The 72089-nt window shown below is 35.5% G+C and overlaps 6 protein-coding genes and 1 non-coding gene across 7 annotated transcripts; 3 read left to right on the top strand and 4 right to left on the bottom strand.

The window, feature by feature from the left end:
- The first annotated feature begins 5074 nt into the window (after positions 1-5074).
- LOC109005959 (monothiol glutaredoxin-S3-like) lies at positions 5075-5662 on the top strand. The gene has a single exon (XM_035683425.1). The coding sequence runs from the start codon at positions 5300-5302 to the stop codon at positions 5609-5611; it is 312 nt and encodes a 103-aa protein (XP_035539318.1). The 5' UTR covers positions 5075-5299; the 3' UTR covers positions 5612-5662.
- A 5628-nt stretch (positions 5663-11290) lies between these two features.
- LOC109005961 (E3 ubiquitin-protein ligase Topors) lies at positions 11291-14183 on the top strand. The gene is made up of 5 exons (XM_018985082.2): positions 11291-11650; positions 12034-12171; positions 12381-12438; positions 12727-12980; positions 13308-14183. Exons 1-5 carry the CDS (start codon positions 11331-11333, stop codon positions 13366-13368), a joined length of 831 nt encoding a protein of 276 aa, XP_018840627.1. The 5' UTR covers positions 11291-11330; the 3' UTR covers positions 13369-14183.
- Positions 14184-15850: 1667 nt separating this feature from the next.
- On the bottom strand, positions 15851-17358 carry LOC109005960. Its single transcript, XM_018985081.2, has one exon. The coding sequence runs from the start codon at positions 17243-17245 to the stop codon at positions 16085-16087; it is 1161 nt and encodes a 386-aa protein (XP_018840626.1). The 5' UTR covers positions 17246-17358; the 3' UTR covers positions 15851-16084.
- A 5218-nt stretch (positions 17359-22576) lies between these two features.
- Positions 22577-30038, bottom strand: LOC109005962 (probable serine/threonine-protein phosphatase 2A regulatory subunit B'' subunit TON2). The gene is made up of 12 exons (XM_018985083.2): positions 29640-30038; positions 28183-28274; positions 27833-27895; positions 27627-27725; positions 26924-27082; positions 26493-26564; positions 26220-26352; positions 25424-25488; positions 25033-25108; positions 24082-24183; positions 23387-23579; positions 22577-22993 (listed from the first exon to the last, which is right to left on the bottom strand). The coding sequence occupies exons 1-12, from the start codon at positions 29776-29778 to the stop codon at positions 22756-22758; spliced, it is 1431 nt and encodes a 476-aa protein (XP_018840628.1). The 5' UTR covers positions 29779-30038; the 3' UTR covers positions 22577-22755.
- On the bottom strand, positions 23111-23229 carry LOC118344080. Its single transcript, XR_004797847.1, has one exon. It is a non-coding gene; the product is annotated as a small nucleolar RNA snoR104 (small nucleolar RNA).
- Positions 30039-38146: 8108 nt separating the features above from the next.
- LOC109005963 (cell division cycle protein 27 homolog B-like) lies at positions 38147-50561 on the top strand. Its single transcript, XM_018985084.2, has 16 exons — positions 38147-38398; positions 39152-39224; positions 39370-39479; positions 39618-39664; positions 40997-41094; positions 42445-42764; positions 44013-44168; positions 45098-45314; positions 45714-45940; positions 46111-46176; positions 46429-46548; positions 46838-46914; positions 48241-48360; positions 48503-48722; positions 48815-49096; positions 49882-50561. Exons 1-16 carry the CDS (start codon positions 38294-38296, stop codon positions 49930-49932), a joined length of 2289 nt encoding a protein of 762 aa, XP_018840629.1. The 5' UTR covers positions 38147-38293; the 3' UTR covers positions 49933-50561.
- An 8058-nt stretch (positions 50562-58619) lies between these two features.
- On the bottom strand, positions 58620-63327 carry LOC109005964 (zinc finger CCCH domain-containing protein 58-like). The gene is made up of 7 exons (XM_018985086.2): positions 62975-63327; positions 62689-62831; positions 62321-62383; positions 61983-62099; positions 61554-61856; positions 61169-61477; positions 58620-59746 (listed from the first exon to the last, which is right to left on the bottom strand). The coding sequence occupies exons 1-7, from the start codon at positions 63060-63062 to the stop codon at positions 59351-59353; spliced, it is 1419 nt and encodes a 472-aa protein (XP_018840631.1). The 5' UTR covers positions 63063-63327; the 3' UTR covers positions 58620-59350.
- Positions 63328-72089: the final 8762 nt, after the last annotated feature.

Genomic DNA, 72089 nt, shown 5'->3' with positions numbered 1-72089 from the left:
TTTGTGATGGAAATGAAGTTCTAGCTCAAGGGCCTTTTATAGAAACGTCAAGGGAGATCAGCTAGCAAAGGTGGTGGATTTTAACGTACTTGCATATAAAAGTACTTTACTTAATCGGAAGCAAGAAATTAATGGAGGGATGAAAAGGTGAAGGTTCCATTGGATATAATCTGGGTTTGGCAGGGGCCCAAAATCAGCATCGATAGCGACATGTGTGGCTTGCTGCTAACAATCTTACCCAGTTGTTCCAAGAATCTATCAAGCTAGCTAATAGAGATAAGCTAGCCAGACGACGCTGCCGAAAGTACTGGAATATCATGACTAGCGAAGGAAAAAGTGGCTAGCTAGTATTATGCAGCGTACGGTACACTAGCGTTTTTGTGAATTTAAAAATTGCATGACCCAGCTCGAATATATACGTTAATGTGAGATCAGGCCGCTATGTGGGTGGGGAATGTCAACTTTTGGTTAAAATGACGATGGCTTTGGGACAAGCTAGCTAGCTAGATAGATCAGGCTGAAAGATCGATGCAGTCACACAGATCATGACGATCATGTGCGCGTATATCATTTTTTTTTTTTTGCAAATTTTGCATAAAGTTTTTGAGCTTTAGATGATGTGTTATATGTAGAATTAAGTACTATATAACTAGCACCATTTATATTATATATATATATATATCAAAGTTAAAGGAGATTATAATTAAGAAAGTGGGGGAATATAAAGAATAACAGGCATGAGCCATATATAGATTTATCACTAAAAAAAATGCTTATAATTTGTAGTCAATTATAATTAGTTATGAAAATGACTATTTTTTATTAAAATAATTCAATTTTCATTGCAAAAAATCATTTTTTTTCTATTCTCGTCTCAAAGAATTAACTCGTTACAAATATTAATTTATGAATAATTTATTAGTTCGGATAGCCCGAAAGTTGGGTGGATATTAGAGAGACAGGAAGGTACTGATGATGATGATCAGGATATATATGGAAGCTGGAAAAAGAGAGGGAGAAACAATGGGAAGTGTATCTCCGCAAATGGTTTTGGTAGAAGGAAAGGAAGATAATATTGAAGGATGAGAGCAGTACGTACATGTACTCACTCACACACAATCATGCATTAATTCGCTCAATTTATCATGTTAATATAATGTTTCATGATATATTATAGATTGAATTTCATTCGAGATTGATTAATTAATTATTAATTATTCCCACCGGGCTTATAAAGTACTACAAATTGTGCATGTAGCACTGTGCATGCCGCATATATATCTAATTATTTTTTGGATGACAGAGAATTACGACCAGTACCCGGTCACAGTAGTAGTAGATCTAGAGCTAGCCCTTAAGATTCATCTATAAAATTTAAATTCCGACTGACACAGCAACACACCAGTACCACATGACCATATGATCATACTGTATATCTCATGACTGGGCATGATGCATGCATGCTAGCTGCTGCCATGCCATGCATCGTTTAGTACAACACTGATGATCGATCAGCTTCCGAGATAATAATTAAGCAGATCATGTGATCGTCTATATATATATATATATATAGGTCTATAAAGTGCAAAGGAATCGTAGATTAATTTTATTTGTAAAAAGTTTTGGTGATCATGACAATATATACTTCGAAGCTCGAATTTTTATATATAATGATTTGAAATAAAATATATTTTAAATATTGGAAAGATCATAGGAGCTAGGGATTCACACATTCCACTCTTTCACATGTTATATATATATAATTAGCTAGTATGAATTATATAATCAATCATATATATATATATATATATGTCGCACATTACTCTATTTGATGATAGAGTAAGCAAATTAAATTATGAAAAAGTTGCCATGCATATATGCATGAGAATATCGATGATCCGTTCGCGTGTTAAATAATGATGGATATTAGCTATCTAGCGTCGACATCCGAAACCATTTCTAGGAGATCGATCTATATCATGCATATTGCACCAAGATCAACAGCGAGAATCGCAATCCATGATCATGTAGAATAAATAAAACCATTACAACAGAAATTAAACATGTGAAAACTAATTAATTAGTCTCTGAATAGAAATTATCTATGGATATATACGATCTCTTTATTGGTAATATTTTGTTCCATAATCGAAATGACCTGAGTGTAGTGATAGAATTTTCTTCTTTCTGCAGCTTGCTAGCTTTAGATTTTGGATGGAGATGCATGTATTCTTTCTGTTTCGTATCTACAAAAGCTAGCAATAAAGGCAAAGAGTATAAAATAAGGTTCTTTAGCCTCTGATCTCTCTCTCTCTCTCTCTCTCTCTCTCTCTCTTTGTGGGAATAATAGGAAAGCAATTTGTACAGGTCTGTACCTCACCAACCCATGAAAACCTAATACATGTGATCGATGCCAGGACCCGTCCTCGCATTCTTCTTTATCTTCATGCGCTTAAAAGTTGACATTCTTTCTCCACCCGGCCTTGGGGCCTAGCTGGCCTCCGTCCCACACGCTTGTCTGTAATTATAGTGGACCCTTTTTTTTTTTTTTTCATTTTTTCTACGTGCATCTCGATCGTACCCATGTCATGTCCTACGATTCTCATGCGCATGTCGCCGGCCATGATCATCTCTCACCTCCGATTCTCATACCACTGTACAATATTACTACGTATCACTTGCACTACATTATGCATGCATGGTACATAATACCCGTGCATGCATGGGATCGGTGTATGCATAATGCTTGTGATTAGCCGCGAGAATCAGAAGATCATGATAGATAAATACGAGAACGTACTACTCTATGTTACGTACGAAGTAACCCCCACAAATAAACTGTCCCTTGGCCTTCGAATTGGGCCGGTTTTGCACGAGGCACTATCTATATTCTCCTCCTTTGAATATAATGGCCGTTTCCTGCATGCATATATATGCTTTTTTGTTGCAAGTCACTGCATGCTATCGTGGCAACATGATGAAATTTATGGGCCTAACTCATCTCATAAAACCGGTTATATAAGAGAGGATTGCTCATTACTTATAAACATGCCCAAGACCTTGTCCACAGCCAATGTGGGATTATTCCTCAACACCCTCCCTCACGTGCAGGCCAGTATTTTTTCTGGTCCTTGTCACGGGGTAAATAGTGTGGGCCCCCATTTGTCCTGTGGCAGGCTCTGATACCATGATGAAATTCATGGACCTAACTCATCTCATAAAACCGGTTATATAAGAGATGATTGCTCATTGCTTATAAACATGCCCAAGACCTTGTCCACAGCCAATGTGGAATTATTCCTCAACACAACACGTGAGACTTGAATTCACGTACGTATACAAGGAGTGTGTTCCTGGACCACGCAAGATATATACAAGGAGTATATATATATATATACATATAATAGTATATAGTATATTAGTCTTGACGTTATCATGAATTGCATGAGGATGATTCGATCGAATTTTGGTACGAAAAGTTGATAGAAAAAGGTGAAGATGGTTTTGATTTGATAAGATCTTTCTAGATATGACATATGATCGATCGATAATCTCAAGCTTTCGAGAATGTCAGTAGATTTTACCCGGATTTTCTAAATGAACTTTCACACAGTACGTATCTTGTATCAGATGGTCAGCACACGGTTTTTAATTATTCCATTTTCTTTTTCCATGCAGGCCTTGTATCTTTTTTTTCTTTTTTCTCTTGGGACGAAACGCTTGATCCTTTTGTAGTTGTAGCAGTAGTACTGTTGCAGTGTACAATTACTGATTTATTTATTTTTTTGAGTCGGGGAGGGGGTCGAACCCAATACTTCTTCCATTTTGGAGGTTTGGATCATGTTATCAGGCCATATGCCTTTATAAAAGTGAGTCTATTTTCTAAATAAAAAGTTTTATCCCCTTGCCACAATAGGACGTACATGGAAGATTTTCAAAGAAATGGACGAACAGAGGATCGATACATGGATAATGTTGCATGGGGACCTCATGCATATGGCATCTGCCTTCTCTTTCTATGTACGTACGGCATGCTTTTCTGGGTATGGGACGTGTTCTAGAAAATGAGAGGGACTTGGCTCATTAGAGAAAAGAAAAAGATATATATTTTCCAAAAGTTGCTCGAGAAATTAATATTAATTCATTCTCCTTGACATGTGATATATATATATATATATATATATATGTGTGTGTGTGTGTGTGTGAACCATTATCGTAGATCTATCTAAATTTGGTGTTGTTGAAGATGTGCTATTCAATTAATTATCTTCATCGATATTCAATTAAGCGGCTGTATTAGAGGTTCCATCTCTTTCATGCATTGCATGTAGCCTATTCGAACAAAATTTTCCTAGTAATCTCTTCTTATTCAGTCGGCTTTCTTTATCCGTTTGTTGAATTGGACGCGAATCTAATTTCCAAAAAAGAGGTCCCAATTGGATAAATCCAACTTCTTCCTCACTCAGCAGATGCTCCATGATAGATACTGCAGAAAAACCAAATTAAGGAAATTAAAACGGACGCACTTTATATTATCAAACACATGTTGTTTTTATATAGAAAAAATCTATTCACCCAACATTTTTTCATCATATCATGATTTTGTATTAAATGATAGGTTCACAAATAAAATATAATAAATAATTTCTAATCATCTAATGTCATATTATGAGATGATAATGATAATTGAGATGATGAATAAAATTACTCTTTTATATATCGGTAAAAAATAAAAAAAAAGGGATTCATTCGATCCAATATATATATATATAGTATTATATTATCAACAGAAATAATATATATATATATATAAATGCATATGTCTGGATAATAATTAGTTGAAGGCGTCCAAATTAGCACACGTCGCTATATTAATTGTATGCTAAGATTCGTTGCTGTGTGCAACTTTAGTCGTGTAGCTAAACGTCAATCGCTGTCAAAGTAATGATCGATCAAAGTGTTATTTGGACTAGAACTAAAATACCTAAGGGATCGAACATTTTCATCTCTCTTTACTATCATATTAAGCCTTTTCCTTGCTATGAAAATCTGCAAATCCGGTCACTGCCAAACTCCTATATAAATGACTGCTCTTCCCAGCTGAAATCCCACACAGCAAAACCTGAGATCTCAACTGCCTTGGATCTTCACATTCCTCACGTACAGAGCCCACATTACAATCGCTCCAATATCGCTCTCTAAATTACTTTCTTTCTAATTCCTTCCCTTTCCAACCCTTCACTCCGACCCAAAGAAGTTCGAGTTATTCGTTCAGAGACTGCATTTGCTATAACTGAAAATGGAGAGAGTGACGAACATGGTGTCGGAGAGGCCGGTGGTTATATTCAGCAGGAGCACCTGTTGCATGTGCCACACCATCAAGACGCTGTTCATCACGGAGCTCGGGGTGAACGCTCTGGTGCATGAGGTGGACGAGATTCCAAGAGGCAGGGAAATTGAGCAGGCTCTCGCGAGGCTTGGATGCAACCCGAGTGTGCCGGCCGTGTTCATTGGTCGTGAACTGGTGGGTGGAACCAACGAGGTCATGAGCCTTCACCTCCGCCGGGCCTTAGTTCCAATGCTTAAACGCGCCGGTGCAATATGGCTCTGATGATCATATAATATATATATATATATATATATATATAGATATATGAGATAAGAGAAATGATACTTGCAGTCGTGAGCGTGCAGTCGCCGTACAGTCGCTTTGAAAAAAGTGAATAAATAAGGGACCCACCTGAAAATAAATTAATTTTTTAATAGTGGATCCCACTCTTTTTCAAAGCGACTGCACAGCGTTTGCGCATTCCACGACTGTATGTAGCATTACTCATGAGATAATGAGGGTTTGGGTCGGATATATATCTATATATTATGTGTTCATGATGTGTGTTAACTTAGCCATATATATAGAGCTTAATTAATAACTATATAGCTAGAGTCCTATATAATATATATATATATATATATATCCAGCCAGTCTGCTACTGTGTCTTGGTTTTGCTAATAAAAGTTGCAATTTTGCGTCAAAGTTTCAAGTTTAGTGTTCCTTATTGTAATTAAGCTTTGTTGTGCAACAATCAGTACTTGTGAACAAAAATCTTACATATATACTGCATTGGAACAATCTTTTTACAAACGATTTTGTGCATTAAATTACACAGAGATGCTGACATTTAAGATATCCGTTTAATAAAACGATATAAATTGAAGATAAAAATGATTTTCGTCAAACAGAAAACCACCTTCTTCTCTCAATTTTTTTTATTTTTCTTTTCAATGCATGATGTCAAGGCTCATATTGCATTCCTCCTTTTTTTTATTCCTTACAAATTAACAGAGGAAAAGGTCGTACGTGCCTCCGATGCGCGCAACTGGGATTTACCTGCCAATTATTATTTGCCGTGCATCTTAATTAGCTTTTATATTTAGTCACATGTGATAAAAGAAAATGAAAAAAAAGGGCTTATGTGTATATAATCTAATTACGTTGATAACATAAAAGTGAAGAATTACCTTACTTAATAGATCGATCGAGCTTACCCTTCGTATAACTTAATTGGGCCGAACTTCCTTTCAAAAACCAAAAAAAAACTTAATGGGCCGAACTTAGCTCAAGTACTTGGGATCATGAGTGTTTGGATGTTAAAGTGAGTTGAGTTGAGTTGATTTGAGATGATAAAATATTGTTAGAATATTATTTTTTAATATTATTATTATTTTAAAATTTGAAAAAATTGAATTATTTATTATATTTTGTATTGGGATTTGAAAAAATTATAATGATGAATTGAGATGAGTTGAGAGTATTTGAGGAACCAAACGAAGCTATGTGGAGGCTATCATTAAAAATGATTTTCTTTTAGACTTATAAATTTGTCCAATTTTTTTTAAGGGGGCATGCTCTATCATGTACAAATCATTTACTTTCATGAAAATTTAATTAGAGGTTATTTAGAAATTGAGAAGGTTTCATCTTATCTCAAAATTCCTCATTTTATTTTCTTTCCAAGCATCACTCAAATACAAATACTTTTTAATCTCAAATCTTCAATTTCTTTATCTAATCATTATCTAATCATTACAAGTTTTTTCAAATTTCTAACCAAAATACAAAAAATAATTCAATTTTTTAAAATCTCAAAAAAAAATAATTTTAAAAAATTATATTATAACAATATTTTAACTCTAGAATATTTTTATTCAACTTTTTCTCTCTTTTTTCAAAACCAAATAAAACATCTTAATCCAAATCATTTCACTATTATTTTCAAATAATTTCATTACTATTCACAAATATCTCATTTCATCTCATTCCTCAAGCATCCCCTATATCTATAATTAAAAGCAGACCCAAAAAAATTAAGGTCTTTTCTTTCTCTAAAAGGTAAAGTGAATCTCCTATGCTGAGGCAAAGATCTTATGTTTCTTAGGCAGTAGTCTGTAGAGGTGATAGGTTGGAGGAAGAATTATCCAAACTGTGAGAAAGATTCAAGCCTGGTTTGGATAGTGAGTTGAGATGAGATGAAAGTTGATTAAAATATTGTTAGAATATTACTTTTTAATATTATTTTTATTTTAAGATTTGAAAATTTTGAATTACTTATTGTATTTTATTTGAAAGTTTGAGAAATTTATAATAATTAGATGAAATGAGATGATTTCACTATCTAAACCAGGTTTCAAACTAACGGAAGAAGACAAACAAGAGCTCTTTCTACTAGAAGAAGTTCCCAATGAGTCAATAACAAGAGGGAGATTATGTCTTTTAGCGTTAATTATAGCCGACAAAAGGGTGAACATAAAAGCATTCAGATTAACGATATCAAATATTTGGAAACCAGAATGATGGATTGCTTTCAAAGAAGTTGAGGAGAACCAATTTCTTATGGAATTTCATAAGGAATCAAACAAGAAAAAAGTGTTGCATGGAAGGTCATGGTTGTTTGATAGATTCCTTGTAAGCCGTCGACACTTTGAAGCAACACACCACCAAATGGCATCACTTTTTTCCAAGGACATTTCTTGGTTCAATTACACAACATGCCCTTGGCTAGAATGACTAAAGAGATTAGTGAACAAATAGGCTCTACAACTGGTAAAGTAATGATAGTGGATTCTAATAGGAAAGGTTTCGGGTGGGACAAATTCTTAAGAATTAGAGTGGACATTGACATTACAAAACCTCTTGCACGAGGTAGGCTAAAAATTGGAGAAAAGCAATTGTGGATTGATTTGAAGTATGAGCATTTGCCAAACTTCTACTTTCATTTTAGAGTGCTGAAGCATAAGGAGAGAGCGTGCTCAAAGATGAATCAAGGAAATCAAATGGTAGAGGAAGTGTAGACACAATATGGCCTATGGTTGCGAGCGCTTTCAATAAGTTCCAGTGCCAATGGTATGAGAAAGTATGGTGGGAGGCCGGAAATAGCTCAAACCAACTTTCGACAATAGAGCAGCTCCAATGAGGAGGAGGGTATTAGTTCTTAAAAAGGTAAGAAAATTCAAGAGGATAGAGTTAAGGCAAAGGAAAATTTGGTAGCGTTAGAATCTTTTGGTATTGTATATGCTTTCGAGAAGTTAGGGGAAAACACCAATCATGGTTATGGAGGGAAAAGACACCCCAAAATGATGAGCTATCTCCAAAAGTTAACGATTCAAAGAAGGAAGCTAGCCAACTAAAACCAGCTAGAATGGACTTGATTCAAGAAGGAATCTTGGAAGTAATGGATATTCTTGATAAAATGGACCTCAAGGTGATTGATATAGTTCATAAATCTACCATCAATCAAAGGGAACCCAACATTCTCAACAGTCTTGTAAGTACAATTGGCATTCTCTCTTTAAATCCAACAAATATTGTTGTTAAGTAAAAATTTAACACTAGTTGGAAGAGAAAAGCGAGAGGAAGTTCCTCCTTAAAACTAGGAGAGGGCAGCGAGGCCCTGCCTCCGCCATGGTTGGGTGATGGCCCCGTCTGTCGGCCCTGCAGGTGCGAGGGATGGACTGGGCTTGGCCCTACTCTGCATGTTTTATATATATATATATATATATATTTGTGTGTGTATAAAAAAGCTTATACATTAAATAAAATGACGTCATTTTGTTTAATGCGTAAATTCACCCCCTTTATTGACTCCCCTCTCTTAGACTCTCTGTCTCTGTCTCTATCTTTGTCTCTCTCTCCACAACCCACACAGACCTCTCTCTCTCTCTCTTACTCGTCGCCCTCGCCTAAAACTGTCGTCGTCTCCTTCATAGAGTTTGTGTCTCTCTCCTACGTCTTCAACTTGTAAGTAGTCCAAGGACCCATTAATTTTTAGTTCTCAGATTTGACTATGGAGAATGGGATTCATGAATGGATTTAGAGGATGAGATTGCGATTTGTGTGCTATGGAGATATTTGTATAAATTTGTTATGATGTTTATTATTTCGTGAATTTGTGATGTTATATTGTAAATCTAGGGGTTCATTTCGAAATCCTAAATTAGATTGAAACCCTAAATTAGTTTAGGGTTTTCAAAATTGAAACCCCAAATTGTTAAGGGTTTCAATTTTGAAACCCCTAATTTAGTTTAGCATTATATTTTTTAGGGTTTCAATCAAATTTAATTTTGAAACCCCAAATTTGTTTTGGGGATTTCAATATTGAAACTTTTTGATGTTCATTGTTCATGACTGTATGTATGATTTTATGAAATTGTGTTGTGATTTTTGGATAATCACAATTGGAGTTGGATAGGTACTTGGTAGCAGAGATGCACCCATTCACATAAGGATATGATATATTGTCTTTGTGGAAGGTCAATGCCGTCAAGTATTACATCCTTAGAGATATAGCCTACACTATTTTGGTCATCCTTATTATTACAGTAGCCCCAAAGTCGGCCTTTATCACCAGGAGACGCAAATTGGATCCATTCCAGGTTTCACGTTCTCTTACTACTGTGGAGGCATTGATTTGCGCTCAAAATTGGATCAAAAGGAAGCTAATCCATATTCTAGACGTGGTAAGCTTTGTGTAGAAGGAGACGAGTGGATCATAACTTGCATATGGTAATCGATCTTACATTTGATATTACTATAATATTACTTTTGCTTATAATATATTGGTGTAGTCTCACACCCTCACTTGCCCAAGTTTCAACCCTAATCCCAAATTTTTAATGATCTAATCTGCAATCCTTGATAGTCTCACTTGGTTTGTACTTGTAGCTTTATATTTTTAACTTTTTTTACATATGTATATATTATTATATTGTTTATAATTCTAATTTGTTCTCCTATTAATGTTTCAGATTTTATAATCTCACAGTCTCACTTGCCCACCACCCCCAAATTCCAATCTCCAGACCCAAAGTCATCTTGTTTGTCAAATTGCTAGCTGCAATTTCTAATATTGTAATATTATTGATTTCAACCATTTGACAATTAGTAATATTTTTATATTAATTTTCATTATTGTAATATTTAATTTTATGTTATATGTAAATTTTAACCTATAATTTTTCTTTTTTTAAGACTTTTATTTTTTTAAATCTAGGCTCAAAATGGCCCAAAAAGAGATTATAAGGGGCAAATGGGACCACCTTTGCCCTGGATGGGGGGCGGATTGGCAACCCAAGGTAGGCTACGCGGTTAACCAATTTCTTTGTCTTCTTCTTTATGCTCCTAGTCTTCGATGGGCCTGCTGAAGCCTTCGTTCCCATTTTACTGGGAAAGTCACAAGGCTCGTCATCGGATGACACTGCTATGAGTGATAAAGGTGGGGCAACTGCGCCATATATATGGACCGTTTTATGGAAACTTGACTTAGCCTCTTCCTTTTTGTTCACCACAAAATATTGGTAATATGTGGTATTTACGACGTACTAGGAGTCCAAATTTGCCCCCCTTCACCCAAACAAACCCTGTGTCTATGATGAATTCATACTCTCGTTGACCTCTGGTAGATTTGGATTCAAAACTTATTTCATCTTATTTAATCATTAAATTTTCACAAACTTTCATACAAAATACAATAAACAAGTCAATTTTTTCAAAATTTAAAATAAAAATAATATTATAATAATATTTTATTCAATTTTCAACTTTTATCTCATCTTGTCTCGTCTTATTTCAACTCACTAATGGATCCTCTCTTTATTTCAGAATTTGAAACTCAATATTTAGATTGGCTGACCCAGCCCATCATGTACACTTGAGCCCGTTTGAACTCTTCGGCCCAAAAGGCCCACATATATAATTGGGCTATCAAGGCCCCTCTCTTTCTCTGCGTCTGTGAAATCAGGGATTCAGATCGTCTTCTCGAGAATCATCGCCGAGAATGAAGCGCGAGAAGTTCGTCTCGGAGGTAATTTGGCCTGCAATTCGGGGTAAATCTTGTCCGATCTGCCTCAAAGATCTTGAATTTCGCGGAGTGGCGGTGCTCACGGTGTGCACGCACGCCTACTGCGTGGAATGCATTCGTAAATGGAGCAACTTGAGAAGAAGATGCCCCCTGTGTAACGCCGACTTCGATTCCTGGTTCTGCAAAATAAACCTTTCTTCTCGAACTTTCTGCAAGGAGAGATTATCTGCTTTGAATAATCGTACAAGAAACGTCGACGTTGAAGTTGAGTTGAGCCGACGAATTGATTCTCGAAGGTTAGACTTTTAGATATATATTTAGATATATGTTTGGTTGCAGAGAAGTGTAGGAAAAGTGGAAAGAAATTTTACCTTTTGGGAAGAGAGAGAGAGAGAAAAGAAAAACGGAATATAACAGAAAAAACTTGTCTTATGACTTTTCATCTGTGAATCAGTTTCATTCGAGTGGTTATTCTCTGTATTCTCAACTTTTGGTTTAAGGAGATCATGAATTCTCTAAGAGAAGATTTTATATATTTTTTTTTTCTTTTGGCTGCCGGGGAAGGGTAATGAAATGGAAAGAAACTGACGGTTGGCTTTGTTTCTTTTGCCTTATCTTGTTTTGAATCGAGTTTATTATTCTCATCGTTTGTATATTGCACTATTGAAAATTTATACAGGATAGTTCGAAGAACAAGAGACGAATTATATACTGTTAGCCGTCGGACAAGGCCGCTACCATGGCAGCGATCGTTTGGACGGCCAGGATCTGTGCCGCCTGATGTTATTGCTGAAAGAAAACTTCAATGGCGTGCCAGGTACTTTTATAATCATAATGCAGATACAAACATACATGCATGCAGAAGCTTGGTTTGTAAACTTCTTTTGTAAGATTCATGTGCAGACCAAGAATTTCTCAATAAGCAATGGGCTCTAATTTTTATTGTTTTCGTACTTGTCGGTGGCATTGGCCTGATATGTCCTATGGTTTTTCTAATTATGGAGTTTGGATTATGATATTGTGCAGCATGTATGGCCTAGGCTTGCGAGCTATTCCTTTATCTCCCAGAAACTGTATTGAGCAGGTATGATAACTTGTTATAATCTCTTATCGAAGATTGCTGGTTTCTGTACTGTCTCTTACGTTTGATTTGAAAGACTCCTTGTGTACTTGGTCAAAGTTATTTCTTGCATCTGCTGCTCCATAATTCTTTTTACCTCTCGAAAGGTTGAAGTGTAATGCATTTTTTATCCAGAGGATCTGACTCTTCATGGTTCAAAACTTTATTTTTTTAACAAAGTTGTGTTTGAATCCAACAACAATGGATTGAGTTTAGCTGGATCTGATTCTTTTGCCATCTCCGAAATTTCAGAATTTCTTGGGAAATATTGTTGCGAGACAAAAAATAATACAGAGAATAGAGCCATGGATTTGGAGGGAGCTGCAGGCTATCCTCGGGGACCCAGATCCATCTGTTATTGTTCATGTAGCCACCTCACTTTTCATAGCTAGCCTTGAAAAGAAAAATAATGCCAATTCCGAACAGCTTGATGGTGAAGATAACCTCATGGCACCTTTGCGTCCTTTCTTGCAAGACAGAACGAATATGTTTTTGCATGAATTAAGGTAATTAATCGAAATACAATTAATAGCCTCCAAAACTTTTTTTTTTGATAAGTTAGCCTTCAAAACTTCATTCATTTAGAAAACCCAGATTTTGAAGAAGCACACGAGTTAAGTGTCTAGCAGTCTAAAATGTAGTGTTTAGACAAACAACAACACCATCTTTTTATCGGTAGCATTCAAGTTTGCCGCTGAGCAGCAATATTTTATTCTTTTTATCATGTTTGCAGGACTTTTTTCTTTATATTTTATAAAGGTGGAGCAGAAAATTATTTGTCTTATTTTGTTGCTAGTTGTGACTGTTATTAGTAACAAACAATTTCTGTTCAGATGTTTTGCAGAGAGTTCGTTAAATGTGGAGGCGTATGATGCTGTGGTCGAATATGAGTAGTTGGGGTTAAGTTATATATGTGCTAAATAGCCTTGTTAGTTCAACTTGTCTCATCCATGTTTTTCTTTATTTCGCGTGGAAGTGCCATGTTGGAAGGTCGAGGTACCTCATTCTTTTTGAGTGAAAATTCAGTAGCCTTCTCAGCAAGGTAGCAGGAGCTGCTTAAATGCATGATCATGTGATGCAACTTAGGTCAGTTACGACTGCAAATGAGCCAAGTCAAATTGGGCTATGATGTTCGAGCAGAGCAAAATTTCAGAGTTGCAACATTAATGCCCACATGATGTTCATAACAAGGCTGACCAATAGTTTGCAGGTGCAAGGGCTGTTTTGATGACTGACCTGCTTCTGTCGTAAGATGTTGGTTTGGAGAGGATTATCATCTCCTTGGCTATAGATTCGACAGTTTACTTCGAGCCAGCAAAAAGATCATTCGAGGGCAGAGGTGTCAGGTGGCTTAGATCTCTCAAGGATGTAACCTAGCCATCAGATAATCCTGTGAAGAAGAACACGTTAGCCCATTTTAAGCCTTTGATACAAAAATCGTTGCACGCAAACACCCTTCAGAATGTGGAACCGCCCAACATCCTGTTGATGAATCCTTTACATTTTAGGCATGTGAGAAAACCCATTGCATAATTTGGTTTTATATACGCTTTAGCAAACGTGGGAATGTTATTGACACATTTAGATTCTAAATGTGGGAATGTTAAAAATCCAACATGCCAAACTCTTGGGGATTATATTTTGTATCACCATTTAGAATAGTTGCAGCCAAGTCAATAATCTCTAAGTAGCTTCCTCGTAGCATTTCATGCAATCCTGCAGGAAGAAGAGAATATTTCAGGATCCTCAAAAATTTCTACTTTCATTTGAAGAAACTTATCCAAATGAAGGTAGAAATTTTTAGAGAGGATCTGAACCACACCCATGTATAAAAGTCTCTCAATCACTTCTCACCAGCTGCCAAGAAAACCTTGTTGAAAAGGAGCCATCTTAGCAGCAGTCCAGATTGGTATCTATTTTCCACAAGTTATTTTCACATGTTTAGATATCAATTGAGCAGCCAATGCCTCCCCAACTAACACTTGTACAGTTGAGAATTCCAATCAGTCGAATTCCACATCTCAATAACTAAATCGTCGGGTCTAATTATCCTCCACATTGTACCTCTCAAAACCTCTTTAATCAGACCAGAAAAGGATCTCCAAAAACTAGAATCAAACCAAGAAGAATACATGAGAAAAGGGCGAGAGACCATCAAGTGCTTGGCTCTAAAACACTCAGCTCACAGAGAAGAGTCATGCAGAACCTTTCATGCAACTTCATATGAAGAGCCTTTTCACTTCACTCAAATCCTCAATCCCCAAACCCCCTTCCTCTACTGATTTGCATATCTTTTCCCAAGAAATCCACTTTTTCTTTTTTTAACCTTCCCATGAGCATCTCCTCAGAATAAGTCAGAAAAAAACTTGGATACTTCCAGCATGACCTTTCTAGGGATATTCAGAATTAACAGCAACTAATACTTCCTACGTGATCTTTCTTGAGATATTCAGAATCAACAGTAAATAGATAGGCATATTAGACAAAGCATGCTTAATGAGTACTAACTTCCCACCATTAATCTTCATCACCAAGGACTCTAGCATGTCTGCTCTCAATCACCCAGTACACAATGGTGCTCAGAGGTAAACAAAAGGATAATAAGCTTCTTCGAATCCAATAGCACCCTCTGAAATACCTCTTAAATAAAGCTTTTCATATCGGAACTTTTATACAAAACCGAGCCCTTGGGATGACTCTCTTCTCTAATTTTAATGAAAGAAGAAGCGTAGGACGTTTGGAAAAGCAATAAGCAATAGATTTGGTTCAAAACAAGATCAACTATAATTCTCAATGAGCAATTTTGAACCTGTTTAAACTTTTTATCCAGTTTGTCTATCATTCACAATGGAGTTTTAATTTCTCTACAACACATATAAACTAATTATAAACACTGAATTGACAAGTACAAACCTTCTGTATTTTAAATATTTTAAAACCCAAAATAACAGCTGACCAATTCAATAAATTCTCAAACAAATCCCCCATAGTCATTCTCCTACCCTTCGCAGTGAAAGTGTTTTTCTGCAATTTTTCCCTCTGTAAAATAAAAGTTCATCTGCTCTATTCTGCTCTTTACTGTAACCATCTGAACAAGCAAAGGCATTCTGGATAAACATCATGCTATGGTTCGGTGAATTGAAAAAATAAATAAATAATTGAAAACTAGTACAACCCTGAAAATAATGAAAAATTTTGCACCAAAAGGTCAAACAGAATGCGTGGGAAATTAACAAAAAAATGTCGTTGGGCAGTATATCTCAATGCACACCATAGAGCATAACGAAATTGAACCAGCACCACAACATTATTGAGCAATACACAATCGCATAAAAATAGCATTTTTCAGGGAGCTAGATGCCTTTGTAATGCAACAGGATCAAAGAAAATATAATTGAAGTGCCAAAATTTCCACAGGTTATTCGCATTTAGCAAAAGTTCCCAATGAAACTAGTAGTGGAGGTATGCCAGCATATAAAGAAAGAATCCATCACAAAGCACAGCTTCAAGAGCAACGAATCAAAGTGGATTGAGTAAATTCAACAAGGTGTCATTATGATGAAGCCATCTACAATTATTTCAACCCATTAACTGCCTTGTACGCCCTCTATTATCTTTTCATCTCCAAAGATCTGATGCCCTCTCTGTATAGCTTCAAGAGTTCAGAAGCTTCCTCCTTGTGAGGCATGACAAACTTCCTCAGAAACGTCTCATCAGGGCATTCAAACAATGAAGACATGCTAATATCCTTCTTCACAAAACCTTTGGCGAACAAAACTTGAACAACCAAACCCCTAGGAATCAATCGCTTTTCCAAGCTAAGAGAAACAAGTGACGGGCGTTTGAAAACAACCGAAGGCTCCAAACTCATCTTGTTGACAAAAAAATCCATTACCCCCATAATCTTATCTTTAGAAGCCATCATGCACCATGGATGTCTTTTAAATGCCACAAAAACCTCATCCTCAGACCAACCCCATTTCTTGTAAGCATCAACCTTGCTTTCCCATGTTGATTTGGTCATTGCTCGGAAAGCAAATACCGCAAGAGAAAATTTCAACCTCAAAGGATTGAATCCTATTTCATTTACTTCCTTTATAATCTCTCTAAACCGAACTGGATTGACCATGAGAGATCTAGGCTGGTATTTAAGTAGAGTAAGAATATGACATTCAGGCACTCCGTTCTCTCTCAGTGTATTGATATTAGGAGCCACACAAGTTTCAAGATCAAATACAAGTATACCCGGAGATCGTTTTATTGCTTGAACGGTCTTGTCCTCAGACTGAAGCAAATCTTTAAAGAAATCAAAGGACGGGATAATTTTTTTTTCTAAGCTTCTTTTAAGAAGAGCAGGGCACCCAGATAACATTTTGGCAAGGTCAAGTCTTGAAATGCCTTTAGAGGCAAAGAATTCAATTTTGGGAAAAAGGGTTTTATTAGTATCAGACAAAAGCACCGTGGGGAGTCTTCTGACAAGGTTCGAGATCTGGGTTTCAGAGAATGCAAGGCTCTTGAAAAAGTTAATCACGGAGTCTGCTTTCTCTGGGGTTTCGAAGCTAACATATCTGGAAGCTGATACAGCAACTTCTGGGGACAATCCAAGTGCGTTTATGAGGTATGAGACTGCGAAAGGTTGTTGATCGGGAGTGCTTGAGATGTATTTCAAAGATAAAGATGGGGGCCGCAGAAAACCCAGTTTGTGTATTGGTAGGGGAGTTGCATTAGCGTATCTCCCATTTCGTATGGTTTTGCAGAGAAAATAAAACATGGGTTTTGAAATTCAGGTAGTGAGAAAAGAAACTCACCTATTCTTCAGCGGCAAATATCTTCTTTGGCTGAGTGAAAGCAAAATTTTCAATCTTCACCGGTAGAACTGAGTCTGAAGTGAAACCATAACCCTCACGTTATAATATTATATTAGGTTGCAGACAGTTGTTTTCTCACTTGTCTGAACAAATTATTTTTTCAAAATTTTAGCTAAAAATTATTTTTTTAAAATTTTATTTATCTTTTCAAAACCTCATAAGTCTCAATTTCAATTTTTTCTCTATTTCATTAAAATATTTTTTTATTATTATTTTTCTAATCATTTCTATGTACATCTTTAACTACTATTTTTTGTCTTTTAGGAAAAGAGTGAGAAAAGTTTTTACCTTTTTTTTAACATTTTCATGATTAGTTAATTATTTGTTGTACCCATGTTTTCAATTTTTCATCTGTATTGAATTTTTTTAAGTACCTTATCTCTTAAGACGATAATATTTTCAAAACCAGTACTTTCGTAACAATAATATTTAAAAAAATCATATTTTTATAAATAGTCAATAAAATTGGATAATCTCAATAGTGAGATTTTTTTTCAAATTTCAACTATCACACATATGAACATGAGAGAAGATGTATATGATTGAAAGAAGAATTTATTTTATTGGTTAGAATAAAATATTTACAAAAAATTATTTATGGATGAACAGTAACTCTCCGTATTTAGGGAGCTATTGTTCAAATCGCAAAACTTTCCCCTCTAATAGTCGATCGGATGTAGATGGGTTTGTTGTGCAAAAACACACAAACCAATGATGATAAGATAAAGTAAAAGCAAACACGATCAAGCACACGACACACAATATACATGGTTCGGCAAATTGTCTACGTCTACAGAACTGCAAAAATCTTATTAACCAGATGAGATTACAATCACTCAATCTCAACTCACACTCTTTATGACTTTTTGCTCTCTCACATATTATGCACTCACTTGATAATTGTTCTATTTCAAAATATATTGAAAGTCATACAAAACAAGTCAAACATAACATATTTATAGTAAACGGCGCTGGAAATCTCAATTTGGCAAAAAATACATTCTTCGCTCTAGAGGTATGTCGAACGCATTTTGAACAAACATTCAATGTACATTGGCTCGAGCGGGGTGTCGAGCGTGGCTTGAACGAACATTAGGATTTGTGTCCCACTCGAGCTCACTGTCGAGCACACCTCAAGTGAACTTGAGTTTCACTTTAGCACCATGTCGAGCAACATCGAGCGAATTCTCCGTTTCTTAATTTTCTGCTTACAAACCAGTCTCCACATACACCCCAATAGGATTTTTGTAAAAAAATTAAAAAATTTTCCTAAATTTTGAGATAGAGATGGTATACTCAACCAAATGTGAATGCTCTTACAGACCGACCGAGGTCATTTCTTCTGTCATTCTTTTAACGTCGAGTAATAATAAACTACAAATGATATTTGCAGTCCTAGAGTATGTCTGTCATAGATCAATTATGGAGTTGAGAATGTTGAAGGTGAGCAGTAGGACAACAATGAAGGGAAAAAATTATAGAAATTCATTAAGCCTTTGTGAAGAATATAATGTTGTTTAGCCCTAAACGATGTCATTTGGTATGATATTTTTGTGTAATAAGTGGAACATTGTCATTTAGTATGTGATTTATGTAAGCGAAACAATGTCGTTCATATATGCTAAACACTTATGCGACATCGTATGGTCTATAAGGAATTCAGTTATCAAATGAGGAAGGAAATGAGAGAAAATGATCTCGAAGTTCATTCAAGCTATTTTCTCTCTCTCACTTTCTCTCTCTTTCTCTCTCTAATTCTTGTTTTTTGGAGATTTGCTATCTTGAATTCAGTCACTTGAAGAGGGCCCCTTACATTTGGTATTAGTTATCATGGCGGAGGGTACTCGGTCCAATACGCAGTTAACCGATTATTTGAATCATTTGCGACAACAACAAGAAAGACAACAGAAGCATATTAAAGATACAATTGCCATCTTAAGACAACAGTAGGAGACTACTCGTGCAAACAAAGAAAATAAGACAAAAGATTTAATGATTTGTTGCAACAAATTTCCAGAATTTCAACCAGTGGTTCAATGGGTAATGAGGTGGTGGGACATGCAGGAAGAAATGGCATTGAAAATCATGCTTTTGTGAGGAATGGTGATGTCAATGAAGTTGTTAGTGAGATACACCAAAGGGAAACCTTTGACAAAGGATTTACTAAGGGAATTAAGTTGGAATTTCCAAGATTTGGTGGCAAGAATCCTTCAGGTTGGTTATACAAAACAAACCAGTATTTCTTGTATCATCAAGTACCTCCAGGTCAAAGAATATTTATAGAATTATTTCATATGGATGACGATGCTTTGATATGGTTCCAAGATATTAGTGAAGTAGGAGTTTTCCATACTTGGGAAGAATTTGTGCAAGCAGTTCAGGTCAAATTTGGTTAATCTCCTTATGATGATCCAATGGAAGCTCTCACAAAGTTAAAACATGCGGGTATAGTGACTACTTACAAAGCTGAGCTTGAAATACTTTCTAATAGAATTAGAGGTATTTATGAGAAGAATAAACTCAGTTGTTTTTTAAGTGGTTTAAGAGATGAAATTCGGTTGTCTATCAGGATGTTGAGTCCTACAAATCTAAATGATGCATTAGGATTAGCCAAAATTCAAGAGCAATATGTGTGGAGTGCAAAAAGGCCATGGGAGAGTGGATCTTTTGGTTCCACTCAACAAGGGTCAAGGTTGAATTTGAATAAGTTTGGCCAAACAAGTTATATTTTAGGAACTCCTAAAACCCAACCTATGACAAAGATGTCCTATCATAAGGTTATTGAAGCACACATGTTAGAACGAAAGAGGAAGGGCCTTTGTTATTTCTGTGAGGAAAAATGGCACCAAGGACATAAATGCATTAGGCCAAAGTTGGGCTTATTGGAGAGAATGGAGGTGTCTGATAATACTGACCATGAATTGGATTATGAAAAAGCAGTATAAGTGTTAGAAGCAGTTGTTGAAGAAACAATGGAGATTGATTCACTCTCACCACAAGCTATGGTAGGTGCACCAAGCCCTAAAACACTGAGAGTAGTGGGGCGGTTGAAAAGCGAAAGGGTGGTAATCTTAGTAGATACTGGAAGTACTTATAACTTTGTGGATACTTCAGTAGCTTCTAAGTGTAGTTTGTTGATAGAGAAGTCTCATTCAATCAAGGTAAATGTAGCTAATAGTGAGGTACTGTCAACTAAAGGAAGGTGCAACTCAGCTCTGGTTCAGATGCAAGGTACCACCACATTTTTCACTGACTTCTTTACACTTTCTCTAGTGGGTTGTGATGTTGTTCTAGGGGTCCAGTGGTTACTATTATTGGGCCCTATTCTTTGGGATTTTGTGGAGCTGAGGATGGAGCTCACTCACAAAGGCAAGGTAACTTGTTTGAATGGGATCACAGCTACTGGCACTGACTTGATTGATGACAAAGAAATTTCCAGACTTTCTATAATGGAGCACAGAGGGCTATTGCTTCAACTGACTTGAGGGGCTGCCGATGACGCTCCGACAGTGGCAGATGGGGCCGGTGAACCACACAGTGGGCGCTAGCCCCCCTCTCTCTCCGTGCACATGGCGTGGTGAGCACGGGAGCATTGTTCACGACCCCTCGGTGGGGGGCCGTAGCTTCTGGAGCCAGAGACCGCCGGCGGTCCAGGTGGGGACTGTCGACGGGTGACTGGGCTCACGGTGCCGCGCCGCGAGCTATGGGCGCACGGGAAGCTGGGCCCCGTGCACTCGTGTCGTGCACGGTGGGTACGTACGCATGCATGCAGAAGTGCGTGCATGCTCACACACTGTGCACTTAAATGCACAGTATTTTATCCAAGTACCGTACAGGTGAGTATTTGTGTGCTACTATGCACTTAAGTGCACAATATTCACTTGTAATGCCCGAGCAGCATGATTTCTATGCGTAAAGTTTTTACTGGGTGTTTTAATCCCCGCATAGTTCATTAAGATGAACTGAGTGCAGTGGAGCTCAAATCTCCGACTGGGCGTGTAAATATATACTTGCCCCTTTTTATAAATGTAAAAATTCAAAAAAGCTGAGAATACTTATCTGGAGGAAGCTCCATTCTTTATTTGGGATTTATTCAGTGCATTGGAAAATCATTCTTCTTCCACCTTTATCGCGTCATCCTTCTGTGTTATCATAGGCTGCTCGTCAGCTCTTCCTTCCATTGCTTCAGTTTGTTCTTCTTCACATCGCGAACTCTGAGAGTGTGTCTTTGACGACCTACGAAGAACACACGGATTATGGGACAACAGAGATCCCACAGACGGCGCCACTGTTGACGTCGTGTTTCGTAGGCCTTGGCAAATCTACACTCCCGGTGCCGCGATGTGAATTATTTGGAGCCCCCGACAGTGTTTCGGTGCGACTATACGGTATCGGTTCATACATCCATGGTGGTGAATTGAATATAAATGCAGGAAAAGTAAATAGAGATGATACAAGATTTATGTGGTTCAGCAATATGCCTACGTCCACGGGTTTTGTGGAGATAAGTCTCCAATATAATATATATATATATGTTTACAATCACTCATGGATCCTCATGCCTCACTGTATAGAGAAGTTGAAGCTCTTCCTATCTGAATATTTCCATCGATTCATTTGTCCAGATGGCCTTTTTTGATCAGTTCAGAAGAAGTCCCCCCCTAATGTTGTTCAGGCATTCCCTTTTATAAGCTTGTCTACCTTTGTTAAATGTCACTTGCGTGATCTTTTTGCCTTCTCTTATGACCATCTACCACTTTACAGTCCTAATATCTCTCTTGTCCCCCTTTCCCCCTGATATGTGCAACCCTCTTTTATAGGCTTGTCTGCCTTTGGCAAATCTCCCTTACGCGATCCATTTGCCTTCTCTTCTGACCCTCTGCCACTCTATAACCCTAATATCTCTCTTGTCCCCCTGACATGTGTAACCCTCACGTCTCACTCATGTCCTTTCTATCCTCCTTGACATATGCAATCCTCTTTTTATTTCACTCACGTCCCTTCTTATCTCTTCATGGTCCCCCTTTTGTCCTTAGTTATCCTGATAGGGTAGACCCAATTTATGGGCTAGTCCTGATGGTGCAGATTGTTTCTTTAGAAACTTTGACATTTTCAATATTGTAAGGAAAGATTAGAGAGGCCTTTTTTCTTGTTCAATGGAACCCTCTCCTTTATTTGATGTGCTGATGAAGTTTAGCATTGATTGGGATTCACATGTTTCTGTACCGAGGTTGTTTCACACTAATGAAAACCGCATTAATATATTCAGTTGCTTAAAAAGAAAAACATTAACGTACATAGAAAAATCTACAATTAGAAAGAAGAGCAGAAACGCATCATAGTCATAACGATATTAATATTACAGTCGGATTCAGACACCAGTTTTATGTTAGTGCAGGGGCAGTTTTACATGTCATTCTTCTTCTGGCTCTTCCTCTTCTTGGAGAAGATTTTCTCTGTTGTCATGTGCCCAGAAACCACGAACATCGATAACCATGCTGGCTACAGTCCCACCCTGTTTGCAATTGAGTAGATCCGCCAGTGTAATCCTCAGCGAGTCTGCTGGTTTTACCATATCCCAAATTTCATCCCTTACATCCTCGATGCACAATTCATAGTTCCCACCGTCGATCCATTTCTGGTGTACATCCCTGTTTTAATTTTTCATAAAGCAATCAAAATGCTACTCACATGCTATAAAACCAATAACAATTAGATTTTAATAGGTAAACCATAATTTCAATAATTCCTGGGTTTGATATCTGGACTGATGTCTCTGGTAATTTGACAAGTGCATAACTTGCTTTAGTAGAACAAGCTGGTAACTAAAGAGGTCATCTGTTTGAAGGTTTTATAAGGAAACATCTCTCAGCTTTGGATGCTTCCCTTTTTTCCATAGTTGGCTTAAACTTGATTTGCTCAGAAAATGGAGGGGCAATTGTATGTGTGTATATATATATATAAGTTGTTCACGACAACCAAGAAAAGCACACCAGATAGATAAGTGAGCGAGATTATCACCCACAACAGAAGAGGTTTCTCACCTGAAAAGAGAGTGAATATCGGCTGTAGTAAGGAAACCCCTTCCATTAAGATCAAGACACCGAAACAAATAAGTTAAACCTTCTGGAGTGTCTTTGTTTTCTAGGGCCAGTACAAAGTCCAGGAAGCTTTCAAAATCCATCTCCCTAGCATTTCCTCCACCACTTTTTCCACGGCGAACATGCTCATCAAATACTATTCAAAAGCATATCAATTGCAAGGAATGAATAAAAGGAAATGAAAACAAAATGCAAATATATATATGTGTGTGTGTGTGCGCGCAGATGTAGAGTGTTTGATGTAGCAAGGAATGTAAAGCTATCCAGGATCTTTGGATATGTTTTGGTGCCCTCTATTTTGTATAGGGAGATAACTTTTCAACATATTTTTCTGGTAGGACCTTTTTTTGGGACATGTTATGGACATTTCTTCCATTTAAATTTCGTTTAGTTCTCAATCATCCCAACATGCAAAATAAAGAGCTACTGTTTGAGTCTATAATGCACATCTTAATAGAAGGCCATCACACAATGGTCAAACTACAAAGCAGCAATGACGGAGGGCAAGACCTATATGAGATCATTTGTCAAGGATTATAGCCTTTTTCAGTAAAACAAACAAGGTCATTTTAAAAATTGGCATCCACTTTCAAATAGTAAGAAAGGGAAACAGTGCAGAAAAGGGTGTTGATTCCTACCCCTTTCAATGAAAATTTCAGTCAGTGTCCCATCTGCATATTCTCGAAGCTCCTGCTTGCTCAATGTTCCATTCATATCTTTATCAAGGGCAAGAAACATGTCTGCACAAAAGAATGAGGGTGCAGTTAGCGACATGATCCCAACGGCAGCAGTTTTAATCACTCTAAACACATCATAACATCAATTCCAAGATTAACTGCAACATACATGCTGCTAATGAGAGAAGCTTTTGTTTTTTGTTTTTTCTTTTTTTTTTAATCAGTAAACAAAATTTTATTGATCAAAAGGAGGCAAAAAGCCCCCATATACAGGACATATACAAGAGCAACGCCTATGCGTGCTAATTTAGAGATACAAGGAATTCATAAAAAGACATGCCATGGAAATCAATTACAATCGACCAATGAAGCAAGGTATTGAAAAACAAATTTCTAAGCTCTTCCATCGATTGCTCTTGATCTTCAAAGCTTCTTGCGTTCCTCTCCCTCCAAATGCACCACCATAGACATATAGGTATCATTTTCCATATGGATGCAATTTGAGGGTTGCCCCATATACCTCTCCACGAGGCTAGAAAGTCACATACCACCATAATGCAATGAATGCAGCTAATATAATTTATTGAACATACCACCGTAATGAAGTTCACTAAAGTAAGACAACATAAAAAGGCTCCTGTACATTGGTAACGATTACTGACCATTAATCTTTAACTTGCCAATTGTCACGCATTATTTTTATTCTTCTTCTCAAGAAAAATCATGAGATGGATCCAAAACAATACCAAGGTAAAGACTTTATCCAGGGAAAACAATATGCACTTCAGCAACCTACTGAATCAGTGTAAACTCATGATCTACAATTAAGATCATTTAGACAACAGCTAAAGAGGGAGCAAACTGAAACCAGGAAATAGCAAATATCGGAACTTCAGCATGCAAAACACCCACCACATATGCGTTGAGCAGATGTCAAGGAGAACCAGTTTTCAGCTTGCTCAGTGTCAGTAACTTCTTCCTCGCTTTCCTAACATAGATAAAATGTAGAAGATAAACTTAGTTTCAACTTCAACTTCTTATTAAAAAAAATCAGCTTCAAATCTCTTTCCATCCGTCAACACGAATGGGTAACAAAAATTTCAGCAGTTTCTTCCACATAAATATGTACTGCTTCCATCCCTAAGTAAAGATCATAATTAAAAGTTTCAAGCAAATTTGTTTCCAAAACCTTTTTTTACAAGTAATTTGTTGCCAAAAACTTCTCAAAGATCGAGAGAAGCAAGCCACAGAAGGCTTTCACTGACATTCTTCTTACAGATATATTAGGCTAAACACAATCTACCTGGTGCAGTTCCATTAGTTCCTGGAGACAGTTACTTAGCAGCACTTTTTTAATGCAGGCTTTGCCTGAAAGAAAAATCAGCCTTATATTATTGGCAAACACAAGGGGCAGAAACATTATGAAAACTGCACAAAAATTTATCAGTGAAAATAACTTATCGACACTAAAAATTTCCAAACCAGACATATTATCATGATAACCCAACCATATCTGTTTTAAGTATTTAACCAACTTATTTATACTCAGTAAATTAAAATATATGTAAAATTATACATTTTTTTCAATTTTTTTTCTTCATATCGGCTATATTCTCTACCACCACAGAAACAACATTATCTCACGCCATTATTTCTGCATTCTCACAACTCACCTCATGCTGTCAAAGAGACAAATTATAATTTTCCCCCGAGACCCAAGCCCTCTCATTGTTAAATGATAAAATGTATTTACTCATCAAAAAACTTTCACACAGCCCCAACATGCTCAGGTATGAAACATTTCATTTGAAGGGATTTAATTTCCTAATACTCAACTTCATCCTTATGCAGATATATATTCCACTTCTTATGCCAAATTATAAAGTCAAAGATGTAGGATACATCAAACGAAAGTAAATGTACAGACATATAATGTTTACCAAACTGTACCAAGGAGAATAAATAATTGCAACTAAGAATCAAACATCAGTACCAGATTCACTCAACAGGAAAAAGTCTATGGGTATTGCTTCTTAAAATAGGACAATCAGACAATAGAACATCAACTCAATTTCGTGGTTAAAGGATATGCAACAAACCTCGTCTATGAGGATCGCAAAAGAAGAAAAATTTGTGTGCCGCTATGCGGCAATACATTTGAACAAAGGCTGCAGGCATGTCCCGTAATTGTGCCAAATTAGGAATAAGGCCTCGTATATAGGCTTCCATTTCCTGGAAGAAGAACCGGATATTCATGGATTATAGAAAATGGTAAAAAATAAGCTGACATTGAATTATATTGATCATATAACAGAAGGACCCAATAACTCATTTTAAACAACTGAAGGCCCAACAATGTTGAGAAATCATACATGAGCTTGTAGAAAACCATCAGAATCCTCATCGAGTTCACTCATATCGATTCGAGCCTGCGTAAGCGATACCTGAAGAACAACAAAGAAAGGTCACATTAGTTTTTTTTTTTTTTGGAGAGAGAGAGAGAGAAATCTTTGTCAAAAAAATACAGCCTAATCAACACAATCTACTGCATGTTTCAACTTAGTAATAGAAATGGTTAAGACTCACAGTCCTACACCCATGCAACAGTTCCAGTACAACACGTAGAATGAACCACATAGATCATATGCCTCATCAAAAAGAGTACACAACCAGAATCCTCACCAAGAAAGTAAAGTTAAATGACATACAACCATGGAAATTCAATTCTGCTACTTATCAAAAACAACTTCCAGTACCTAAGCAAAATCATACTATGCATTTGGCATCTAAGAACAATACCCACCGTGCGCATCACATAAAGGTAAAATGGCAGAATGGCAATTCTTCCCGACTCATCTTTCTCAAATTTCATGAAATTTGAAGGGCTAAAAAAGCGTCGGCATTTGGGCCCTATTTGCTCTGTACAGACAGAGGCAATGTGGCAAAAATCTTCATAATTCATCTACAAGAAAACAAAGCAAGAAATGTATTAGCATCAGTATAATACTAGAATACACAGCTTGAAAAGCTTTTCTGACATGAAATAAGGCCAAGAATTGCTACATGACATATAAAACAATAACAAAGCTGAAGTAGCTCAGAAGTCAGTCAAATGACATAGAGGAGGAGGTTTCCCTTGAACTGTAGGTAACAATCTAAAATCATGACTAATGGCAACCAACTAAAATTACTTAAAATCTTGGGTTCCAAGCTTGAAGCTAGCAGAAACTAAGGCCTTATTGCAACTAAATCTTCTATACGTAAGAAGTTCAGGTGAAGTGGGTTATACCATTCTGATGGTAACAATGATTTTATTAATAGAGATTTTATTACTTATAAACCCAATGATTTAGGAGTATAGAGGATATAAATTTGAAAAGAAAAAATCCACATCCTGAACTTAGGGGGGGAGGGGAAAAAAGATGAATTACACGTATGATTTTCTTTCCAGCAAATATATAAATAAATGCATAACTAAGTACTACAAAGATGATGAGTATATAGACCTTCTCCGCACCAGTAGCATCATCAATTACACAATTTTCTCTTAGACAAAACCACATTGCATCTAGATCGTCAGCATTAAGTAATAGATCAGATTGCTTCTGCAATAATGTTGAGATAATGTCACCAGTGAAGCAAATCACCAAATACTTTATCAGTAAAAACTAAAAAACTATTAGCAAGCTAGACAGGAAGATGTGGAACATACCTTTAAAAATCGATACTTTGCCAGCCTCTGAACCCTGTGGCTGATGGATCCTTCTTCAGGTTTCTAAACCCAGAGGGAAAAACACATCAGAGTAAAAAAAATGAAAGACAATAGTACAATATAAAAGGGTATAAAAAAAAGAATATTCCAAAAACAGAGTACAAAAAATTTGAAATGCAGTCTGAGAAAAGCTTGTCACCAGTTTTTTCATATCAAATAAATTTTGTCTGTTAATGAACAAATGCACCAAGAAATAAAGAAATGAATTAAACCCCTTCATATTTAGTCCTTATCCATCTTAATAAAAGATCTTTCAAACTCAAAATAAGAGCTACAACTCTAGCACGTGCCTTCTTATAGAAACTTGGGATTGTGCCAGCTTCAGCACTTTTTTGTTGCTTCTCTTTAAATATATCAAGCAAGATTCTCTTCGTTTCAAGCTCTACAAAGGAAGAGAAACAAAATTTACCAAGTTAAATAGCCAAATCAAAAGGAAATGCACATTTTGATATCAAGGAGTGGATATCAAGTCTGCAACTGATGTATCGGCATACTAAGAATAAGCCATCATGAATATAATAACAGAACTATAAGATAAGTAATAAAAACATCAAAAGGCAAACTAAAATCTGACGATCACATAATACAGTGGGCTACTCTAGTAAAATTATGCAAAGAGAAAAAATACCATCGCATAAGTTTGGGAAGGGCTTTGGCTGCTTCACCAAGTCGGGCTTGGGATGAGCTGTAGACTCATACACCACATCCTGGATTTGATACCGCACAAATAGTTCCCCTCGATTACTTAATATATTGGCCCGTTTGGGTGCAAAGGTGATCTCAGATCATCTGAGATAGTTTCGTATGGATGGATATACTCTCCATCCAAATACACACAACTTATTTCATCTGAAATAACCTCATTTTTTTCATCTTAACTCAGCAATGTTCATTAATGGGACTATTATTATTATTCCATACAACAACAAATCAATCATTGATGGGACCCACTACTTTTTTAACTTCTCATAAAAAAATTAAACATATTTTAACCTACTTCATACACCCAAACACATCAAAATACATCTTAAGGGACCCACAAAAACCCACTCAAACATCTTACCTCACTATTATTCATAGATAAACTCAGATCATCTGAGATACTCTTAGCATCCAAACAGAGCCTACTCTCCATGGGTGGGTCCAAAGAATCCAGCCTTTGTGAGATTTCATGTCATCAGAAAACTTTCCTCTTGTCATTCTTAATCCAAACATTTTTAATGAAGGAAGAGTAAAAGAAAAACCTAGTGCACCATTTTTCGTTTTCTCAGACAGCATTGTCCAAGTTGAAAGACCTACTTGACCTAAGCCAAAAGGTCGTATTGGGCTCGGCTGAGCATGTGCCCATTACTTCAGCTCCCAAATGAAAACTAACCAATTTTTTTTAATCGGTCCCAAAGATCGTCCTCCATTTTCTCCCCAACCCCATAGATGTTGCCCTCAGTTGCTAATTGAAGTTCTCTGATAACTTAAAACCTATTCATCTTCCGCACCACTTCTAAACCTTCGTGGAAAAAATAAACCGACAAAAAAATAATGCAGACTAAACACAGTTTATAGGAGTCACCGGCTCCAAATACAATTGGCTACCACATACAAACGACATTTAAATATCAGACTCGAAAATTTTGCATACCAGACAGAAAAAAGGAATTCACTAAAAAAACCTAATTACCAACCAAATTTCGACAAAGGAATAAATGGATAAAAAAAATGAGATAGAAAGACAGAGACAGATCATACGCACCCATCAACGCTTCTGATCCGAGTCCGTCACCGGATCCGATGAACCGGCGAAGGTTTCGGACCCAAGGCATTGAAGCAGCCGGCGGGATCCTCCTCTGCACTGCCTCGTGGCTCTCGCCATCACTGGACCCACTGTACATGGCCGAGTCACCCCCTTTGAGTTCCCGACTCGACTGGGACCAGCTCTGCGTTCACTTTGAGAGCAAATCTACGATTATTACAGCACTAGAACCGCGTGCATTACTTAGAAAAGCCCCAGTTCTTGGAGCCCTCCGATCTGTGAGCTCCCACGCAGGGGAGAAGACCAAACTTTTGTCTGATTTCGACTTCTCGCCAAGGTGCTACGGATGGCCACGGTTACCTTTTTCCGTTTCCGGGTTTTAGATTCGATTCTTCCCACGCGTGCTCAAGGTTGGTTATATATTTGGCGATAATTATAAAGGTAAATTATAACAATAAATCTTCACAAAATCTTAACACTCCACACTTCATATTATTTTTAATTTTTATTATTTTTTTTCTTTTATAACAAATTTATTATATGAATAATAAATAGAATTTTTAAAATAATTTAAAAAGAATAAATTCAAAAAAAAATTAAAAATATTAAAAATCTAAAAAATTTAAAAAGATATGAAATGTAAAGTGTGATGGAAATTGTGTAGCAAAACTCAAATTATAAATACTCCTCTTACCTTTATAACTTTTAACAATTATATGCTTTAACCCAAAATTATTATAATTGACATATTATTTTTAAATTATTTTAATTGAATACTTATGAAACTAACCTAATAATATATAAAGAGAAAAGCTTGGCCGGATGGGTTTAAAAGTAGTTTTCACACCAGTCAATGATAGTATGCCACGTAGGCACTCCAAGAAAAAAAGAATGTTGGAGCGCGTCCACCCAATCCCCCCTCTTCAACCTCTGAATCTCTCTCTCTCTCCCTTGCCTCAGATCATCTTCACGCAAGCCTCATTTCTAAAAAAGCCTTATTTCTCTCTATCTCCCTCCCGCCCGATCATGCTCCCACCACGACACACATTTGAAAACATTTATCTGAAACATTCTATTAAACATGTTTCATACTTCTGACAAAAACTTCCAACAAGTAACGAGTGTAGAGAGTTATTTCTCGTACGTATAAAACTTCGTAGAGCGCAAACAAAAAATAAAAACAAGGACAATGGTAACTTGAGAACCTAAGCAAATAATTTTGGCATGCAGAAATTATAATCTGTTTAGTCTCAAAGATAACGAAGGAAATGTAAAGAATTGAAATTGTGGGTATTGTAAAATGCAATTTTGTTGTCTTTTCCCTTATGTTCTTTAGGTTTCTAGGAACAACCAAACAACATGTGTTCAAAAAAAGAAAAAAGAAATACATAGACTATGAAGCCCGGAAGTAAGAATAACTAGGCATGTCGAATAGAACCTGTTCGATGCCCGTAAACATCGAGCAAACTTATACCAGTTATCTTTACAGCGATCCTATATATATATATATTCCAGAAAATATATCTAGCCTCTTATTCCCATATATTACAAAGAATATTACCACCACATCCCATAATTTTCAGATTGACCAATCCTGGGATTCTCACCTTGTGCCCTTGGTTGCCTTGTATTAAAACCTCTTTGAAACTGTATGTTCCAGTCACTGACCTGATAGTGAGAGTCATTGAGAATTTTCGCAATGCACCGGGAAGCAGAGTCATTGCTCGAAGGCTGGCTTCAATGGCAATGGCTGGTGCCATTCTAGTTTTGATTACATAGGTTTCTTCCTCGGCTACATAGGTTTCTTAATTTTATGTTATAAGAATAATAGACATGAATAATAAAATTAAAATTTTATATACTGGTCCAATTCGATTCGAACCGGTGTTCTAAATATCAAAACTGGAACTAAATCGGTTTTTAACCGATTTTAATTATTAGGAACCGAAACTGGACAAGACTAGTTAAATTGGACCATACACACTAGTTCAACCAATTTTTTTTTATAGCCCTTTACTCTAGGTTTCACTCGTTCAATTAAGGTCAATCTGATTGTGATACTAAGAACGCCAAGGAGATAAAAAGTTGAGGGCCCAATATTTTCTCCAGCGTTTTGCTCTCGACCAAAACCCACCAAAGATCCCATCTTCTCCGCCTAGAAGGGGGTGAAGCTTTGGCTCCTCTCTCCCTCCCATCTGGCTAGTCCAGAAATTGTGTAACCCATTTTTTTCAGATCTTTATTTTGTTTCCCGTCCATAGCAAAGAGAACCATTGATCTGCTGCTTTTGGAGCCCAGTGACCGCCACGCGCCCCACTGCAATATTTCCTAGCCGCAATCTTTCAAACGACCGAAGAATATTGACAAACAAAGTAGCACGTGAGTCACACACGCGGGTCAAAGCGCGCGTGAGATCCACACGCCACCACATTAAGAAGTTCCTGGTGCCGCCACGTGTGACATTTATGGGGCCAACAACCTCGAATTCTTCATATCCGACCGACCTTTATACTCCTAGAGTGGGTGTTCCCCACATGCAACCACAGTCCCTAGCCGTCATCCTCCGGCAATTTGACGGATCTCTTGTTTGCCATCTACCTATATTTTTGCTTCTCCTAACCAAAGATCGAAAGAAAGAGGTAGTGGAAGTCTCCTGCAGCCAGTCCAGACCAGCAAAATGCAACACAAATCTCTTCACTGTAACTTTCAGTCGTAGTATTACAGTCCATTTATCGAACTGTATCAAAGTCGCTTTAAGTAGCTTCTCCTTGTGGGTGGAGGTTAAGTCATTGACCTCAGATCCCACTTTTTTTTTTTTTCTTGTGTTCTATTTGTTAGTTTAGGTTGAATGTTGGGGCCTCACACCATATTGATTATTGTATTATGTAGCTGTTAAATATATCTATAATACGATTGCTTAGAAAAAAATAAAAAAAAAATGTCAATTTGGTTTATAGAACGAGTAAATGGTCCGTTTAGATACAAAAACGAGATACATAATTATTAAAATTCTCAAAATTTCTTATAATTTAATTTATAACATCACTTAAATACAAAACACTTTTTAATTTCAAATTTTTAACTTTTTCATCTAATCATCATATAATAGTCATCAAAACACAAAATCACTATAATTTTTACAAACTTCAAAACAAAAATTATATTAAAAAATTATATTCAAACAATTTTTTAACTTTATAATATTTGTATTCAAAATTTTCTATTTCTTTTCAAACCCAATAAAATATTTTAAGTAAAATTATTTCACTATTATTCACAGAATTCTAAGTGGATGCTTGGGGAATGAGATAAGATGAGAATTTTGTGAATAATCAAACTATTTGATCACTACTATTTGCTAGTTTGGGTTGAATGTTAGGGCCTCCCACCCTATTGACTATTGTATCTTATAACTGTTAAATATATATATATATATATATATATATATATAATACGATTGCTTAGAAAAACAAAATGTCAATTTGGTTTATAGAACGAGTAAATGGGTCTGTTTAGATACAAAAACGAGACACATATTTATTAAAATTCTCAAAATTTCTTATAATTTCATTTCCAACATCACTTAAATACAAAACAGTTTTTATTTTTTAATTTTCAAATTTTTATCTAATCATCACATAATAGTCATCAAAACACAAAAATCACTACAATTTTTACAAACTTCAAAATAAAAATTATATTCAAACAATTTTTTAACTTTATAATATATTTATTCAAAATTTTCTATTTCCTTTCAAATCCAATAAAATATTTTAAGTCAAATCATTTCACTACTATTCATAAAATTCTAAGGAGATGCTTGAGGAATGAGATGCGATGAGAATTTTGTAAATAATAGCAAGATTATTTGTGAATAATAGTAAGATAGTTTGAGTTAAGTTTTTTTTAGATTTTGAAAAATGAGAAAGAAAAAGTTGAATAAGAAATATTATAAAATTAAAATATTGTTAAAATATAATTTTTTAATATAATTTTTGTTTTGAGATTTGAAAAAGTTGAATTATTTTTTATTTTTTATTTGAAAGTTTTGGAAAGTTGTAATGATTAGTTTGAAAAAGTTGTAATGATTAATTTGAAATTATTTATGTTTAAATAATGTTTAAGAAGGAAATGAGATGAGATTGGGTGTAAACTTTTTTCCAAACATCCCCTTAGACACTTCAAATGTCAAAATGAGCCTTAAGTTTAATTGCCTACCGTAAGAATCGAATTTTTTGATTAAATTACATGATCTAATGTAGAGAGAAATAAAAATACTCATACCAGGAATACATTGTTTGAAAGTCTCACAGAATATTGTTGGGTATACATTAGGGCTGTACAAGAAACTGAGAAACTGACCTAGACCGACTCAAACCGGTCGTCGGAGCTCAGAACCGGCCGAAACCGATGAAGAACCGGTCGGCATGCAGTAGAAAATAGTGTAAACCGATATCGGCCGGTTCGACATCGGTTCGAACCTGGTTCAAACCGCTGAACCAGCCGATTAAAGAAATTATGTAGTTGTGTTTTAACATAACTACCAAACAGCGTCGTTTTATTCATAACGTATTAAAAAAAATTTAAGTAGAACGACGCCGTTTGGTCTAAACCAAATGGCGTCGTTTTGAAATTAGGTCGTCTTCTTTTTCGGGCGTCTTATTCCCAGTGATGCGATCGCATTTTTCATCCCCTATCTCTCTCTCTCTCCTCTGCGACACACCCTCTCTCTCTACTCTCTCAGACGAAACTCGTCGATGAACCGACCGTGAACCGCTAGAGAACTGCCAGTGTTTCTTCTCCTCATCGATAAGTTTCGGCCGGTTTCCTCCCCCAAAAATAAACTATCGGTCGTCATCAATTTTACTCCAAAACCGCGTCGATGGGATCAGTTTTCACCCCCAGTATGCATGTGCATCCCTTTCTAAACCATCCAACTAGATTAAGCAATTAAAAAGGATATTTGTTTAAATTGGGTGATTCTGTGAGAAAATGTATTTTAAATTTTTTTATAACTATTCTAAATCACACAATAATGTGTTTAGGGCTTGAGGAAGGCAAAATCCACCAGTACATGGGTGAGTATAAGCCCTAACTGGCTAACCCATCTCCAAATTTTGAGATATTATTCCTTAGGTGTGAACAACAACGGTCGAAATCGGCCGCTAGATTTTGGAACCAGTCAAAATTGATGGAGATGATGTCTGTCGGTTCAGTTTCGGTGTTCAAACTAATGAACCGACTTATATAATATATATATTATTTATTTAATTTTTATATAAAACGAAGCTGTTTAACTTTAGTAAGTTAAACGACATTGTTTTGGTTAGGAATGAAGCCCCCCTTCCCATCTTCTTTATTACTCATCATCTCTAGCATCGTTTCTCTCTCTCATCTCTCAAACCTCTTTCGTCTCTCCCCCTCCGTCCGGTTATCCACCGGCAAGATTCAACTTGCCAGCCCCATTGCTCCGATGCCGCCTCTCTCTCTCTCTCCCTTGCATCCCATCTCTTTCTCTCTCATCTCTAAGACCTTCTCATGTTATCAGTAAGTGCCACACTGCCAAACTCGGTTTCACGAAGTTAGTTTTGAATATTTGATCTATATTTTCAATGTCTAATTTGTTAATTCAAATTATTTGTGTATGCTAACAAATGTCATTTTATCCTTGAAATCTCAAAAAAAATTTATGTGTGTAACACTATAAACTGTAAAAGGGTAACGAGATATGGTTCGTTGAGAGTCTGAGAAAATGTAGAAAGTTCCAAAACCAACTGCCAAACCGATCAGAACCGGTTCATTCTGTTCTCTCCCTTAGTCGATTGGTTTGGTTTTCAAGCCCATTGTTCTCAAAGCCATGAAAATTATTAGGGGTCTTGGAAGCCATGTTGGTCGCGTGGCAAGGGTGGTGGATGTGGTAATCTCCATGGTGGTGGCCACGGCAACAAAGACTCATCTTCAAACTCAACAAAGGCAAGGTTGATGATGTTGCAACGATTTGTTGGGAACACTACAATCTGAATTCTCAAATGCAGAATTTTGTGGAAGCTCTCTTTTTGTTCTCTCAATAGCCACAATGCTTTAGACAAGTAACGTATATTCTTGTTGTGACTTGTAACAATAAGAATCTAATTAACCATCGATAATCACTACTCAATCACTTATTATTATTATTATTATGTTTTTACCATACAGGGTTTCATGTGTGACAATTTGAGCCTTGTTAGAAACGGTACTAGATCGTGGACAACATGGTTTTCTTGCAACCATTCATGATAGTAAATCACGTGTTCCTTTTGTTGTATGACAAGCCTGATTGGGACACGCTTCTTATAGTATTGTTGAGCTCTTGAATAAAAATGATGCTACGTTTTGTTATGTTTTTTTTTTTGTTATGTTTTTTTTTTTTTTTTTAATTACCTAATGCAATTGTTTGTCAAGGTTCTCGTGGTAAAAGCCACAAGCTTCCTTTTCATTTTAGTAAAACCTAAGTTTATTTACCACCGAGGGGTGGTGGATCAATCCTCTTTGGGTAAGTGGTTTGGTATTTATGAAGTTCTGGATTCGAATCTGAATATGGATTCACCTTAGACTATTAGTATCAACCGTCTAAAACTTTATCGAGTTTCCTAGTGGGACTAAGGTTTAAACTAACTCAAACCCGACTTGAGAATTGCGACCGCTTGTTGTCTAGACCTTTCTTATGGGTAGAGTGCTATTATGGTCACAGCAAAGTAAAGTTGTTATCTCTTATCTTTTTTATTTATGGTTGATTTAAAAAAAAATGGGGTCTTTCCTCAATTATTTCTCTATTTGGTTCTTTGCTACCATGTTATATTTGTTGACAACAACTTGTGCTTTACTTGGTTTTATGCATTTAAAACAACTTGTAGAAGGTATCTGAGACGCATCATATGGGCAGGCTAAAAGAGAAAAACATCAAAAAGTGAGGTGGGATTGGCTGGAGAAGTGTCACGAGTGGAGAGAAAATTCTGCTTGTCGAAGGTGACATGACAAGAGATATTCGCCTTGAGTAGTGCGATCAAGATGGCAATGATCCTTTCATGGAGAGAGCTGTAGTCATCAAAGACAAAAATAACACTTTTTGGAGCAAGCTTTATGCTCATTGTATAATAATGTAAAAGAAAAATTACATTTATATATTTTTTTATTATTATATTCTCAATATTCTTGGCATCAAATGATTAGTCTACAAGGTCTCATTTATTTTTATAAAATTTTTTATTTTATATTATTTAATTATTATAATTTTTTTAAATTTTCACATAAAATAAAATAAATAATTAAACTTTTTCAAATCTTAAAATAAAAATAATATTAAAAAAATATATTTTAATAATATTTTATTTAACTTTCAACTTTTATCTCATTTTATCTGTAAAAATAAACTAAAACTTAGTAAAATACAACAACTAATTTCCAATAATTTGATAACTCGATGGTGACATACCGATGGTAAAGATGGTAAATAATAAATATAACCACTCAAATGTAAAAGAATCAGAAAAAAGCAACCAACTATTTGGAAAATGAATCGTCCTTTAGGATTGGTGCTGAGAGTATATTAATGACGAAGGCACTTGTGGAGAAGGCCTAAAAATCAGTGTTTGCTTTAGTACCATTGAGGTAAATGATGACATTTATCCTTTATCCAATATTAAATTTACTTGATAAATATTATGTAGTACGTACATATCTCACTTATTTGAATTTATTATTTTAAGGAAATTAAATTGAGAGTGAAATAAGATGTTGTTTATAACATAACCCTATATACTTGAAATATAATAAATGACTATTCTAATTATCATATTCTAATTATTATTTTTTTTATGTGCATTGTATTATTAATTTTATCTTGAAATCGCTTTGTACAATTTTTTTAGTTAACATCGAATGACCGAAATATTAATAATAAATAATAAATAAGTCTACAACTCTTCGTAAATCTGTATTTGAAGAAAAATAATATTTATAATTGTAGAGTGTGTAAAGTCACGCAATTCTTTTAGAAAAAGTAAATAAATATAAAATTTACATAAAAAAATATTAATTTTTTAATTATGAACTTCACTTTTTTTCTAAAAGATTATACAAAATTTACGTATTCTACGACTATATATATCATTACTCGTATTTTAAAGTTGAGATACTTTTATAAAATCATAAATTTTAAAATAAAATTATATAAAGAGTTGTGAAAATGGTTGTACATCTTTCATTACTTTTTTTAACAGATTATATTTTTGAGCTGGTTTGTAGACTACATAATTTATATTATTTAAATAATAAAATTTGATTTATATGTTTACTCTACTAGTTAACTTGAAAATAAAATTTTTATTTTTTATAATAAAAATCTTCTTTGCTTGAAATTTAAATCCTCCATCCCTGTCAAAATTTAAATCCTCCATCCCTGTCACGTGTCTGGTGACGTGCCGCCTCGATTTGAACCTAAAGTCCCCAAACTTGGAAAACCACTCCCCCCTCTTTTTCTCTGAATCGAATCGAAGCAGTCATGGGAGTAATACTCCGATCCCTCTCACGTGCCTCCGTGATTTGAACCCGAGCCCCCGGCCGCCCAAAACCACATAAACCCTCCCCACCCCTCCTCTCTCTGAGAATCGGAGCAGCCATGGAAGCAATACTCGTGGACTGTGTACAAAACAGTCTTCGTCATTTTATGTACCGGAACGCGATTTTCATATGCGAACGCCTATGCGCTGAGTTCCCCTCTGAGGTACCTTCCTTTTCCTTTTCATCTTGTATCTTTTAATTTCTCTTTACTTCTAGCCTCTTTGCTTGGTTTTCGAAATCCGTGGCAGAAATTAAGGGGGTTATTTCTTTCAAATCTTGCGGCATTAGGTATTTGCTTCCAATTTTATTTTCTCTTAATACTGTGTCTCAATCCTCCAAGGATTAATTTGGCGTCAATTGCCAGTATTAGTTCTTCGTTAGAGTAAAACGCTTAGTTTAATCCATTCCCTACAAATTCCATTATTTTTTCCTCTTTTTTTTTTTGGTATCATGAGAAATTTGAGAGGTTTTGGGGGATTGCAAACGCAGAATAGGATGTAGGAAGGTACTAGATCATTTTGCTTTTCTTTTCCGTTTCCTCCCTCGTATAACCGTAATCAAATACTTATTTCGCTACCTTTTGATTTTTTTATTTTTTATCAGTAATACTTATTCACTACCTAGAAAAGGAAATTCGCGTAATGAGTGAAAGTGCAAAAATGGTTCTTGGGCTCGGTTTACTTTACCCACTTTGCTACTTCGTTGGCTTCAACTAGGAACTCTTTATTTTCAATTTAACTATAAATTGCTGTTCATGGCTGCACACATCATTTGACAAAGTTTTCACAGTGGTGAAGCATACTGAAGGATATAACTATTACAGTCTATAATTGAATCGCGTGATTATTGTTATTATTTTCCTTTGTTTATCTTAGTTTTACTCGACTCCTTGACACTTACTTTTTCTTATGAGCAGACCAATATGCAATTATTGGCTGGCTGTTATTTGCACAGCAATCAATCTTATGCCGCGTACCATATTTTAAAGGGTATGTATCATAGTACTTAATTTTCTGCCATTATTGAACCAATTTAGTATTAGGATTTTTGTACTTTTATTTTTGGTGGTTTAATTTATTGAAAATGTTCTTATGCATAAATCTCTCTTCTTTGTTTGTTCATTATTGTATGAAGGCACGCAAATGGCGCAATCGCGCTACATGTTTGCACTATCATGCTTTCAGATGGATCTTCTCAATGAAGCCGAAGCAGCATTATGTCCCCCTAATGAGCCTGGTGCAGAGGCAAGTGTATGCTTATATTTTATATTTTATTTTCTTGGTCTTAGTTGCCCCAACCCCCTCATTTTCTGGCAAGCATGTACTTGCTCAGATGCTTTTTCAGACGATGATGAATTGCTTGGTGTTGTTATCTTTATGCAGATTCCAAATGGTGCAGCTGGTCATTACCTTTTAGGACTTATTTACAGGTTGCTTTTTTATGTCTTCTTCTTCTTATTATTATTATTGAAATAGTAGGTTGCCATTTTGTTGTCCCATACATCATTCTGTGAACTTCCAGAGAGGTATTTACCTTTGCTCGTCATACGTGTACAGCACAGATGAGAGACACAAATAAGTCTACAATACATTATTATTATTTTTTTTGCTAATCTACAACACATTATTTTCTAATCAGATGAGTCAATGTGTTACAAAATTTGGAAACATTTCTCTTGACAGAATATCAGGCAAAAGAAGCTTATGTAATTTACATTTCCCCCTTCCTCAAGATACAGTCTCTCTTACTCTCCTCACTGACTATAGTAGCGAAACAATGGGACATTCTTTTATTTGTGTTTGTTAGCTTTGTTCCTATTCTTCTTTTGGTGGTGGGTGATGCCTTCAAAGGTGGTGGAGCTATTAACATGTTGGAATGGAAAGTTGAGCGCCATCTATATGTTTCATTGTGCAAGATGGTCCCATTGTGCATCATATGGTGCATATGGAGGGAAAGAAACCGGCGTAACTTTGATGATTGCAAGTGATTGGTGTCGGATTTAAATTTTATGTTTTAAACACCTTGTATCAGTGGACAAAAGCCCACTATGGTGCTCCCTTTTCTATTTATAATTTTCAGGATTTTATATCTCTTTCCCCCTTTCTTGGTTGAGTGTGGTCATGTATACTTCCTGTATGCCAGGATAATATCCCTTTTCTTTTTAATAAAATTTATCTTGCTCATTACAAAATATGTCTGTTCTTTTTTTGGCAGCTTTAGCTGATCCAAAGTATTGGGTTCAATTTAAAATTTTAATTGAAAAACGTTCTGCTTCAATACTTTGCTTCTTTGGGCATCTGATATACATAATAGGTTGGGTCTCATGGTTTCTTTGTGTCATTTAAAGTTCCTAATTAGGTGTTTCTCTTGTATACATCCTATGGACATGGGATAAGCATTTGCGTTATTTGATAAAATTTTTGGTTACTTGTAAAAATGGTCCTGGATTGAATTAGTGCTTGGACGATATAAACGGGGCTACTAAATCCAATTAATTGAATTCCATTACCATACGGCCTTTATCCTTTATCCTTTATCCTTTGTGCTTTATGCATTATCTTTCCTTCGTCTTATGACTGGTTGTTGGACTGAATTTATTCAGTTCTCATCTCTGAATTCCAGAAGTGACATAAATTCTGAAATGGTTAATTATGTCATGTTCAGATTGCAAAATCATGTCCATTTCTATAGTTTTTGGTTATGTGCAACTTCTTAATTCAGCATATCAGCTTTTATTCATTGCGATTTTATTTTGTTTTAGGTACACTGACAGAAGGAAAACTGCTGTACATCACTTTAAGCAGGCATTATCAGCAGATCCTTTAATGTGGGCTGCATATGAGGAGCTTTGTGTCTTAGGTTTGTGCAAAGACTACCCACATGGTTTCAAGTCCTTCAACTACTGTGTAATATCATCTTTGATAATTTTTAGTAGTTACTGATGTTTTAATTCTAAGGGCTTTAACTTTTATGTTTAGGAATTTAAGCTGATTGTGAACCAATGTACTTCATAGGTTCCATTTTGACATGTTAATCAGTACATTTAAATTCAATGCCATCATTACTATTAGATGTCGTCTCTGCAAATATACTTTATTTCTATGTATTGTCTCCTTGGTGGAGCTTTAGTCATTTGTTGATGTTCTCTATGTCATTTTTCTTGCTCTATGATCGTACAACTCTTAAAATTGTAACTTCATATTTCTAATATTCAACTAGGTCATGTGGATGTGTAATATCATAATCAAAATATGAGTTTGCAATTAAAGGTAATCTGATTGTTAAATATGTTGCCAGTTGAGTTTGATAGTTAAGGGTTAAAAGTAATATTCATGGCCCTTCACTTCCAATTTAAATTTAATGGTATCTTCTTTAAAAAAAAATGTGTAGTGGGGAATTTAGCTATAATTATACCTTTCTTAAACTGACCCTCTATCAGGAAGTTGGAGAATGCAGCCATCTCTGTATCATTGGTGGAGCTGGGGTAATGATATTAAAATTATTATATATAAAGAATGGCAATGCAATTTTACTGGTCATTGTAGGTCATCTTGATTGCTTTTTGTCTTTTAATCATGACTTTTAGTAATTTTTGTGTATTTTTATTTCTGTCCGATCATGATCATGATCATGTAATTGTAAATGTGATTTATTTACTTCCCCCTTAAGTAATATTTTCCCATGTTTGTATTTTAGTTCTTTTGCAAACTTGTCATTAATTTGGTGTATGTGTGGAGTTGTTGCCACAAGGCATAGGACATGGTGTCCTTTAAACCAGATGAAGTTTGAGACCACTTGGAAGTTTAACTAAGCCAAGCTATAGGGGATGGATTGATTATCTTTGCAAGAAATTTGAGAAGTGCATTTTATGTTATGGATATGACAGTAACTGCTCGCAGTTTTGCTTGACGACTATGATATTCCATAACTGATTAAACAATTTTCTTATAATTCAGAAGTATAGTATTGATCTCTTGGGTAATAAGAGGCATATTTCTGTGCAAGGGAGTTGATTCACTTTGCCCTAGTAGTATTTCCCAGGCACAGTAAATGACACCTTGCCGAATGCCTTTTGGCCTTATATTATACAAGCCAGTTACGTTTTTTCTTCATGCATGAAAAAAAAAGTATTGGTCCCTTGGGGAACTCATGCTTGATTTTGTAATTTTGGTCCATGTTTAAGCAAGCTATTCCTTTTTATGCTTTTAGGTGCTGCTGAAGAAGCAGCTGCAGTTTTTGGTGAAGCAGCGGCTCTTTGCATACAAAAGCAATACTTACCCCATGGATCATCTTCCCAAAGCTTGCACATGTCAAATGAGGATCGTGGCTTATCTTCTTCTGGAAACTTTGGCCCTGGGGCAGATGATGCCAGTCCAAGGCAATTGAAACACATGCAAGGCAATAACCAAAAAGATATTCCTGGCAATTATCATGGAGCAACTGCACTAGGAGGAGCTGCTAGTCAGCCTTCAAATGGTGTTTCATCAAACATATCATTCTATAATACTCCTTCACCCATGGCCTCACAGGTATGATAATCTAAATTACACCTAATGTTAACACTGTGTAAAGTTTTGCATTCTTTTTGCTTTGTTTTTTTTGTTTTTTTTCTTCTTTTGAGTATATTAATGACTAGTCACCATTATAAATTTTTTGATGGGTACAATAGAGATTTTATTTATGCTGAAAAAGGGTATTACCCCAATTGACATAAAGTATGCAAGAGACCCACTTGACAAGCGAAAGGAAAAAGAGCTACAAATTCTTGAAATATATATATATATACATATATATATATTTATAGGTAATCAATAAGTTCTATCAATAGACAGCAATAGGCCAAGGAAACAAGGTGTTGAAAAAGAAGACTTTAAGTTCATTATCCAATTATTTTTTTTTGATCGGTAAGTTCATTATCCAATTATAACGGCTTTTAAGAACAAAATAATTGAGCTCCAACATCCTTTTTTGCAATCCTCAAAGCTGTGCTTGTTTTTTTCTTTTCTTTTTTTTTCCCTTCTTTTGAGTATATTAATTACTAGTCACCATTATAAATTTTTTTATGGGTACAATAGAGATTTTATTTATGCTGAAAAAGGGTATTACCCCAATTGACATAAAGTATGCAAGAGACCCACTTGACAAGCAAAAGGAAAAAGAGCTACAAATTCTTGAAATATATATATATATATTTATAGGTAATCAATAAGTTCTATCAATAGACAGCAATAGGCCAAGGAAACAAGGTGTTGAAGAAGAAGACTTTAAGTTCATTATCCAATTATAACGGCTTTTAAGAACAAAATGATTGAGCTCCAACACCCTTTTTTGCAATCCTCAAAGCTGTGCTTGTTTTTTTCTCTACATAGACAACATCGTAAGCACACTGAGATCATCTTCCACAAAGGTACGCACTGATGGTTACCAAACTGCTGTTTCCAACATGTTAGGAGTTCAACTACCTGAGAAAGCATCACCCAAACTATTACAAGCTGGCCAAAGATCACGTTCCTTATGATGCTAGCAACCTCATATTGTAAAATAAAATGATCCACCGATTCCTCACTTTTCTTTCTACATCTTTATTAATATATGTTTGTATTTCTTATAAAAGGATGCCTAACTTTCTGCAAAATTTTAGTTAAGTTAACCATTTGTTTTTGCTTTTTTGTTTGTGTCTTTAACGAATATATTGAGCTATCTACATCTTTATTAGTTTATATGTCCTTTTTACTGTAAAGATCAATCAGTGCACTTAGATCCCCTACGTTTCACAGTTGTCAGGTGTTGCTCCGCCACCTTTATGCAGAAATGCTCAGCCAAATGGGCCAAACCAAAGCATAGTCACTGTTGATAGCTCTCCAAGGTCCACTGTGAACTCTACTATTCAAGCCCCTCGAAGAAAGTTTGTGGATGAAGGAAAATTACGGAAGGTTATAGCTTTGAAAATTCATGCTTGCTTTTTTAATCTTATTCTCTTATATAGATATAAATGCATATTTATGTGCACTAATGGTTTCATATGTCGCGTTTTTCTTAGAGTAATGTGGTTTTCCCATTATCTGGTTCCTTAAAAATTTCACAAATTAAATTATTAGGTGTCCTTTTTTTTTCATTTGACAAACTATTGATCAGATTTTCAGAGTGTATTGTGTACAAAACTAGGGAGCCCATATGAGTTATTAATAACATGTATGTTTTTTGAATGAGCTAGAATTGAGACAAGGGAGTCTTATCAGCTTTAGACTTTATATATTGTAAAAGAAAAAACAAATCTTTTTAGAAATTTATTTGGCGAATTTGGAAACTTTCAAGGTGAAGTTGCAAGCTTTTGCAGAGGGTACCAGCCTTTATTTTTCCCTTTGAGATCATTTTGTTATCTGGTTCTCTTTATTTTTGTTTTTTGTGACGTACTTATAAAAAAAAAAATTTGTTTTTTGTGACGTTATCTGGTTTCGTATTCTCTGTTTTTCCTTGCCTTTTTTTGCTACATAATTTAAGCTCATAGTTAGGTTATTTTGTTTTTGAGGCTGATACAGCCTTCAGTTCATTACATAGTTGCTCTATTGTACTTGATCTTTTGGTTTAACTTGTCTCTTCATCTTATGGCATCTTGCTGCCTGATATTGTTAATTTGGTTGGCATGTTTGTTCTCGTGTGCACATCGGCATTTACATTTTGTTCTTCAAGTCATTTGAGCTTGTCTTAGTAACTACTTTTTTTGCTGAATTAATTCCACTGCTTTCTTGGCCTATCAACGTGCATGTAGTGTTGGAGTGGTTTTTAAGTCATTCTTAGATCTATTTGATGCATTATTTGGATCTTCTTCTCCCTTGAGATCCTTTGTTTCCTTTATTTTCAGATTTCTGGGAGGTTATTTTCTGATTCTGGCCCTCGACGAAGTACGAGGCTTTCTGGAGATGCAGTGGCCAACTCAAATGTGAGTGCTACAATGGTAGTTGGAAATGGAACTAGCAACTCTTCTAAATATCTTGGAGGTTCCAAACTGAGCTCTATGGCATTTCGTGCTGTGACAATTCGTAAGGTTCAGTCATGGACCAATGAAAATATTGATGAAGGTAATGAATCTCTTTATCTTTTATCTTTTACTAATTCAGTGAACTATACCATCAAATGAAAATGGAAATCTTCACTGATAGTCCTTTACGTAGTTTTTGTCTACCGCTTTGTTAACAATGAAATGCCCGTTACTTGGTTCTTACCTATTCTTATGATCAATAAAATTTTGTTTACTGATTAAAAAAAAAAAGCAATGAAATGACTTTATTTAAGTCATGTTTAAACTCAAGTTAATTTTACTGTGGATACAACATTTGTCCTTATAAATTACAGTTGATTTCCAATATGCCAGTCTGAAACTGGCCAGTCATGAACTAATTTGTTTTATTAGGTGATGTTTCTGCCTCATGGTGCTAGTAAATGACTCCCTAAAACTGTCTAATTTATCACTCTTTTAGGGATACGCAATGAGACTTTTGATGATTCTCGTACAAACGTCACGTCAACAACTTCTAGTTTGTCTCCCTCTGGTGATACTAGATTTCCTGAACAAGAAGGAACAACCATTCCAATTAGTGGAGGTATCATGAACGGCTCAAAAGTTATTAGTGGTGCTTCAGAAATACTGGGTCTTTTGAGAACTCTTGGGGACGGCTACAGACTTTCCTGTATGTACAGATGTCAGGTATAATTTGATTATTTTTAATAGATAATAGATACTTTTTCTTAAATGGAACAGAAAAGAATATATATTATGACATTAGTGGAGTTATATTAGAAAGCACCAAATATGGAACTAAGATATCTTGTATTTCCTGGCTCATGTTTCATTGTCTGACTGCTTCTGGGTTACAGGAAGCACTGGATGTTTATCTTAAACTTCCACACAAGCATTATAACACAGGCTGGGTGCTTTCCCAGGTAGTTTGGTAGTTCAAAGCTATTTCCTTGACCCTTTTCTGGATTTTATACTTTTCTCTACTGCTGATCATGTACTTGTGTCAGCTGTGATTTGTGACTGTTCATACAGATGCATGGTTTTTAAATGAACTAGTTTATTTACATACATTGTACCCACTTTTTTGGGAGCACCTTAGACTTATGCTAGAACGTTAGCATGCCTGCATATTCCTTACTATTGGACCTCTTAATTCGTTCATGTTTTAAATGCAGGTTGGAAAAGCATATTTCGAATTGGTTGATTATTTAGAGGCTGATGGGGCATTCAGTCTTGCCCGCCAGGCATCCCCGTACAGCTTAGACGGAATGGATACTTATTCTACAGTACTTTATGTGAGTTCCCACCATACTGTATTTGTAAAAAATCCTCTTTTATCTACTGTAAGGAGAGAGGGGGTATCATAACCCCCATATGATGCAATCTGAAAATTTAATCCCTTAGATGGGTGACTTCAGCAAATTCATCTAACCACAAGCTGCAGGCTTAAAGTTATTGTCATTCTACTTATCTGAAGTGATAGCTCTCTTATGATATTTTCTTGTGTTTATAATACTGGATGCTTGCAGAAAAGTTTTCCTTGACTCCCTTGCTTCGCTGACAGTTGTTCTATTTCCATTGCAGCATTTGAAGGAAGATATGAAGTTGAGTTATCTGGCTCAAGAACTTATCTCAACTGACCGTTTAGCATCTCAATCTTGGTAGCCTTTTCAATCTTTCTTCACATTACACAGTGCATTCTAACCTTTCTTCTCGGCGTTAGATTTCTGCTGTGACTTTTTTATATTTCTCATGCTCCAAAATGTTTTAACCCTCAATTTCTTTGGTACTTCTATCTTGTGTTTAGAGTTTACCTGCAATATGCAATCACTCCTATTTAGAGAAGTATATATTTTTCCTGCCTACCTTTTTTCAGTTGAGGGATGGGAAGGTCTTTTGTCTTTTGGCTTTTATCTTTCTATTTTGTCTTATGAGCTGTGTTGTGTTTGTTTCTACCATCCTGTTACATGCTTCTATTTATTTATTTATTTTTTGATGTCGGGGAACATCTCCAAGGCAGGGCCCTTCGGACCCGCCCCTGCAAAGTAAACCTCGGTCCCGTGCACCGCATCCTTGGAAGTTTCACTACATGGAACTAGTTAAATCGCTGGCTTTTCACTAGGGGGTGTGGCCCCAAAAAAATTGTTTGCACCCATGAGGTGTTGAACATTGGACCTTGAAGGAAGTGATACTCCAAGACCAAGGCCTTCACCACTTGGGCCAACCCCTTGGGGTTATATGCTTCTATTTATGATGGCCATGATTAATAGTGCAGTGATCTATTGGTTTTGTGGCATTAATCCACAACTTTTGACGTTAGTAGGTTGTAACACCCCAATGGAAGGCCTAAACCACATGACTTATACTTCAAAAGGACTAGTCAATGATACAATTAAAGTCATATTGGAATCTTATAAGGAGCAAGAACTTCTCATTCTCAAGTAATGTGGGATCTCATACACCACCTACCCTTATCCTTATCCTTATCATATGGGGTATCACAATCTCTCTCTCTCTCTCTCTCTCTCTCTCTCTCTCTCCCTCCCCCCAAAAAAAAAAAAAAAAAATTCCCGACGTCTTCGTCGGGCTAGTCCATCGTAGGTGGCACAGCTCAAGCCCCACATTTTTTGTTGGAATAGGATCTTATACCATTTGTAACGCTCCAATGGAAGACCCAAACCACATGGTCTATACTCCAAAAGGACTAGTCAATGATACAACAATTAGAGCCACTCCAGTCAATGATACAACAATTGGAGCCCTATTGGAACCTTATAAAGAGCAAGAACTTCTTCCCAAGCAATGTGAAATCTCATACACCATCTACCCTTATCCTTATCATATGGGGTATCACAGAGTGTCTTTGCAAATTTGAGGGTCAAAGGTCATGAAGGCATTAGGTGTTCGTTTTTAGTATATTCAGAGTTCGTAGTTTTTATTAGCGATAAAATTATTCTTTATAAGTTTCCTTTTGAATGGACATGCAGGTGTGCTATGGGAAATTGCTATAGCTTGCAAAAAGACCACGAAACTGCTTTGAGAAATTTCCAGCGAGCTGTTCAACTTAATCCAAGATTTGCATATGCACACACCCTTTGTGGCCATGAGTATGTGACAGTATCTTTTCCTGCCCTGATTTAACCCCCAATTGAATACCTTTTGGAGTGAACTTCTTCTCTGATGGTCAATTTTTACCTTTGCTGCTTCAGCTAGTTATTTATGATCTTGCAATTGCATTCTTATTTACAGATATGTAGCTTTGGAGGACTTTGAGAATGGAATTAAGAGCTACCAGAGTGCACTTCGGGTTGATGCAAGGCATTATAACTCCTGGTATGGGCTTGGAATGATATATCTTCGCCAAGAGAAGTATGAGTTTTCAGAGCATCACTTCCAGATGGCTTTCCAAATAAATACACGTTCTTCTGTTATAATGTCTTATCTTGGTACAGCTTTGCATGCCTTAAAGGTTGGACCAATTGCTATGTTAATTCTAATATTATGATTTCAGGAGCAACAGTATATGAAAGCTCTCTTAATTGTGTTTCTATTGCCTGACAGAGAAGTGATGAAGCTCTGGTGATAATGGAGAAGGCTATTTTAGCAGATAAGAAGAATCCTCTTCCCATGTATCAGAAGGCTAATATACTAGTGAGCTTGGAAAATTTTGATGAAGCCCTTGAAGCCCTGGAGGAGCTTAAAGAGTTTGCCCCTCGCGAAAGCAGTATATATGCTTTGATGGGTAAGATCTACAAGAGGCGTAATATGCATGACAAAGCGATGCTTCATTTTGGTCTTGCTTTGGATTTGAAACCACCCGCGACAGACGTAGCTACCATTAAGGTGATTGACTTATTTCCTAGCTATCATCTTGCCTCTGAAACTAGAGAGTATTGTCAAAATACACCTTCAAACTTTCCTAAATTTTTAGGTAAGGAAAAGATTTCTCTTTTTGAGGCTTGTTGGAGTTTAACTGAGTGTGCACAGATCACAATATGCAACTGATTCTCACATGAGATTGTGGGCTCTATGGAAGTGGTATCAGAAGATCCTTTCAATTGGCTAGAATCCGTTACTTGAACGAAACTAGATCTTGTGGAATCATATTGAATATTTGACGATACATTCCGTATTTGGGGAAAAAGAGTTGTTTACCGTTGTTATCATTCCTATGACAGATAAGGGAGAGCAGACCTTCCTCCCAGGCCTCTCACCCCTATCCGTGCTCAAGTTAGATGGGAAGAGGCCCTATCAAATAATGGCCGTATATAGCATTTTTTTCAATAAATACATCATTTTTTTGGGGTGGGGCCGTACTTTCCTCCTGCAAGTCTGGCCATCTCTGAACCTATCTCACCCATCTCATTCAATTATATTGAGGGGTTCTCAGTTGTTGCAATTCCTACTTATCTTACTGTCTGACATGAATCATGCATCTTTTAGCTTTTTCTGTGGCTATACCATCAATGTTTTCCAAAGTAAACAAAATCTCTTGTTTTTGTTCCGATTACTTTACAAATAGATTGTAGGTTTTCTTGTCTTCCTCCCTCTTCACTAAGTTGTTTCTTTCCTGAGAGCAAGGAACTTCTGCTCTATGATCCTTTCTTGTCCTCTGTATCTTTTGACAGGCTGCCATTGAGAAGTTGCATGTGCCAGATGAACTACAAGACTACTTGTAGATCTACTTGCACTTGACCCCGGACGGGGAGAGTGATGTAAATTATCCGGCTCAGATCATTAGGCCCCCAAGGAGTTTGGCCTGCTTGTGCTTTCGACAGATGATGAATAAAATGGCTTAATGCTCGAGGCCTGATTGTTTCTGCTTGCGTCGCTTCTTAGCTGCAGATCATGCGGAAGTGACGACCTCGGCTCTGCTGGTGATTTACATACTGAGGTTCTGATGTTACAAAGGTATTAAAAAGCTACCATGCTTATGCATGTATGGATGGTGGTTTTATGGTGCCAAAGAGGTCTGTCTTTGTATGATTAGTCTGAATTAGTTGTTCATAGTATAGTTGGCTCGCCCATTCGTGCCCATTCGTTGAGTCTAGGGCTTAATATCGAGTATTATTTAATTCTGTTGATCATCGAATGCAGCAGTATTGCTCATCGGCATCCTCTCGAAACAATCCTCAATCCTGCACCCATCCTGTGACAATGAGTGATTTATTTTTGGATTTCAAAATTGTGCAACTTTTTTATCCTTTATGTGAGTTTGATCTTCAGAAACTAGCTCATTTGTATTTTTACCCTTTCTGCACCCGTTACACTAAACAACTCAAATGAAGTTCATCTCAACAAGTGAAAAATAAATTATATTTATAGGCCATTTTATCATATGTTTTCGTCTCTTGATGCAGTATCAAATAGGAAAATGCTTGGGTCCCGAGACATTTTTCCAATTTATTTATTTTTTTAACTTAGTGATTAAGGAAATATTTTTTTAATGATGATGTAAAATGTTTTTTTAAATATTTAAGAGTATAAAAAAATGTATGAATTTTTTTTTTTTTAAAAAGATCAAATGGATTTATTGGGAGAATCTCTCGGGTGGGTGTATATAGCACGATCCTATAAAATAATTGACAGATAAATAATAAATAAAAATAAGTTTTTAACTATTTAATACTACATTAGAAAAGGAAATGATGAAATAATAATTAAAAGATGGTAAATAACATCTTATAACAGTGAAAGATTTTATTATTATTATTATTATAATATTGATTTTTTCAATGAGTATTTTCTGAAACGTTCTTTTTATATAATTATCGGTTTACTTGTAATTTCCTTTTATCTCTTCCTTATCTATGTTTTATGCGTGAAGATGTTTACTTGCATTTGTGAATAATTAGTAATTACTCAAAGAAGGGAAAAATATTAGCCGTGAATATATATATTATATTTGCATTGCACGGCACAGCCCACAATAATTTTTCTGAATTCTGTTTTTTTTTTTTAATTTTTTTTATTGGTTCATAAAGAGTTGGCTCGTGAGAGTATTTAGTGTGTGTTTGGATGTTGAAGTAAGTTGAGTTGAGTTGAGTTAAGATGATAAAATATTGTTAAAATATTATTTTTTAATATTATTATTATTTTAGAATTTGAAAAAGTTGAATTGTTTATTATATTTTGTATTGGGATTTGAAAAAGTTGTAATAATGAGTTGAGATGAGTTTGGCAACCAAACTCACAATATATATAAGCACTAAAAAAACGTATCTTATATTATTAGAATAATTATACATGTACAGTTTTTTTTTACAACTATTTATATAATTATATTTTAAAATGAAAGTATTTATATAAAATGTTGTTATTTTATAAAAATATTTTTTATTTAAAATATAATTATATAAAAAAAATATATTTCTATCATTTTCCATATAAGCATTGGCAATGGCCTGCCAACGCCAAGTGTAAATTTTACCTTTTTTGATTACAAACTTCCTACATTGAACTAGCTATAGCCATATATTTTAGTTTTGAGCTACAGTAACTTTTCCCACCTAGCTATATTTGGCGATACACTATTGAAGGACCAAATGAGTTTTTTATTATTTTTTTCTCAATTTCCCTCCCTTTTTGGTAATTTTTCTTGCCAAATTACTTTTCTTTTATGATAAAGTTTCAAATTGAGGGTACATTTATTTTCTATCATTATTAGCTTAATACACAATATAAAAATATAAATAGCAAAAAAAAAGGGTTAGCAAAAATTAGTTTATTGGTTTTAAGAATTGTTGTATAATTTTTTTTATCAAATATTATTAAAATATATGAAGTATATTTACAAAATATGAAAAAAAAAATTTGTCAAATATTATTAAAATATATAATATAATAATATTATTTTGACTTTAAAATGATTAGTCTAATGTGAACTTAAATAGTCAAAAATTAATACAATAGCCAAAATATAAGATTTTAGTTAAATTTTAGACTTGACAATAATTAGTCTATTGCCAATGCTCTGCAGAATTTTTGTTGCATGTCTCCCCCGTCTGTCTCATCAGAGTCCAAGTCCCGAGACAGTCCTTTTTCCCAAAACCCGGGTAGCCTTAAATTTTCTAGAGAGAGAAGCCTTGTGCCCCACCCCCCAATCTTATCTTTATTATTAGAAAAGTCATATTATCGAATATTTCATATTTATACTTCAGACTATTAAATCGAAAAGGAAAAATTTACTTTACCCACAAATTCGTATGGCTGTATTTGACCGTTCGGAATTTTTTTATTTAATAATTAAAAAATTGATTTTAAATGTATTGGTATTTTTTTATTTTTTAAAAATATTTAAATATATTAAAAAATTTTAAATAAAAAAATTATAAAAATAACTATAGATTAAAATGAACGGGCTACTGTAGACTATTCTGCCGACTCAATAAAAAATATTACCCTCTCTGATTATTATTATTAAATAGTGATACTTTACACCCTATTTCAAAAATAAATATTGAGATGAATAAAATGTCAAGTGGTATAATCTTGGTGCTTAGATTTTAATAGAGTAAATACGGTCAGCCTTCTTATATTATTTGTTAAATTTTAGTCAAAAATATATATTCTCTATTTCAACTGCTCATTTTTTTAAAGAAAAATGTTTAAGGGACTGAAGCATGCACGGAAGAAAATAGGTGCATACTTTGGTCCCTAAAGAGTATAGAGGGACCCTTTTCTTTTCTAAAACCTCCTGCATTATACTTGTTTATTATTTCTTAATTTCTTTTCCACATTTAGTTCCTTTTAGTCTCTCAAAATAGAGGTGGGCAACGGGTCCTCGCCCCTTACTACCTTGCCCCCGCATGGGCGGGCAGGCTACCATGCACCGTCCATGCAGGGGCGGGGGCCCCCGCCCAGCACGGAATACCCCATGCGGGGGCAGGGGACGAATTGACCCCAGTGGAGCCCCGCTTCCCGCTCCGCACTCCTCTCATTTTTAATGTAAAATTTTTTAATTTTTAATATTTATATAATATATAAGTAATGTATATAAATATATTGTATATAAATATATACAATTTGTTAAAAACTTGAATTTAACTTCAAGTTAATGGATTGTCTTTACCTCCTAGGCCAACCATTATATAGGAGGCCAAGACAATACAATAGTGATAGTTAAGAAATGTGAGACTTAATGCCAAGACAATAAAAAATATAACTCTAATGAGTTTGTATTTTTTTAATGTATAAATTTTAATTTATACTTTAAATTATATTATAATTTGAGTCTAAAAAATATTTTAGTTTAAAATTTTTTTTTAGATAATGGGTTGAGTGGGAGGCGAAATGGGGTGCGGTGCGGTTTCTACCCCACCCCTCGGTAGAGGGGCGGGGCCCCCGCCTCTCGGGGGCGGGGAGGGTGCTCCCGCCCTGCACCATGCGGGTAGCATCCCTATCTCAAAATATGGGCTAGAAAACATATTTTATAAAGTACAACACCTGGTTCTACCTTCTATTAGACATGAAAGCATTGTGACACAAATGGGGTCAAACAAAACCAATATTTTGAACTACAGGTTTTTTTTCTTGGAAATCTATTGTGACAAGGGCTATAGATGCTAAGGACAAGACACTCTTAAAAGAAACCTAAACTAAATTACTCTTTATAATCCATCTCTCTCTCTCTCTCTCATTTTTTTTTTGTAATATTCAATTTTAATTCACTTAATTTCTTTACAATATATATATCACTACAAAAAAATAGATATTTATGACTATTTTTTGCGACGCAAAAAATTATTTGAGATAAAAATACTCAATTTAGTTAAAAATAATCATTTCGTTAAAAATAACTCATCACAAATAAATAATTTTCTTGTAGTTATGTATATCTTAGTCTTTAGATAGACCATACCAATAAGAAGTGTGACCAAGCATTGATAACTTGGGAAATGCTAAAAGAAGAATGAGAAGTCGACCATTAGATTATGATTTGTTTATGTTATTCCCAACGCCAATTAGGCATATGAAGGAAGATCAAAGGAATGAAATCATACTTTATTGGAATTCGTAATAAACTGATTTATATAGTGTCCCAATCAGTGGCTTTTGTTTGGGCAGTTCGATGCTTTCTTAAGCTTTTGATTGCCCTTTTATCCATATCCTTCTCTAATTACTATTGAGGGGGTAAGAGACAATGATCCACGTCTCTCATAATCAAACATGGAGAATTTACTTGAACACTAAGGGATTGCTAGAGGAATGAAACGAGATGAAAATTTTATAAATAGTAATAAGATAGTTTGAATTAAGTATTTTTTTAGTTTTAAAAAATGAGAAAGAAAAAATTGAATAAAAAATATTTAAAAGTTAAAATATTGTTAGAATATAATTTTATAATATAATTTTTGTTTATGATTTGAAAATGTTGAATTATTTTTTATTTTTTATATGAAAGTTTTAAAAAATTATAATAATTAATTTAAAAATATTTATATTTAAGTGATATTTAAAGAAAAAACAAAATGAAAATTTTGAAATATAAACTTTTTTTCAAACAAGCCCTTGACGGGATTAATGGCGGCCATCTCTTATTTAACCTTTTATCATAATTTTAGCGCACACGCTAAGGATAAGTGGAGAGACTATTATATGAATAAAATATATTATTTATTATCTTTTAAATCATCATTAGTGATGTGACATTAAAAGATTGATAGCTAAACAAAAAATAAAAAATAATTTTTTAATAATTTAATATCTCATTAATAAATGATAAAATAATAATAAATAACACTTTTTTTGTTATAAATAATAATCGTTTGTGCGATACATGAGGATTACATGAACTGACAAACGACAGAGCCATACAACTTTGACTTGTGGCCCTTTGCTAGGGGAACCCTTTGCGTTTGTACTTTGATGTGGGGTTTGTTGTTTCCATGATGCAGGACAAGGACTTCAGGCCTATTAGATAATTTCTGTTTGGTGAGAGATAATCTCAACTGCTCCTTTGAGAATCATGTGAAGCAGACAAGAACATAGGAGGAAATTGATTGATTGATTATTAATGTTATTTTTGCATAAAATGCGGATTCACATGGGCATATTAGAGGCAATATATGACTGTCAAATTCAAATATTTGAGACTCTCTTAGGTGTATGCTGACAAAAACAATATTGCTGCTGTTTTAGTTATCATGTGGAGGTATCATATTGCTAGCTAGAAAGGTCAGTCTTCGTGGATATATATATATATATATATATATATATATATATTTGGTCAGTAGATTGTATCTTATAATTACTACAATTTTAAGTTGAAGGAAGACAGATTATAAGCAAGTATATTTGGTAAACTTTACACTATTATTCTACTATATTAACGTGGCGTCACGCCATGGCATATATGACCGGGTAGAAATTTGTATGCGACATGAAAAATATGAAATTATATGTACGAGACATATGAAAATATAAACATATAAGAAACCAAGTAAAAAATTATAAAAAATAAGAAAACTTAAAAAATGAGGGCGCCCTTACCTGACAATGATATCCACCTATCCACCCAATGGGGGTTGAAGGGGTGCCTATTGTATTGTCAAGCAAGGGTGGCGTGAGGTCCCTCGCCACCCTCTCTCAAGATGAGGGGTGGTCGGGAAGGGAGGTTGTGAATATGGGTAGGGGAGGGGACCCCTCCATCACCATTAAGGATGACAAGGTCACCTTGCGAGTCCCCTAATGATTGTCGAGCCACCCCTAAGGGATGGAGGAGATGCCTCACCCCAATACTTCAAATGATATGCCACACAGGATGCCACATGGAGTACATAATTATAACATAGCTATGGCTTATGATGGGATGAGTATTTTTTCTCGAGAAAATCTATTTAACACACCCAACAGTCAACGCACCACAACATCAGTTATGCTAACAAATGATTGTCGTGAAAGTTTTTTTAAAGTTAAAATGGGTCCCACTTTAAGTGGTGTGTTGACACACTAGTTAATTATACTTAGCAAAACTCTTCTTTCTCTACTCCATACTAGTAAGTCAAACTTGAAAATCCAAAGGCTATGTTTGAGGGCTTAAAACTAGGGATGCTTCTTCTATATTCCTTGATAACTAGTTGTGCACCCGCAAAATGTGAGAAAAATTGTTAGACTTTAATTCTATTCTACTTTTTAATGTTATATCTAAGCCGATTGAAAAAAAAAAAAAAAAAAATCCAAGCCGAATGCAAAGTTGTTTGAGTAGCTTTCTTTGATTACTAAGTTTTAAGAAATCATACATAGAGGAAAGCAAGTGAGATGTTATAGATAAAAGAAGGCATGGTCTTCTTGACCCCATGATTTTTCAAATTATAAGGCTCAATGGGAGCAAAGCTATCATCCTTTTGAAATATATATACATAACCGTATTATGGGCTCAACTTGTAGACCTTCATTTTGAATTTTAGACAACCGAAATGGGCCTTTACTTTCATACATTAGCTTATCACTTATTAAATATGAGATGAAGTATAAAGGGATACAAATTAAAAAAGAAAAAAAATAAAAGAGATTTTAAAGTATCTGTGTGGAAAAGGAAGAAAAGAGCTTTCACTTCCATTCAAAAACAAAACCTTCACTTCCCCTATAGTTTGCACTCTTTATTCTGCCTATAACTCTTTTGACATCATTTTCTTTTTTCCCTTGCCACTTTTTAGTTATCTTACCCAAGTTGACCCCATTTTCTTTGCTACTACAGTACTACTAGCAATGTCCACCTCCAAAACCTTGGATAAACCCTGCAAGGGCTGTGAGCCTGTTACACTAATGGAGTGTAACATATCCCCATCTAGACGAGGACGGAGAAAGCCAGCCGAGCCAGGGAGGTTTCTCGGGGTGAGGTGGCGCCCTTGGGGCCGATATGCTGTTGAAATCAGGGACCCAACAACAAAAGAAAGGCACTGGCTTGGCACATTTGACCCTGCTCAGGAAGCAGCTCTGGCTTATGACGGCTGGCATTGTCCATGAAAGGCACCCAAGCAAGAAACAACTTTGTCTACTCTGAGAACTCTACTTTCCACTCTCTGCTGGCTCCATTTGATGAACAATCCCTCTTACTAACATCACAGTTAAACCTCACTACTACTCAGAATAAACAGCCCTCAAATTAAAATAGCACTCTAATCAAGCCCAGCAGTGAGGGGCCAGAAACTTCATATGGGAAAGCAGATGATAATAGTTTCTTCTTTTCTAATGATTCTAACTCGGGCTACTTGGGATGCATAGTTCCCTACAACTGCTTTGAGACCTCTTTCCAATCCCAGCGAGCTCTCAGCCATGAACAGCAGCCCGTCGATGGAGGAAGACGGAAACATAGGAGCTTCGTATCCAATTATGAACAATCCTAGTTATGATATGGTGCCTCTGGCCGCCTCTTCAACCTCTTGCCTCCATAATTTCTCCTTATGGTGATTACTTTGGCTATTCCTTCTTTTGAGTGTACCAGTACGACTACGTTCGTTATAAAGTCATTTTACTCGAATGAAAATGTTTTTGTTGTAGTTTGGGTTTTGCTTGCAACTCGTGCCTGCAATCTTACTCTTCATCTTTGATCATATTACTCTTGGTCATATCACTTGATGTGGTATATTTTAAAATATGACACAGCTGCCGTAATTAGAAATGATATGATTAAAAATGAAAAAATTTAGTATCCAAAACCTTTCTTATTTGGCCCAGACTTTGCCCAGGGATGCGAACCTCACGAAGAATGCATACAAGCCTACTTGCTGCAAGTTGAGGGATGTATCAGCCACAAAGATAAAATATCTCACAAGTGCATTGCCGTGTAGGTACTTGAACAGTTATACAGTTCTAGAGTGAATTATTGGTGAATGGTCAACACAGAATTCTCTATGGTCCACAAATAAAATGAGCTCCACCCTTCCATTTATTTTTGTTGGTATGAGTTCATAAAAATAGGTTTGTGAATTGTGATAGGTAAGAAATTCTGGCATATGACGAGTCCTTGTATAATCAATCATATTCCAGCCATTTCACTCTATACCAAAGAAACTTCAAACAATATCTGAGACTTGGAAATAATCGAACCAAGTGTCGGAAGTGACCTATATATATATATCAAGCAATTTTGTAGTTATGATCTCCTCCATGTCATACACTTCAACAGTAATTCCATCTTACTTTTTTTCATGTGTTTGACAAGAGATGTGTACAAATTTATTCAAAGTCTTATCTTCGGAGGTGGATCTACCTGAAATTTTCGTGCCTGCCACAGCTGAACTTCACGACTTTAGAGTGACCTATTGTAAATCATCGCCATTCCTGGAACAGTGCGTGAGAGAGAGAGAGCACCCTTTTTCAGTCTACCACGGGCTTGGTATTATATTAAGCAAGCATGACAGGATGCAATAAGAAAAGATCACATTTATAAATGGAGAAAAGGAAGGGAACAATTATTATACATCCCAGGGTGTTTCTTCATATATTTGTATTTCATAATAAACTTATCAAGAACCAAGTCAAGCATATTTGCAACAATATGACTGTATCTGATCTCACACAATGAAGCAGCCTGATGCCTCCTTGGCGCCTCTTGATTCCTTCCCTTTTTCATGATGGACCCTAAGACAAAAAGTGAGGGAACAATAAGACCTTCAAAGTCCTTTCTAAGATGAATTGGAAGCTTTTTTTCCCATATCAAAGTGAAATAAAAAAAAAAAAGACATTGACGTAGTCAATGTAAAAGAAAAAACACTATGGAACACTTTTTTTTTTTTCATTTGAAGAGGGATTGGATGAAATAAACACAACTCCTCCAAAAAATGGGGAGCTATGGACCCAGGGTTGCCTAATAGAATTGCAGGTTCTTTCATGGTTATTCAGAATTAAGGTGGAATGCTATACGGAGTATGCTAAACTTTTAAAAGTTGGCCATGGTTTATTCAAGATGTAGGACATGGCCATAAAAAGACTATGTGAACATAGAGATGATTAAAGCTGCTGTGTGCTAGATCTGAACCGTGGAACATTGATAACTGAGAAATGAAGCCTCCTTTTGAGGACTTCCATCAAAAAATGATGTTTTGGCTCATGACATTTGGTCAAAGAGTAATAAAAAGGATGACTTGATGTGGCTTAATTTGAAGAGCGAGCCCCTGTGCCACCACTGCTGCTGCCAGTTGAAGGGCAAGAACCCTGAGCAGACTGTTCTATAGTCAAATGTGGAATAGGTTCACTCTTTGAGAAAGTTGAACCAACTGATCCACTAGAAGTGCTCATTGACGAAGACATTCTCGATGAAACAGGGTCCTTGCTGGATCCTGAAATAAATTCAGGCCTCAACTCTGAAGATGAAGATGACGGGGCTAGTGTACCAATTGAAGATCCCACAGGGTAGGGCGCAACTTGCATATCGGCAAGGGAAGATGCAGATGAACTGTAGCTCAATGTTCCCAATGAGTGATCATATTTGCATGCAAGCCCAAACTTGCATACTCCACGTTGAGCATAATGAACACAAGGCGGTGCACCCTGAGTAAAACAACTGATCAATAAGCAACTCAAAGTATAATGAAGCACATAAATACATTATAAAACAACAGTAGAGAAATATCTATTAATTTCATATCATAATTGAAATCATAGCTCTGCAGTCTTCTCCTTTCCATACAAAAAAAACCCTTCCATGGGAACGAGTAAAGATGATATGGACCAACCATTGATTGCTCCTGCTAAGAGCAAAAGTTCATCTAGATTTAATGCTTCTAGATCTTCAACATTGTTCCTGCAGAGATTTATTGTCCAATTCGACAGTTTTGATGTAACTGAATTCACAAAGTAAATGGTTCAAAACCTATTTCAGCATTTCCTATCTAAATCAGAATAAGACATCAATCTTAATCTTACTAAAACTATTAGTCTTCAGCTTCCTCTAAAAACACTCATATGCATGCAGTTTTCTCATTAATTCCTATGTATCTTCTATTTGTGTAAAGAACTAGTGTTTTCCAGCAGAAAAAATACACTTCCATAGCCTTACATGTAGCTCAATAATGTGTTGGTTTTATCATTTCGCTAGATCTTATGAATGCGGGAAAACCAGAAAAGTTATCTTAAACATCATAGTTTACAGATTACACAAAAATGAAGAAATTGAAATTAGCAATTTAGGATGGACACGAAGAGGATTCCCTCCAATAATCCAAAGAATGATAATAGTATAATATTGAAAAAATCATTAATCATGTTTCTTCAACACATTCATTGGCCAATAGGCCCAGCAAAAGTAAACATGTTCATATTGGTATAAAAAAGTACAATCGCATTCCAGGACAAACAGCATTTGACACACTAACATTAATAGAGGCAAAGTGAAAACACAAGGTAGCATCAATCTAACAAAGATTCTTAAATAGATAAACTTGGAAAATGGTTGGCCATGATGTTATTTGAATCATATAAAAGATATCCGCATCAAACTTTATATTCAGAGTATGTCTACAAGAGGCCTAAGATATATATATCTATATATATTATACACACACACACACACACACACACACACATAATATCCTGAAGGAATCACATTGGATGATACAAGATGAACTGCAAAATTCTCATCAAGACATCAACCATAAAATGGAGCCTGCTAAATCTGGATCTCAAGGAAAAAGATAAGAAGAATGCATATGTTTACAACGTATTTGACTACACTAAGAAATATAGAATTTGCATAAGCCATTCAGTAGAAGTTCAGGAAAATCATTTCCAACCTTACATGAAACAAGCGATACCTAATACTAATATGTTATAGTTTCTTTCAACAAAGGAAAACAAAAAACAAAAAGTGCCTGATTCAAAAGGACATTTTATAGGTTAAGTGAAAATACAAACTAACAACACGAGCCAACATAGAGAGCATCAAATGCAAATAAGTTGTAAAAAGATGCCTACAGGACGTAGAGGAAGACCAATGGAGCTATTAGTTTTGGATGCAACCAATTCAGGTGGGTGATGATATCTACATGAGGAGCCAAATTTGCAATCTCCTGTTCTCATGTAATGCTGACATTCTGGTTGGCCGGGTCTTTCTGGAAGTGAGTATTCCTTCTGACTACTGCTTGAGGGACCAACAGAAGAAGGTAAAGACTGATAAGTTCCAGTATAGGTGGGTGTTCCTGGATACAAGGGTGTCATCCCATAAAGCTGCCCAGAACCGACAGTGGGCTGAGAATTAGGAGAGGGGACTGGGCTCATGGGTGCCTGCACAAGTTGGTTAACAGCATAAATAAAACGAATACAGTACCAAAAAATAGAGAAGTAAGAAAGCTTCACCTACCGGGTAAGGACTCCAACCCGGAAAGGGAACCATGCTTGGTAGCAGCACATGACCATAAGGGCTTTGAACATATGAGCCCGGTAGCAGAGGAGGCCTTGCAACAACTACCCCATATTGTTGTGAGGAAGGAACAGATGAAGAATGCACACCTGGATGTAATGTGGGTGTAGGCATAGCTGCAATTGGTGGTGCTAATGATACTGCTGGAACTTGTATGCCAGCTGGCTGTGGATGATGGAATTTACATGTCGCACCAAACTTGCACTGCCCGGTTTTTACATAGTAGGAACACTCTTTTTCACCCTGTCAAAAAAAAAAATCCTGTTTAGATCAAACTTAAGTGCACACTGAGGAAATGTTTATTTTTTAAAAGTGATTCCAATATAACAAAAGATTTGAAAAATTAGAGTAAATGTCAGGAATACAGACCAGACGTAACGGGTACCCATAATAATTTAGTTGTACAGGGGTAGATTCTCCTCCCTGCCGAGGATGGTGGTATTTACAAGAAGCACCAAATTTACATGTCCCCGTCCTCATATAATACTGAAAATTGAGCAAGAACGGTATAGTCAACAGGATGGGAGCTCAAAATCTTGATGAATCATCAAACCAAGAGACCATCAATAAAACATGTTTAATTACTAATTACAAACACAAACGGTAACAATCAAGTAGGACTGAGTGACTGAACAGACATTGTCTAATATGAGCCACTTGGCATACAACCCGAGTTTCAAAATCAACTAGAATAACCAAATAAGTACCTGGCACACAGGCTGGCCCACTCGCTCTGGGTACTCCCCTCCAGGTCTTGCAGCTCCTATTACCTGAGCAGTGTACTTTCATCAAAAATCAAATAAGGAATCACCATATCAACCATGCAGATCTCATTCATTTAACTATCGAACAATCACAATTCCGACACAACTAGTAAAAAAAATCTAAAAACTTCAACACAAATTACACCGACAAAAATGCTCAAGTTTCACGAACCCACCATGAAACCCAACATAAAGCTAAGATCAAATCAAACTAGTAGAATTGATCACAATGAAAACGAGTAGAAACGTTCGGATTAAGCCCTAAATTCAAACACATGGAACGAAACGAAATGGAATTCCAAAAATATTACCGTGCCGCGGTCACGGGGATGATTGAACCGACACCGTGGGCCGTACCCACAAAATCCGGTTCGCAGATAGTAGATACAATCGGCCTCGTCCGGCCGTTCCGGGTAAGAATCTGCACCGCCCAATCCCAACTGCCACATAGGCACTACATTCCGCAAAACACACGAAAGATCAAAACCCAATAAAGTTCGCATACATTCCACAGCAATTTGGGAATCCTAATCGCCAGAACGCAGAAAATTGTCACAAAACGACAATGAAATTGAAATGCAGGGTCTCTGAGCTTACCTTCAAGTCCGATTTCGGGTACCGGAGCGGTCCATTCCTGCGACAGATCGGACTGAGAGCCTTCAGTAGCCCGACCATACCGCTCCATTGCACGAACTCGGGAGGGGGGCTTTCGAAACCGGACGAGAGGGGTACTGATCGTACAGTAACGAGGACGGTTCTGTACAAAGAATGAGAGGCTCCGATCAAATGGGGAGAGAAATAAAGACAGGGACAGATACAGATACAGATACAGAGAGACAAAGAGGGGAAGTGCTTGGATTTCTGGGTTTTCCTCTCTCTCTCTCTCTCTCTGTCTCTCTCTCTCTCACTCACAGAGTACTGTGTCTCTGTTTCCGTTTCGTTTGGTTTGGTTTGGTATTTTGTTGTTGGTTTTCATCTTGTTGAAAAATTATTGGGTAATTATTAGTTATTTTTGTAATTCCCATACCTGAGTCAGGCGGTATATATTACATCGGCCTCTTATTCTCGCCACAATACCTTCCTTCATCTCTCGCTTTAAATTTTAATTGACGATAAAAAATAAAAAAAGGGAAACTTAATATAAATGAAAATAATATATAGTAATATTTATTTAATCAATCCTGTCGTTTATAAACGCGCCAAAAACAGCGTAATTTTCCTTATCTAGTAGCCTGAATATTATTTTTAGAAAGAAAAAAAAAAAAGAAAAAAAAAACGTGTTAGAATTGTAAGAAAAATAACGTGTGGGGGATCACCGATCATGTGTAACAGACAGTGTAGGTGTCAAGTGAAATGACAGAAATGGCCTTAGTCATGACGGGAGTCCAGCTCGTGGATTGTGTGATATGACAAGGTTGTCCAGAATGAATAATCATAAAAAGGTAGTGATGGGGATTAATTAAAGTAAGAAAATTTTTATACAACAGTAATTATTTATTATTTTATATTTCATAAAAAAATATTCTTATATTTTATAAAAACAAATTATAAATTTAATATATAAAAATAAATAATGAGTTATGCATAAAATTTCTTTTAAATTAAAATCACCTTCGATTGCTGCAAGACTCTTCAAAAAAAGGGGAAGGAGTGGGTGCAGTGCCGGTGCTTCTTTTTTCTCAACCAAATATACAGAACAATGCAATAAGTATTTTGTTTTTTAAAATAAAAATATAAGAATAAATTCTTGCATTTGTTAATTTTAATTAGAAATATTATATCTAAAATTAATTTTATTAAAAAATTATTTGCATCACATGGTTTCGTGTTTTATTTATTTATTATTTAATTTGGCCTGTAAACAAACAAACAAACACACATGTATATAAAAAACTTAGTTACATAACTAATCCTGATATCAATGGTACGTACTATTTTGTTTTTGTGCCACTAAGTTGAGCAACTTTACCAATACGTTTAATGTTGACCGACAACCAATATATAGTAATGAGCCATTTGTAGAATATACAATAATGTAGATTTTAATGATGAATGAGGAAGAAAATTTGATCAAATGTTAAATCACTTCAACCATTGGCGCATAAAAAAAATAAAAATAAAAATAAAAATTATAGGAAAAGTCACATAAAACTTATGAGTTGTGTCTTATCTCTCCACATTTCAAATAAAAAATAATAGGACATTTTACTTTTCACAATATTTGTTTCATGAGCATGCTAATGATTATGTTGTATCAATGCACCCCCCTTTTTTTTTAACCATTTTATTTTATTTTATTTCTAGTCTTTATTTTCTCAAATTAATTGTCTCTAAAACCTTTGTTTAGGTCTTTAATTTGGATTTGGTTTGGTCAAAATTAGAGTCAATGAAAAATAATTTAGCCACAAAGAGATTACATAAAAATAAATTTATAAACTGGCATGGTTTGATGAAGTACGTCAGGTTGTAAAATTACGTATATTATAAAATAGATCTAATAGATTATGTAAAATTACGTTAGTTTGTAAATTTATTTTTATGTAATCTTTTTATATCTGTAGTAATTCTTTTATATAAAGAATTGCTTAAGGTATGATATATCAAGCAATGTGAATATTATTAAAAAATAATATTTATTTATTACAGAATATTTAGGTCTCGTTTGTATTTATAGTCCATCTCAATTCATCTCATTATTATTCACTACTATTCAGTAACTTTAATTCATAAATCTCACTACTATTCATAACTCATTTTACTATTATTTACAATCCATTTTAATTCATCTTCGAATCCAAACGACACCTAATAATTTTTTATTCAACAGCTATAATTTTTAACTATAGTCCAAAACATTTTAATCCTTGTCTATTTTCGTAATCAGACGACTTCGCACCAACTAGAAAGCAGTAAGAGCAAACACTCGTCGATGGATGGGGGACAAGGACTCCGAGGACTGAACAGTTTTTCTGTGTAAACCAACGAGAGACTGACACGTATTGCCAAAGTGGTCTTTTTTGTCAGGCATATTTTTTGACAGAGATATCCTCCCACGCGTCCTTGTAGCGCGTGTTCACGTGCCAATTGTTAAAACAAAAAGAAATGAAAAAGGTGGCTTTTCACTGGTCGTACGATGGCGTGGGAATTGCTATAAATTAATCTGTCTAAGTGACAAAAACGGTAAGCATCGTATGGAGGCAGTTTCAGCTGCATCCTGTTGGGGTTTATCGACCAAAACAGCAACGGTTCAGATCCCATATTTTCACATATGGACGGGTGAGATCTTTTGAAACGTCCACGAGTGTACAGTATCAAGGTGGGAGTTGTGCAGTAGGTAAGGAAGATTGATTCATGATTCAGGTTGAACGTGTGACTGGGTGTGGGCCGTCGGTGTAAGGCGTGAATGCGATGGAGGGGAACCGGATCGACCGGTCACCAGGTGGAAAGTGGCCAAGTGGGGTTTATTTGACTTGGACAAGCTTTGGCCACGAGTGGCACTTGTAGTTGTCGAGATTTGCTACCATTGGTCTGTGACTCTGTTTTGGACTGATAGTGACCGTATCTTATCGACCCCAATGTCGGCGAGTTTTTCCCTTTTTTATTTTCTTTTTATAATAGATTTTGTGTGTGAGGTAAAATCAAATGTAATCTTTTAATTTTGGATAATGTTACTCGTCATCTATATTTTTATTATCGTCTTATTATTTTATAATATGATATTAGATAATTAAAAATTATTTATTATATTTTATTTATAAATTTATAATCTAATGTCATATCATGAGATGATAAGAAAAATAATGATAAATAGATTTATTCTTTAATTTTAACTTTTATTAATTTTTTAATTATTAATATGTGATATTTAAAATGGATTTATAGAGTAATAATCACTTAAAATAAAAATTCATTTAAAATTGATTTAGTAGATTTTCCTCTCTCTCCCTCTACCTATCTATTTTATAAATGCTTCATTTAGATTACTCTAAAGGTGATATCTCTTCCCTTCTTTTAAAACATCTGAATAATAAAGATTCAATTCCATTTATTTCATTTCCTCTCCACAGATGACACTTAAATCACATAATAACAATTTTTTTTTTTTTTGTATTCAATTTGGTGGAAATTGACACGAACAATCGAATTTTAGTTGATTTTCCACTTGGACGGATCAATTGTTTGTCGACCCTGAATCTCGACATAACAAATTACATCAATGAAGCCCTATGAAAATAAATATCTACATGTTTAAACATGAGTTCAATCATGTCGGAGCAACGCGCCATTGGACGTTCAAGAGGCTGTTATAGACAAAAATAATCTTGCATATGTGCGCGAATATATTTAAACTAAAAATTTTAAAGTTTTAAATTCAATTACAAACTAAGTTTGTAAGTCGCGGTTTCTTTCATATTATGTATACATAAATATAGTAAAATAATATTTACAGTCTTATAGTATATAAGTCTCGTGTGCTCTTTTTAAAAAATAATTAATTTTTTAATAATATATTTTATATTTTTTATTAAATAAAGTACATGAAATTTACATACTTTAAAACTGTATATAACATTTACACAAATGTACTTAAGTGATGTCTTGAAATGTGCCCTTTGAACCACACTAAACTATGCCACGAAAGTTTCTCCATTGCATTCTTTGAACTTGGAGATGGACCTAAGTTCTCTTTTTTGTTGAAAATAAGCATATCACCTTTGACCCAACTGGGAGAGATTCCTCTCGCTTTTATACGTCTCTAATGAACTTCGAAAATGGACTTTTATCCATCACATTATTCAAAGTCAAAGAGTAATGACTAATGATATATCTATAATTATTTTATAATTTATTTTTAAATAACTAATTAAATTATATCACTTCATTAAAAATAAATTTTAATATTATAAAACTACATTTCAATTCATGTAGAATTGTAAAATAGTTATAAAATAGTTGTAAGGTTATCATTTTCTATATTTTAAGTGTCCAAATGAGACCTAAAATAGTTTTAATATCCATTTGACAACACAACTATTTTCAGATATTTATTTTTCAAATATCACTCAGATACAAAACATTTTCAATTTCAAATATTTAAATATTTTATTTAATTATTATAATTTTTCCAAACTTTCAAATAAAGTACAAAAAATAATACCATTTTTTCAAATTTTAAAACAAAAATAAAATTAAAAAGTAAAATTCAAATAATTTTTTTAACTTTATAATATTTTTATTTAATTTTTTTCTCCTTTTATCAAAACTCAATAAAACATCTTAACCCAAATCATTTTACTATTATTTATAGATATACCGAAATATTCTAAGTATCCAAACTATCTTAATATTAATTTGGGTTGGAGCCAAACTAAAAATTATAAAGGGCTATGCAGAGATATAAAAGAAATAGAAAACCTACAGACCGGTCAGGCTTATTATTTGGAGATAATAGCCCACCAATCAGGTGGTGACACGTAGGCGGTTATATGGACAAATTGCTAAGTTGAATAGCATCAGATTTGAAGAGGTTCCTCTCTGGGTTTGCATCCCCCATTTTCCTACTGAAATCCCTAGACATTTCGCTACCTCCTCCCTCTGGTTTTCCTCCCCCCAATGGGCAACTTCGCACGTTCCTCTCTGGTTTGCTAAATAAAAACAACCAAAAACCCAGAAAAAGCAACATGAGTCTTGAAATCTATCAGATTCTTAAGTTCAAAGATGAGGGAAAAAAAATCATATAAACTAAAATAGAGAGAAAAATAAAATGAAATTCCATAGCTTACCTGGTAACTGAAACATCTCATTCCATGAACCCTTGTGTTTCTGCACCAACTGTGAAGGGTTGTGCATGGGACTCACTTCCACAGAACTCCGACTCCCATCACACTCTAAGCCCAAACCCAAACCTAATCCCAACCCCAACCCCAACCCATCGTCTTTCTCACCCATTTTCTCTCTAATTTCTCCCATCAAAACAACGTCCAAACTCTCTCTCTCTCTCTCTAACAAAACCCACCAAGCTACTCTGTTTTCTTCCAGTAAATAACAGGCATAGCATTTGGGTTCTGAGAAAGCAAAACCGAAAAGAAGGGTAGGGAAATTACTAAAACTTTGGCAGGGTGGTGTGATGTCCACAACCTCTCTTTCTCACTCTTTCTGCAGTTGCAGTGGGAATAATGGATGGGACTCAGTCATGAACAACCGTTAGTTGCTGACTCTGCTATGGTGGGCGATAGACCAGTTGCGGTGAAGTGGGGCGGTGGAACTACGCTTGTGTAGTGCGCAACAAACTTGTGGGCCAAAATCGGGAGAAACCGAGCTGGGCGAAATCGGCCAAAGAGGACACTAGTGGCAGTTGCCTTTGGACATGGTGGTGGATTGGTGGCGGTGGAGGTCTCCTCGACGTGGAAGCACATGGTCGCGAATTCTGAAGGAAGCACAAATGCGTACGCTGAGTTGAAGCTTTTGTCCCTTTCTATCCCATGCGCGCGAGTCTACCGTGAGATTATTGCATTTGCTGAGGTGTCGAGAGCTAAGTGGAGGGCTGTTATGCAAGAGTTATCGGATCGACCGCTTAGAAACGGTTCTCAAAAAGAAAAGCAAATTAGTTGCGTAGGGCTCAGTCCCTTAGTTGCGTATTAGCCTATGGTCATTTCTTTAATTTCATGTTATTTTTGGGTCTGGCCATGGCCCATTTACTGTTAGGATTGTATGAACTGTCTTTATTTTGCTGATTTGTTAAGTTGGCCTCTATCCCATGAGTTAGTTAGAGAGTGTCATTATTTGTAGTGGGAAGACACCCTTGTAATGGTAGGCAAAAAACTTAATCAAATCTGTATTTCCTTTTCTATCCTCATATTCTTCTTCTTTTCTCTGGAGGTGCTTTCTTCGAAGTGAGCGATTCTCAATATATTTTCTTCAAACATTTCAGATGTATTACAAATTGATATAAGAGAGACACTAGTGTCTATGCTATCAATCTATGGAATAAATTTTTGTATAAATCGGGCATATGATTATCATCCTAAGCATTTATTCTAACGTTACACTTGGCGGTATGTAAGATGGTATCATGCTGTGACATTCTAAGTCAGAATACATGATTAGGATGATCATGCATGAATCATTACTATTTGCCTTCGATTTTACTTGGTATCTAATCAATTTTTTCAAAACAAAAACTATATTTTTATGAAAATTGTTTAACCTTTCTTTTAAATGATTGCATACTGTTAATGCCCCATGATTCTCCCTCCTCCTTCCCTGTAAATGATTTTTTTCCTGGACCTTTAGGCTTGACCTCTTTCTGTCCATTTTGTTTAGAATGTTTTAAATCCTTTTCTATAGCTTTGCCTTTGACGCTCTGCAAGCTTTGGCAGATTTATCTTTGATGATGCCAGATATTGGTAAGATATAATGTTTTGAATAATAAGCTTTTCTATGGGCCATCAGACTGAGAGATTTTCTCCTTGGGCTTGAGGGGTTGGCTCAAGTGGTAAAAGCCTTGGGCTTGAGGGTATGCTCCCCCAAGTCTAAGGTTCAAATCTTATTGGGTGCTAACAATCTCTAGAGGCCATCGGACTGGGAGATTTTTTCCTTGAATTACCCGATGTGCACTTGCAGGAAACTCCTTACCGAGGGCCTGTGCACCTCTGGGATTAGTCAGGACGCTATTCTTGGACATCTAGTGCGAATAAAAAAAATCATGTTTTGAATAATAAGCTTTTCTAGAAGTATAATTGAAGGCCTGATAAGTGGCCTTGGTCTTGGGGTATCACTCACTTCAAGGATCAAGGTTCAACATCTCATGGGTGCAAACAATTCTTTGGGGCCATACCCCTGGTGAAAAACTGGTGATTTAACTAGTTCCGCGTAGAAAAATTTTCGAGGGTGCGGTGCACAGGACCAAGGTTTACTTTGCAAGGGTGGGTTCGAAGGGTTCTGCCTTGGAGATGCTCCCCGACATTAAAAAAAAATGTGGCGTAGTAGGCTTTTTATCATATGATAATTTAAATCAAGATCTGATCTTATGTTTTTATGTTTGTTATAGTTATCAGCACAGGTCAAAAAAGAAGAAAGTCTTGATATGATTAATAGTTCTAAATTGAAAGGGGGTCACTCTATGCCTAGAGTAAAAGCCAATGCTTTGAGAACACCGAAGCTGAGCAAAGGTTTTGCTCAAAACATTGGCAACCATCCGAAAACAAAGGAGGAAGCTCACCAGTCTAATACTAGAGCACGGAAAAGGATATGGAAAACCTTACCATTTAAAGTAAGAAAAGATGAAAGTTCACCTCAACTTTTTATATCTTTACCTGACTTTTTGACCATATGCAAGCTTCTTGTAGTTCCAGATTTGTGACAACTGAAGCTCGTACTAATTCTCATCTAAGCGAACCTAAAATGTTTGAGGAGTTTAAAATAGAGGTGCATTATCATTTTCATGTGCGTTACCCATTTGGAAGATGAGTAATGCTACCTGCAGTTGTGGAATGCACAAGCGCCGCGCAGTCGTTTTGAAAAAAAGTGGGGTTCACTATTAAAGAATTAATTTATTTTCATGTGGGTCCCGTATATATTCAAGTTTTTTTTTTATGGATTGTAGGCCTCGAGTTGAATTGAGTCATCATGTCTCCATTTATTGTAATTTTTTTTTATTATGGTTATTGCAGTTAAATTATGTTCTTTGTATCTTGTTCATATTCTTATCTGGGAACTTTTGGCGTCTATGTTCCCCGCACTGGGTTGTAGGCTATTGCTGAAGTGAAGGTGTCCTTGAGTAAAGGCAAACGCTCCTCTTATAATGTCACACAACCCAAAACAAGGAAGATGGTGTAACCTACGGAATGCATGTCTCCAAGTACTAATCTTGGAAGGGAAAGGAATGATTAAGCTTTATCAACTTTACAGGTTTCATTAGCAGACCAGGTCAGACTACCAACTAAAGTTAGAAGTAGATGGAAGATGAATGTACGGAAGCTAGTGGTATAGAATGATTCAAAGTCTTCTGAAAATATATTGAATAAACATCCCAATATTCCCATTCCTTCAACCCATGACAGAGCACTTACTTTTAAGGTGAAATATTCATCATTTGTTTACATTTCCATGCAATTGACTCTCTTGAATAAATTGTTCTTCTTGTGCACGCTTATATTATAGCAAAAGCTCTCTAATTTCATATATCAGTATCGAGCACGGAGATGCTGCAGTTTTGAGTGGTTCTACAGTGCTATTGATTACCCATGGCTTGCAAGAAGGGAATCCATGGAGTACTTGGATCACGTCAGATTGGGCCACATTCCAAGATTAACCCGTCTCGAATGGGGTTTCATAAGGATGTATTTTGTAACAACTCTGGGTAACAGATGGCGACGACTACCAGGGGTCGACTGCGTTGGAAGAAAGAGCTTAGGGTTGTTGATAGGAAGTGGGAAGAGGCAGAAGTGATCAGGACTTAGAAGGATTAAGGTTGTGAGCTTGAAGTATGTGGACCATGGGCTACTTCATGGGCCTTTGGGCCTCTATTATCTTTTATTGTTGTTTTGTTTCGTTCATTAGTTGTTGTAAGGACCTCAATCCATTAGTAATATGGTCTACTAAACTCTATGGGCTATTGGGCCCTTTATGCTTGTTTGTTATATTTCTTAGATGCACCGCAGGGTGACTCTTGCTTGTGTCCAGTTTTGTTACAGGAATCATGGATATATCT

The sequence above is a fragment of the Juglans regia genome, chromosome 12 (genome assembly GCF_001411555.2).
Source record: "Juglans regia cultivar Chandler chromosome 12, Walnut 2.0, whole genome shotgun sequence".
Lineage (NCBI taxonomy): Eukaryota > Viridiplantae > Streptophyta > Magnoliopsida > Fagales > Juglandaceae > Juglans > Juglans regia.
This window is presented reverse-complemented; position numbering and strand designations above follow the sequence as displayed.

Coding starts and splice junctions, on each gene's coding strand:
- LOC109005959 (XM_035683425.1), top strand. CDS start 5,300: ATGGAGAGAGTGACGAACATGGTGTCGGAGAGGCCGGTGGTTATATTC.
- LOC109005961 (XM_018985082.2), top strand. CDS start 11,331: ATGAAGCGCGAGAAGTTCGTCTCGGAGGTAATTTGGCCTGCAATTCGG. Junction 11,651..12,033: donor CGACGAATTGATTCTCGAAG/GTTAGACTTTTA, acceptor AAATTTATACAG/GATAGTTCGAAGAACAAGAG. Junction 12,172..12,380: donor AAACTTCAATGGCGTGCCAG/GTACTTTTATAA, acceptor GATATTGTGCAG/CATGTATGGCCTAGGCTTGC.
- LOC109005960 (XM_018985081.2), bottom strand. CDS start 17,245: ATGTTTTATTTTCTCTGCAAAACCATACGAAATGGGAGATACGCTAAT.
- LOC109005962 (XM_018985083.2), bottom strand. CDS start 29,778: ATGTACAGTGGGTCCAGTGATGGCGAGAGCCACGAGGCAGTGCAGAGG. Junction 25,489..26,219: donor TTGCGATCCTCATAGACGAG/GTTTGTTGCATA, acceptor TTTTTCTTTCAG/GCAAAGCCTGCATTAAAAAA. Junction 23,580..24,081: donor TGAAATTTTCATTGAAAGGG/GTAGGAATCAAC, acceptor GCTTTTGAATAG/TATTTGATGAGCATGTTCGC.
- LOC109005963 (XM_018985084.2), top strand. CDS start 38,294: ATGGAAGCAATACTCGTGGACTGTGTACAAAACAGTCTTCGTCATTTT. Junction 42,765..44,012: donor CTTCACCCATGGCCTCACAG/GTATGATAATCT, acceptor TACGTTTCACAG/TTGTCAGGTGTTGCTCCGCC. Junction 46,549..46,837: donor CTTATTCTACAGTACTTTAT/GTGAGTTCCCAC, acceptor TTTCCATTGCAG/CATTTGAAGGAAGATATGAA.
- LOC109005964 (XM_018985086.2), bottom strand. CDS start 63,062: ATGGAGCGGTATGGTCGGGCTACTGAAGGCTCTCAGTCCGATCTGTCG. Junction 62,832..62,974: donor ACCCGAAATCGGACTTGAAG/GTAAGCTCAGAG, acceptor TGCGGAATGTAG/TGCCTATGTGGCAGTTGGGA. Junction 61,478..61,553: donor CGGGTTGGAGTCCTTACCCG/GTAGGTGAAGCT, acceptor CAACTTGTGCAG/GCACCCATGAGCCCAGTCCC.